The sequence below is a fragment of the Babylonia areolata genome, chromosome 1 (genome assembly GCF_041734735.1).
Source record: "Babylonia areolata isolate BAREFJ2019XMU chromosome 1, ASM4173473v1, whole genome shotgun sequence".
In the NCBI taxonomy this organism is placed as follows: Eukaryota; Metazoa; Mollusca; class Gastropoda; order Neogastropoda; family Buccinidae; genus Babylonia; species Babylonia areolata.
The window spans coordinates 62,460,433-62,521,808 of record NC_134876.1 but is presented as its reverse complement, the minus strand read 5'-3'; the positions used below and the strand labels follow the sequence as shown (position 1 = coordinate 62,521,808).

The 61,376-nt window shown below is 40.8% G+C and overlaps 2 protein-coding genes across 5 annotated transcripts in view; one reads left to right on the top strand and one right to left on the bottom strand.

The window, feature by feature from the left end:
* The first annotated feature begins 10,826 nt into the window (after positions 1-10,826).
* Positions 10,827-44,488, top strand: LOC143285225 (protein bicaudal C homolog 1-like). 4 transcript variants are annotated; one of them, XM_076592477.1, is made up of 22 exons: positions 10,827-11,009; positions 12,670-12,913; positions 14,740-14,783; positions 15,466-15,535; positions 25,723-25,802; positions 28,933-29,094; positions 29,661-29,714; positions 30,785-31,021; positions 31,543-31,755; positions 32,316-32,373; positions 33,084-33,157; positions 33,501-33,678; positions 34,447-34,590; positions 35,427-35,570; positions 36,115-36,207; positions 36,721-36,877; positions 37,648-37,805; positions 38,426-38,601; positions 39,403-39,523; positions 40,245-40,396; positions 40,921-41,020; positions 41,564-44,488. In XM_076592477.1, exons 1-22 carry the CDS (start codon positions 10,842-10,844, stop codon positions 41,677-41,679), a joined length of 2,943 nt encoding a protein of 980 aa, XP_076448592.1. In that variant the 5' UTR covers positions 10,827-10,841; the 3' UTR covers positions 41,680-44,488. The 4 variants fall into 4 exon arrangements, with proteins under 4 accessions (XP_076448592.1, XP_076448608.1, XP_076448600.1 ...); XM_076592493.1 differs by lacking the exons at positions 10,827-11,009; positions 12,670-12,913; positions 14,740-14,783; positions 15,466-15,535 and adding an exon at positions 22,462-22,668; XM_076592485.1 differs by lacking the exons at positions 10,827-11,009; positions 12,670-12,913; positions 14,740-14,783; positions 15,466-15,535 and adding an exon at positions 22,462-22,767.
* A 2,968-nt stretch (positions 44,489-47,456) lies between these two features.
* The window catches only part of LOC143285216 (mitotic checkpoint serine/threonine-protein kinase BUB1-like), a 27,912-nt gene continuing 13,992 nt past the window's right edge, over positions 47,457-61,376 (bottom strand). Inside the window, exons 13-23 of the mRNA XM_076592464.1 lie at positions 56,757-56,874; positions 56,099-56,277; positions 55,651-55,791; positions 54,702-55,075; positions 54,056-54,201; positions 53,381-53,464; positions 51,602-51,691; positions 50,633-50,793; positions 49,925-50,114; positions 49,048-49,154; positions 47,457-48,413 (exon numbers count right to left, since the gene is read on the bottom strand). Coding sequence (XP_076448579.1) covers positions 48,233-48,413; positions 49,048-49,154; positions 49,925-50,114; positions 50,633-50,793; positions 51,602-51,691; positions 53,381-53,464; positions 54,056-54,201; positions 54,702-55,075; positions 55,651-55,791; positions 56,099-56,277; positions 56,757-56,874 — 1,771 coding nt within the window. The 3' untranslated portion in view covers positions 47,457-48,232. The remainder of the gene's footprint in view (positions 48,414-49,047; positions 49,155-49,924; positions 50,115-50,632; positions 50,794-51,601; positions 51,692-53,380; positions 53,465-54,055; positions 54,202-54,701; positions 55,076-55,650; positions 55,792-56,098; positions 56,278-56,756; positions 56,875-61,376) is intronic.

Below are 61,376 nucleotides of genomic sequence, written 5' to 3'. Positions count from 1 at the left end.
CCTCTCTGTCTGTCTGCTGCCTTTCTCTCTATTTCTCCTTGCCCCTTGCTCTCTCTCTCTCTTTGTATGTCTGTCTGACTGCCTCTCTGTGTCTCTGTCTGTCTGTCTGTCTCTCCACAAAATAATCACATCTTCGTTGCAGACACTTCACGGACTCAGCCTGTCCGTTATTACCTTCTCCAGGCGTTAAATGGGATCGCAGTAACGCTTCTCACGCGCTTAATCTAATAACGATGATTGTGCATGGACTGTGGTGTAGATAGATATACCATTTCATAGCGCCCCTTCTCAATGTGAGCTCACGGCGCTTCACACACACACACACACACACACACACACACACACACACACACACACACACACACACACATACACATCCCCAGCTGGAACGTCCTTAGGAAATCATGAAAACAGACAATGGAGGATGGATTATACTACTAAACCACAACAAACGCTTAAAAATTAATGAATAAAATGATAATAATAATAATAATAATAATAATAATAATAATGATAAACCTTCTCAATGTGAGTTCAAGGCGCTTCACACACACACACACACACACACACACACACACACACACACACACACACACACACTATCCCCAGCTGGATTAGCGTCCTTAGGAAATAATGAAAACAGACAATGGAGGATGGATCATACTACTAAACCACAGCTAACGCTTAAAAAATTTAATAATTAAAATGATAATGATAATAAACCTCCTCAATGTGAGCTCCGTCAGGGCGCTTCACGCGCGCGGGCGCTCGCACACACACACACACACACACACACACACACACACACACACACACACACACACACACATCCTCAGCTGGGACGTCCATAGGAAATCATGGAAACAGACAATACTGAGAGGATGGATTATACGAAAAAAGAAAACATAACTAACGCTTAATAAAAACAACAGAAAATAAAATAAGGATAAAAAAAAAAGTATCAAGCACCACCAGACGGGCCCTGACATGGAAACCCTCAAAGGAAGGAAAAGACAAAGCGGACCAAGAAACACGAAAAGACCTGTTCGGGCAGACACCAAGAAGATGGGCCTTGCCTGGAGCCAGATAGACGCAAAGGCACAGGATTGGGAATTTCTCTTGTCGACGGTCTATACCCCATCGGGGAGTGAAAGGCCTTGGTAAATAACTGTGGGAGTCGGAATGTGTGGTCGGGATACTCGCTTGTCTTCGTGGATACAAGCAGATCACCATACAATAAAAACAGGTGTCGTCTAAATAAGCAAGCATAAAAATAAAATAAGCTGTAGTGGGTGAAGAGCAGAGAATGAATGACCTGAGTCAGTGAGAGCATGTAAGTTGATTCTTCGGAAATTCTATCTGTCTGTCTCTTGTAAACCACATGTTAAGTAAAATGATTGATGTTAATCTATTCATTTTGATTTAGACATCAGACTGAAACAACAATTTCATTTTCCTCTCTCTCTCTCTCTATCACTCCTATTGAAAGGGGCTGAGGCCTATTCAATAAACTAGTGTCAGTGTTAATGTCTTTTTCTTTCTATCATAATTATATCTTTCTCTGAACTTACGTCCTCAGAAAAGGCTACAGTTGTGCATATATTTTCTCTGTTTACTTCTAATTGTTGTTGTTGTGTATGTGTGCGCGCGCGTACGAACCGCTTCAAAATGTACGTCATACGTTACAGTCGGCTGGGTAAAATTTTAGATACGTCAGTCATTAAATGCTCATACGGTGGCGTTCTTCACGTCAATATGCAACGTATATACCGCCGCGGCCAACAAAAGCAGACCTTGTGGCGACACCAAACGGCTGAAAATCTATCATAATAACACATCATTGATCACTGATGAAAGCGTTTTATGAGACCCACGTCTGTGAGTCCACACCTGATCTTGGGTGCTGGTAGGAGTCACCGACTTTATTGGCTTTTTGCGTGGCGGTGATTCAATAAGCGGCTGAACCTTTTTTCTTTTTTTTCTTCTTTTTTTTTCAAAGCCAGCCACCGTTTGACGTCATCACTGAAGCGTGGTCTTTTGTTCCCCATGGCAGTGGAAAACCAATGGCCGAGTTTGTCTGGGAATGCAGCATATTCACACCAGCCGTTCCGCCGGTAGATTCAAGACCCGTCACAAAAGAACGACCCGGACCCGCGACCTTGCCGGCTGTCCTCATTTGAATTGACGTCACTGCGCTTCCTGTTGTGTGTTCATTGCGGCGGGGTGAGTAGGCCTACGTGAGTTGCATATAATAGAACTATCGGAAATATTGATGGTCACGGCGGTGTAGTTCCATGGCCGCTGACAAAGGCTACGAATATGCGGGTTTCGTGAGGTGGTGATGGTTGTGGTGGTGGTGGAAAAACTTTCGCGGTGAGGGTAGGTAGACCTTTAGGGTCAACGCCGTGCATGGTGTTGTATGTACTCTGTTTATCTATTCCTCTCGCATGCGCACACAAGTGCAGGTTCTTGTGTGGACTCGGATACCATACTAGACATAGGCGCACTAACCCGGTATATACTCGTGCGCGCATGCCAACATGAAACAATTGGAGATATTGCATGCAAGCCTAAATCGCCCAACTGACAAAAATAAAAGATTCTTTATGATGACAGCAAGCAATATCACTCATCATTCTGTGTGTGTGTGTGTGTGTGCCATGTGTGTGTGCGTGCGTGTGTGCTCTTGCACTTCATAACCTGTGTTGTCAAATAGGTGTAATCATTAAACATATTTGCATTCCACCTCGGCTCCTTTGAAACTCTGAAACTTTGAAATACATGGGTAAGTGTGTGTATGTACGTGCTCTAATCACTCTGCTGAAAGAATCGGACATTAAGCACATATTTTCTTACATTCCATTAAAGATTCCAAGCTATTTCCTGACGTATGTGTATGTGCCTTCAAAGAAAGGGAGTGAAGCGCCGGAAATAATGATTATGGCGGTCAAGAAAAGAGGCCCTATCGTAAGATCTGTGTCTGGCTATTTAATACCAGCCATGCTGTTCAGGCTTCCGAAATGAACAGAAAGAAATGTTTGCACCCATAGACACAGACTGTCTTGAGGGACATTGCTCTCTGTGTCACTCTCTGTCTCTCTGAAAAGTATGTCTGTCTCTCATGTGCGTGTTCAGTTTGCAGAGCACGTGATACTGAACTTGCATATGCGCGTCTGCGTCAGACACACACACATGTAAAAACTCGCACACGTGTAAATATGAAGGGGTTGTTTTTGTTTTAATAATTATATGGTTATATACCTGAATCAGAAACAAAATCAGACTTTTTGTCTTAGAACAAACCATATCCCTGTTATTTCGTCCCTGAGTGTGTGTGTGTGTGTGGGAGGGGCGGGGGAGCGTGGGGGAGGGGGGGCATTACATAGGAAGGACATGGGGGGCGGGGGGGGGGGGGGACTTGTATTCGACAAAGCCACGTTGCCTTTAGGCCTGTTGTTATATTTTGTCATCTAACAGCAGTGTTCCTTTACTGATTCGTTTGAAACTGTGTATGGTCTGGGGGGTGGGGGGAATGCGTGCTCCGGTTGTTTAAAATTTTGTGTGTGTGTGTGTTTATTTGTGCGCGTGCGTGTGTTTGTGTGTGTGTGTGTGTGTGTTTATTTGCGCGCGTGCGTACCTGCGTGTGTGCTAAATAAGTCAGCTGGAAAATTCAGACGTAAAAAAAAACCCATACATTTTCTTATATTTCATTAAAAGTTCAAGGTAATTTCATGGCTGCCGTGTTTTCCTCAGAAGAGTGAAGTGAAGTGCCAGAAATGATTACTGCATTCACAAAAAGAGGCCCCATAAAATCTATGTTAGGCTTTTTCACACCTGAGCTCCTGTTAGCCTGTCGTCATAGATAACAGGAACCGTGTGAACTGGTCCATTACTGAGACAGACGTACTGGTGGAAGGTGTGTGTGGGAGGGTAAGGAGGGTTGCGGGGGGCAGAAGGGAGGGGAAGGTTTGGATGAGAGGGATATTCTGCAGCTGTTTGTTCTTGAAATATTATGTCTGGGTCTAAGTTCTTGAAAATACAGGTTCAGACGGAGGAAGCCCAAGAACTCAACGGTCAACGGATGGGGCCAGTGCCATGAACCCCTATGGTGATGGATTCAAGGATGGGTGAGTCCCATTCCAGCGTCTCCGTTTAACTGTCGTGCACTGCAGGTCTTCTGTGATCCGGAGTCAGGTCTAAGTTCAGACAAAGGGGAACATTTACTTGCATCTTCCATCTCCCTATGCAGAGCATTTTTTTAACTCTCAAACAATGGCCATTTCGTGAAACTGAATTATTGCTTTGGGCCGAGCTGACGCATTTTCGATATTTTCAACAAAACAAACCAAAAAATAAAAAAAAATTAAAAAAATGATAATAACTGAAAAAGACTTTCCGTGGCCTGATTCCACATCAGGCAATCAAACGAGGCTACGCTGTGTGATTGAACAAGCGATTCGATTTGACAGGGTTGATTAATTCGATCATGAATTATTCACCGCCTCCCCGCTCTCACACTGTAAAAAATAATAAGTGATAGTGTTTTAATGGGCATACTACAGTGCGTGTATATGTGTGTGTGTGTGTGTGCGTGCGCGCGGGCGGGCGGGCGGGCGGGCGCGACGCCAGTACGCTGTCACGCGTCACTTTTGTATTTGTGTTGACAAATGGGTGGCAATTGTCGCTTGACAGACAGGAGTAGCTTTCCGTGTAGTGGCGGTTACGTTTCAGTGACGAACCGCTGGAGTTCCACCACGCACCCTTAACATCCATTCATGCGTGAGTACCTTGATGTGTGCTGATACTCTTCTTCTCAACAGACAGCTCCAGTCAGCTTCACACCAACTACAACAGAAAAGCAAACGAGAGAGTGGGTAAGCAAAGAAGAGAGAGAGAAAGAAACACGGAGTGATTAATTTTTAACAGCCCCAGTCACGACAAGCGCAAACAAAGTTCACTTCTGATAAAATCCGACTTCAAAATATAATTAAAATAGATATGGATGGTGGAGACTGGCATCATCTCTACACTCAACTAGTACCCAACCATGTCTCTTCCTCCGAAATTTCCCAATCCTTACCCTCAGCATATAAGCTACATCTTCACATACACAACCCTTTTCACGGCTTACTTACTGTACGCAAATACAGACGTATCGTTCCTGTATGAAGAACATTGAACGCCAAGCACATCAGCAAAGGACATATAACTCAGTAAGATACAATAACTAAATAACTGATGTGTGTTTGAGAGAGAGAGATAGATAGACAGAGACTCCGAGTCTCAGAGAGTGCCGGGGAAATGAATGAGAAATAACTGTTCGCAAACGGAACGACAATGTACAATGTCTACAACGAACGACAAATGTGGGTGCAATACAAATCACACCTTTTACTTTCTCCTTTTCCTTTCTAACCCCCCCACCCCCTTGCCCCCCACCCTCCCCCGCCACAACCCACCCCTTACATGCCGATCCTCCTCTCCGCCCTTCCTCCCCCCCTCGCCCCCCCTCAAACCCCCCACGGCCACAAAGGGATCACTTCGATCCCCGCACGCAGGAACTGCCATGGTGACTCTCCTTTGAAGACGACACCTACGTCAGTAAAGCGCATTCCAAAGGTGATTTGCGCGTGTTGTGGCTGATCGATATATCGATCAACATAGCGGACCACGCAACTGTAGTGAATAGCACGATCGATGTAACATAGAAAGAGGAGTAAACAGACAACGTTCACCTTCGGTTACGCACACGCATAGCAGACACCATGAATAAGCGCGAGGAAGCACGTGCGCGCGCGCGCGCACACACACACACACACACACACACACACACACACACACACACACGTGCACGCTTGCACGCTTTACTAACAACAGATCCAAAGCAAACAAAATAAGTTATCCATCAAAACTTGCAGGCTGGTTCAGCTATCATATATACACACATGTATACAGTTTCACTTTGCTTTTCAAGGAGCGTCATAGCGCTCGGACAAATCCATATGCGCTACAAATCATCTGCTAGGTAAATGCCTGACCAGCAGCATAAGCAAACGCGCTCAGTCAGGCCTTGAGTGCATACACATAATCATATTTGTGTACCTATCAGGTCTGTTTTTTTCTACGTAATTTTGCCAGAGGACGACACTCTCGTTGCCATGGGTTCTTTTTCAGTGCGCCAAGTACGTCCTGCATATAGGACGTCGGTTTATCGTCTCGCCAGAATGACCATACGTTCACTTTGATTTTCCGGTCAAACTTCGCCGGAGAAAGGGCGAGAGCGGGATTCGAACCCACACCCTCACGGACCATGTATTGGCAGATGAGCGTCTTAACGATTCTGCCACCTCCCTCCTATACGTGCATACCATCACACTACCACCACTACTACTACTACTAGTATTAATAATAATGATAATAGCATCAACAACAACAACTCAAAGCATACACTGCCCCACGCAATAAGTGCCCGCTGCACAACGTAAAATTCAACTTGCAAAACATGCATTCAAACACCAAAACGATAGCTACCATATGTACAACCCCGTACAGACATCAAAGCAAACATCGAAAGTAAGCTGTACACGAACACATGTAGAAACATCACACGCAACAAAAACTCTCCAAATGCATGGCAGACGTCACAACGCCCAAATGATGCAATCTCACATCACATCACCCGACACCAACATCACAACACTCAAGACTTGACCAGACCACAACACCTTAAAAAAAAACACATATACATATATATAATATGCATGAATTTTTTTTTTTAAGTCCGAATATCCAAAATCAATTGAGTAGGCTATATTTCAACACCCATACGATGCACAACCCATCTATAACACCAAATCAACCTCACTCTCCCTCCGTCCCCTCCACACAACACCTCATCAACACACACATAAAACAGAAACGGTCACACACACACGCACTGTCGCGGCAAGCATCCGAAGATTAAATCAAGGCAGTTTCAGTTTCAGTAGCTCAAGGAGGCGTCACTGCGTTCGGACAAATCCATATACGCTACACCACATCTGCCAAGCAGATGCCTGACCAGCAGCGTAACCCAACGCGCTTAGTCAGGCCTTGAGAAAAAAAAAATAGAGAGAGATAGATAGATAAGCTTACATGAATAAATAAATAATAATTATGATATAAAAAAGGTAGTAGTAATGAAAATAATAATAAAAATACTACTAATAATAAATAAATAAATAAGACAACAATGATGATGAATAAGCAAATAAATGTAAAACATGAAGACACACATTCACACATACACCCACACATGCATAACAGATATGCACCAAACACGCAGTTTCACAGATATGAAAGCACAGTCAAATACATATAAACGTACATGAGCTCCAACACACACACGCGCGCGCGCACACACACACACACACACACACACACACACATTACCCTGCACCTCCTCTACCCCCCTCCTCCACACACTCATTTCTAGTCTATGTATCGCAGCTTCCACGGCACACGCACACACAAACACGCACACACACACACAGATGAACGCTTACTTGTACAAGTACACACACACACGCCCATATCTCCCACCCCCAACCCCACACACATATGTACAAAGATATATATATAATATATACGTTCCAATATCCTGTTGCTCCCACAGTGTAGGCATGCATACACTCACATACCTCATCCTCTACCCCACCTCCTCCCTGCACCCCTACCTCCCCCTCACACATACACACACACACACACACACACACACACACACATGCACAGAACTCTCCTGACACTTGTGTACACTTACACTCTCACGCATGCACAAACGCACTCAAAAACACAGACCCACACATACACACAAACACACACATACACACACGCACAGAGGCTGCCACTGACTGGCCGCAAGAGGGATGGGAAAAGATCTCTGATGCCAAGAACGTGGCGTCTAGTGTGTTGCTCAGTCTATTGTATTTGGAAAAGCCCACAGAGACTGTTCCGTTTTGAAGAAATTTGCGCAATGTTGGTTTGGAAATGATGCCGATATTTGTTTGATTTGCAAAGCATCGTGCTCTACCTTTCATGTTAGACTTATGGCCGCTCCCTCTCTCTGCTTTTATTTCTTTGAGGCGATCGATGGTGTGATGGCCTTGTACCTGTTCTTTTTGATATTCTTTGACTTTTCTGAGGATTTCCGATTTTCCTAGATGTAGGCCGCTCGTTGGTGTTGCGTTACCAGCAAGTCTGTCACCTCGCTCATTTCCCTTAACTCCTGCATGTCCCGGGCAGTATGACCATGTAAGTTTTTTAATCTGGAAGTTGCGCATTGCCTTATGCCACTCTGGGCTTCCCATTCCGTTTTCAATTTTCTGTATGAGGTTCATTGAGTCGGTTAGAATCATGGCATGTTGGTTTCTGGGTGTATGGATGGACGATAGCCACTGGAGGGCACGTGTCACAGCTTCAACTTCCATAGTTAGGCTGGAGGTTGTGACTTTGTAGGCAGCATTCTCTTCCCTAACTGTTTTTCCATTTTGTTTCGCAGTGAATCCCCAACCGGATTGGTCTTTGGTGACTGAGCCATCTGTGTATATGATGATGTCCTCTTCTTTACTGTTTTCTTCTATGAGTAGTTTCACTTCCGCATCAGTTTTGCCCTCTGGCCATTCCCGACAAAGTATTCCTAGAGTGGGTGAAATGGCTGTGTTGAGTAGATGGTTGAGGTTTTCGGGGTTTTTCTCCCATTCTTTTGTTTCTTTCAGGTCTTGTAGTCGGCATACTAGCTGGATTGTGTCTTCTGCTTGCCCCATCCATGATCTTCCTCGTCCTAGACGGCTGCCTTTTGGTTCTTTGACTGCGTCATGCAGTGGGTTTTGAGGGTTTTCTAATGCTTTGAAGTAGGTCTTGACCTGTTCTAACTTGTTTCTGGCCTGCACTGAAGGAAGGTCAAGCAGGTATCGCATGGTTTCTGTGGGCGTGTCTTTTATTGTTCCAAGGATCAGCCTCATAGTTTCATTTTGAACTCTTTCTAATTTTAAGAGGTTGCTTTGAGACGGTGTTGTTAGCCCAAGTCCGTAGTCGATCACACTGAGGACGAGTGATTGGTATAGCAGGAAGAGGTGGCGTTGTTCAATACCTTTGGTTGCCATTGCCTTTAAGACTGAAAGGCCCTTTTTGCATTTGAGAACAGTATTTTCCGTATGTTTTCTGAAGGTCAGCATCCTGTCGAAGTGTATTCCTAGGTAGCATAGGCATTCAGTTTTCTCGATCTGAATCCCATCGAATGACACAGAAGGTGGTGATTTGCTCGCGGTTCTGTTGTTGAGGGTGCACAGCAACGTTTGGGCTTTCGCTGGATTGATGGAAGATCCTGTGTCTTTGCACCATTGAGCAATATTGTTTAGTTGTTTCTGGACGGCTTTAGTTCTTTCCTGAGCATCTTTCGAAGTTTTGAAGACCAGGCCATCATCCGCAAGAGTAAGCACCCGAGCTATTCCATTGTTGTTTAAGTCTGCAAGGCCCTTCGTGTAGACATTGTAGAGGACAGGAGAGAGCGGAGACCCTTGTGGCAGTCCCATGGATAGTTTAGAAGGTGCAGACATCCAATCTCCAAGGCGTAGGCGACGGTTCTTTCCTGAAGCGCTGCTGCTATCCATCTTGTCAGTGTCAAACTTACTCCATACCTTAGTAGCAGCTCCATGAGGTGTGCAAACTGGACTTTATTGTAGGCATCTTCAAGGTCGATTGCTACTGCTAGTGTTTCTTCTTTCCTTTGAAATCCTTCATACACCTCATATGCAAAAGCAGCTGCATTTTCCCATGTGGACTTGCCTGTTCTGTAACCACCTTGATTTGAAGGGAGAATGTGCCTGTGTTCAAGATCCCTTGCAAGTTTCCTGGCTATCATGTGTTCCATGAGCTTTCCAGCAATGTTTTGCATGGTTAGGATCCGGTAGCCGCTTACCTGATGATGGTCCTTTCCTGGTTTTGGTATGGGTTTTAAGAAGCTGTGTGTCCAGTCCTCCGGCACATGTCCATTGTGAAAACTGTTTTGATATAGATTGAAAAGTTTGCTTCTGTCTTCTTCCGATAGTTCCTTGATGTCCGAGTAGCGAACTTTTTCTGGGCCAGGAGCTGATTCTTTCTTGCATTTAGCTATTGCTTCGTTTAGATCATCTATTGTCAAGTCATCATCGGGTCCAGTCTGCATAAGGGTTTGGTTTAACTCCTCAACATATTTCTTTTTCTCATCTAAGTTTCTTTGATCGCTCTGTTGTATGAAACGTTTGAGCAGGGCGGATCCTTTTTCTTCGTTTGTCTTAAGCTTGGTTCCGTCAGTGTCTACCATGTCTGGGGTTGTTGTTGTGCACGTTTTCCCTTCCATGCGACGATAAAATTGCCAGAACTCTGTCAATGTTGAGTCATAACTGAGTGCCTCGCAAAACTGTTTCCACTTGTCATTTTTGGCCTCTTGAGCAATGGTTTCAAACTGTTTAGTTTTTTCTTTCATTTTTGTTTCAATATCTTTGTCCGGAGATGGTTTTGTTCTTTCTTTTTGCCAAAGTTTGACAGCCGCATGTTTTTCTATCCAGGCTCTCTGTGTGTCGGTATTCCACCATGGGGGCTGAATAGTTTGCATCCTGTTCGGTGCCGTTCTTTTGTTTCTTCTGCGTCTTAATTTTTCGATGACGGTTGTCTCTTTGGTTTCATACTGAAATGGATCACGCGGTTTCATACAGCGTTTATCTGACAGTTTCTGTAGACTGAAAACTACCGGGAGGTGGTCACTGCCTTGGTGTGGAAGCGTCTCTGCATTCATTTCTGCTCTGAATTTTGGAGATGTTAGAGCGATGTCGATCACACTGTCACTGTCCCCTTGTCTTGTTGCAAGGCGAGTTGGGGATGTGGTTGTTAATGGGCAAAGAAGAATTTCCCCTATCATTCCTTCAAGTGCGAGTCCTTGTGGGTTGGTGTTCCGCTGGTCCCATAGCTTCGATCTTGCATTGAGGTCTCCACAGGTAATGACTGAGTCTCCAAGTTCGTTCTCTATTTCCTCTAAAAAGGCCCAATCCTCTTTTCTTGTGCAGGTTCCTGGGTGAACATAGGCATTGATGAGCACGATGCTTTTGTGAATTCCGTCAGGTTTTTCGAGACGCACCCCCACTAGTTTACATGAGTTGCTACACCATTTCTCTAGATTTATGGTGGAAACTTTTTTTAGGTTTTTGTTCAGTATGATTGCTACTCCTCTTCCTTCATTCCTTTGAAAGACTGTGAAATTCTCAAAAAGTATTGGTCTGTCTGCACTTGTCAAGGCAGTTTTAAACAGAAGAGTATTTTGGGTAGTTTTGAAGCTGGTAGTAGACTGTAGTGTCTTAATTCATTTGGCAAGGAGTTCCACTGGACAGGGTCTGTGAATGCGGAGGATCTTTGACCGAAGGGACTTAGGAGAATGCGACTTTTTGGTTATAAACGTAGTTGTCTTACTAGAATGTGATGCACGCACCAGCCGCGCACGCGCGCACGCACGCACACACACACACACACACACACACACACACACACACACACTGACACAGACGCTAACACACACACACACACACACACACACACACACACTGCATTCGTACACGGCACTCACGCCGGCACAACAGGCTACATGGGCAGACAGACTTTGTAATACAATGAGTGAAGACTGATGTGTATCAGTGTGTGTTGGGATATTCATTAAGTTCATCCTGAAAATCAACATTCAGAGTCTGTCACAGTCTGTGTGTGCTGGCAGGCCTACAGATACTCTTAATTGTCAGTCACAACTGAAACAACATTGGTACCGTGACTGACGGCCTGAAACCGCTGACACCCAAAGTTCATTCAAGTTGTGAACCGTGTACCATTGGGGCTCAAGTTCAAAATACAATCTGCTGCTTTCTCTCCATCTCTATGTAAGCCGTGTGTAGACTGGCTAAAGTATTGATCTGCTTGGATATTTTATGCTTGTTTTGCACATTTTCAGTCCGGCTTAACCCCATTGAACTTGAATTGTCTATTGCATGTTGGCTTATTAGTTCTTTTTAATTACTGCCTTAATTGTTTTGTCGGTCTTGGACGAGTACGTGAGGGCAAACCAATGTGCGCGCTTGCTTTCATGTTCACTGAGTTCTCTCTCTCCCTCACACACACACACACACACACACACACACACACACATTCAAGCGTGGTCATCTTCAGATTTTGTCACTCAGGGATAAACAAAATTGGAATCACTTGTTGTCCAGCTGAATTAATGAGTGCACGTACTTGTTCATTGTGCGACAGTTTCAAAAATAAATACAGTTTCATCAGTTCAACTTGGGAGTCGTCGGGGTTGGGTGGGGTCGTGGGGGGCATTGAGGGCTGGAGAGACGGGGGGGGGGGGGCGGGGGGGGGGGGCCGCTCAAAAAATGAAAGGGGAAAAAACACATCAAAGATACAACCACTCCTCCTTCACCCACCCAATCTCCCCTTTTACCACTTTCATCTCTTTTTACCCACCACCTTCCATGTCTTCTCATCTCACACGGTCTGCCTCGCTGTCAGCCTGGCTGCCCTGTGAGTACGGGGTGAAAATCATGTGTTTCTCGCGCAAAAGAAAAAAACCCAGCTTGCGCTCGCTCACGCGGTTGCTCTTTTTGCAAGTGGAAGGCCCACGCAAGGGATTCAGCCTCGTTCTCAGATGACAACAGCCAGTATGCTATGGCGGACAGTGACGACTTGCAGTTAGGAACGATGAAAGAAACAGTGAACCTTGTCTTTGAAAATGGAGTGGATAGCTGTGATTCAGCTTCACAAGGAAGCAAAGAGGACTTTGAATATGATCCGCAGTTCGTGGAAGACAGATTTCGGATAGACAGGAAGAAACTGGAAGAAATGATGCAGAGAGGTGAGCTTTACAGTTTACATGCTCTTTTGTTAACTTTTATATTCCAACTTTGTTTTCATACAGTCCTTAGTACAATGTTCAATGCATTCTCGATTTTGTCTTTTGCACGGTGACCTACGAAGCCGGGTGTGCTGTATTCAGGTTCTGTGTGTCGTGTGAACGGTGAAAGTGAGGTGCGTTGTCTCATGACAATAGTCAGCTTCAGTGGTTGAACATCTGATGCTGAGATAAGATTCGAGTGTGAGCGTACTCACTGAGGAATTGGCTTTCAGCAATATATTTTGATTTTTACCCACTTTTAATCAATACAGCAAAAGCGAGTTTATTGTTTGCCAGAAACTTGTACACATTGCAAAATTAAAAATTAAAAAAAAGTTAAAAAGGTTACTGGCGATGTAGTGTATAATATAGTTGAATAGAAAAGTTGGTGTGTGTGTGTGGGGTGGGGGGGGGGGGTTGTTTTTTTTGGGGTTTTTTTTTTTTACAATATTAGTTTTGTGGGGAGGGGGTGGAACTGACCAGGGACTATTTGCTCTCAAAATGACAGCGGTTTGTCTTGGAAAATAACTTTTTCCTTTGTTTCTTTCTTTCTTTCTTTTTCTTTTTTTTTTTTTTTTAAGATAGGGAGAAATGAAACTTAAAATTTTCAACCAAAATGTTATGAAACAAAGAAGGGACTGTGTTAAAAAGCTTCAAAGCGTACCTTGTCCCTATCCTATTTCTACTACTTCCACTACTGTTTTATCAGAAAATGGAGATAATTGTAACTGAAAGTGTTTATTGTCCACTTGTAGACACAAAAACATTTCTTTCTCTTGTTTGTAAGTTTATGATAAAAGAGAAAAGATGAAAATTTATGCATTTTCTTTTTTCTCTAATAACAGATGGGGATCATTTGCATAAACTGTTCATGTGATTTACCCACTAACCCACAAACATGATAGAGCAAAATGATGCTGTTGCCATCTTGTCCCAGAATTTAAATATAAACTATACAAAATGAAAGTAGTGCAAGTGCCTTTGATACTGTTGATTTGTTACTTTTGATAATTCTATGTGTCTTGAGTATGCCTTGAAAGATAATCTTGCACATTTCAGCATTTTTTTTTCTTGCTAAAATCCAGCACAGCTTAAAGTTTGAAGAGAGCAGCTAGAGAATTACAAGAATTGGGCACAGAGCAACAGTGCTTATAGCCATTGTCACTTTGTCAGTGTAACAATTTTTGTTAACTGCAACAGACTTCATTTCCAGCTAATGATTCATTATCACTAAGTTTGGTTGGCCTGGGCCACAGACAGCAATGTATAAAACAAAGTGAAGGGGAAAAAAACAAAAAAACAACATTGCTGATACAAAACACAAACCAGCCAGTCAGTTTAGTCAATCCTCATTGAACTCATCTTTCCCACCCCAGTGGCTTCTCTTTCTAATAATTTGTGACTCATAAAAACACAGTTGATCTTATAGTGTTTATGTTGAGTGAAGTCAGTAATTGAATGAGTGTCAGTGAAGTTCTGAAATATATGCAGAGGTATTGATTTATTTTAACAGCTGTTACAAACTCAATAGACATATTGGGGCTCTGTGCTTGTGTGTATTGTGCCAAAGTGTATTGAGTCTTGGATGTGACACATGTGAAATCATAACTTGGCATGCACATTCATGCTTGCAGAAGCTATGGTTTTTTTCATGTGTAGAACACATAATGTAATGCTGTTGTTTTTTTGTGTGTGGTTTTTTTTTTTTTTTTTTTTTTGGGGGGGGGGGGGGTGTTTGTTTTTAATACTTGATTTCTTTAAACATCTTCAGTTTTCTTTGTTTTTAGTTCCTGGGGATGATTGTGAAAGTGCAGAGGATTTTTTTCAAAGGGTGAGTCTTGGCTTTTTTTAAGCTTTGTGTGTGTGTAGTAGTAGTCTTCAGTTAACGTCTTCCACTTTAAGTGATATTAGACGGAAAAAAAAAAAGAGGGGGGTGGGTTAATGGGAGGAACAGTATTGGGCAGAAGGTGAAGAATAGTTGTGTGTGTGCGCATGTGTGTGTGTGGTGGGGGAATGATACAGAGCATTGGAAAAAATAAAACATTAAAAGGAAGACATAGGCATATAGAAGGAAACGCTAACATCAAACAACTATAACAACGTATAGTGTGTGTGTGCGTGTGTGTGTGTCTTTTTTGATAAACATTTTGAATATAATTTGACCATGTTGATCAATTTTTTTTTTGCCATCCAGATTTTCAAAAAGAATGTGCCAGTATGTTTGTGGTGTGTTTGTGTGTATAATTTGTAGAACTTGTTGCATGATTATTGATGCTTGATTAGTGAAATAATTATAGTTCATACCTCAATCACCTGTCATTTATGAAAATAAAAAGACGGGGAGGGGGCAATGTGTGCCATGTGCTTGAATTGTATCTTATTCAAAATTTCAAATCTTTTTACAATATAGTGAAGGATATGCATAGATTTACAAATTTATTTTAAGCCAGATTTTAGAAGAAAAAAACTTTGAAATTTTTCTAGTTTGTCATGTTTTTTTTTCACAATTTCAGATTATGGATGAAACAAAGACACAAATAACATGGCCATCCAAGTTAAAGATTGGTGCAAAGTCCAAAAAAGGTAAACATGGTCTCTGTCTCTGCTCCAGTCTATCAAGTTTTGACCCATCACTATCTCTGCCATTGTTAGGGGCACTCTGTCATCTTTCGAGGTCATTATTTTCCCCTCCCACCATTTGTGTGTGTGTGAGAGAGAGGGGTGGGGGGTAATGGTGGGAGGTGTTATCTGGAGCTCTCAAGTCTCATTCCTTCCCCCATGTGCTTCATATTGTCACTCTACTCTGTGTTTGCTTATCCATGTTTACCCAAAAATAACATATCAGTGGATGACTGGTTTAAGCACTTTAAAGCTTTACTAGAGAAAGATTTGACTTCTGATAACGATTATGATTTGCCAGAAATAGAAAATGAAGTTATAAACCGCCCTATTTCTCGAGAAGAAGTTCTGATTGCACTTAGAAAAATAAAGAAACGTAAAGCTGCAGGGCCTGATGGTATTATTGGAGAATTGTTGAAAACAGAGTGTGAACAAATTGTAGATTTTCTGGTAAAATTCTTTAATGTTTTATTTGAAAAGGGTATTTTTCCTGAGAATTGGTGTGAATCAATAACTCTTCCACTATATAAGAAAGGTGATATTAATAATATGAATAATTATAGAGGTATTTCACTATCTAATGTCTGTAGTAAGGTGTTTAGTTCAATAATTAATCGTAGACTTCAAGAATATGTAGAATATAATAATACGACAGGTGAGCACCAAGCGGGGTTTAAAAAGGGGTATTCAACAATCGATCATATGTTTACTCTTTTAGCGCTCGTTCAAAAACAATTTTCTTTTAATCGTAAACTTTATGTAGCATTCATTGATTTTGAGAAGGCATTCGATTCCATCAACAGAAACTTACTATGGCCTATCTTAATTAAAAGTGGGATAAGTGGGAAGCTCTATAAATGTGTGAAGAGCATGTACAATGTAGTTAAAACGAAAATAAGGTGTGGCGATAAACTGATTATATTAACTGTACAAGAGGGGTAAAGCAGGGAGATGTATGTAGCCCTATATTGTTTTCATTATTTATAAACGAATTGGCGTTAGATGTAATTGATAAAGGGAGACATGGTGCTAGATTTACTGTGGATTTTATGGAATTGTTCATTTTGCTGCTGGCTGATGATGTAGTTTTGCTCTCAGAGACAGTTGTAGGTTTGCAAACGCAACTAAATAATTTGAAAAATTCAGCAAATGAATTGCAGTTAAAAATTAACATGGATAAAAGTAGTATAATTGTTTTCAGGAAGGGGGGTTATTTAGCATCGAGGGAAAGATGGGTGTATGATGGTATTGTTATGCCTGTTGCTAATGCTTATAAGTATCTTGGGATTATATTTTCTACTCGTTTGAGTTTTGTAGCTGCCTGCAGAGATTTGTCTAGTAAAGCAAAGTATAAGTTACTAAATATTATGAAAAAACTTTTCATGTTAAATAATAATTCTCTAGAGCTTTTTACTAGAGTGTTCGATGCCCAGATTCAGCCCATGGTACAGTATGGGTCAGAGTTATGGGGTTTGGATAAGAATGCTGTTGTGCATTGTGAATCTTTACATTTATTTGGACTTAAAAGGTTTTTGGGTATTGATATGAAAACACCAAACGATTTAGTATATGGAGAAACAAATAGACATCCAGTTTATATAAACTCTGCAATCAGTTGTATTCGCTATTGGCTAAAGCTACTGAAAATGAGTGCAGATCGACTGCCAAGAAAATCGTACAACATGTTATATGACTTAGACTTAAGAGGCAAAAGAAACTGGGTTTCAAACGTACGAATATGTATTTGTGAACTCGGGTTTGGGTATGCTTGGTATTTCCAAAATGTAGGTTTAGATAATGTATTTTTGCAAACTCTTCGCCAGCATATGATAGATTGTAGATGGCAGAGTTGGGAAAACCATATTCAGTCTAGTGAAAGGTTTGGTATATACAGGGGTTATGTTTCTACTCATTTAGTGAAGAATTATCTCTTGTTTAATATGGATAGACATCTCAGATTCATTTTGGCAAGATTTAGACTTGGTATATCGGAAATAAACACTCACAGGTACCGATATAAAAATGTACACAATTCTGATCTCTTTTGTCCATTGTGTAAAGAGTCGATAGAAGATGAAGTACACTTTGTTTTGAAATGCCCCGTTTTGTGTGTTCTTCGTGAAAAATTTATCCCAAAGAAATATTATATATATCCATGTTCATTTCGATTTAATCTGCTGATGGCATCTACAGATGACGGACTTATACGTAATTTGGCTCTATATTTATATAAAGCTTTTCACTTAAGAGATATAATTATGTCGTGATTAATTGCTATAGTTCTGATGACATACACTAATGTTGTTATCGCCCCTCGTTCATATGGGGCTTTGGCCTTAATGAATAAACCATCTGAATCTGAATCTGAATCTGAATCTTATCCATGTTTACATAACCTGCCGGCTTTTTAATCAAGTCATGCCAAAATATGTTAGTTGTCAGGTCAGGGGCATAGCCCTTGCTACTGGTACCATGTAACCCAGTACTACCTGCCGCATGTGAAGTCTCCCAACGACAGACCAGGCAGAGGAGGAAACCTTTCCCAACGGTTATGAAGGCAGAAGAGGATGACCAAAGGGCAGGGGGAGCTCTTATCCTTGTCTGGAGGAAGTCCTAGGAGACGGAACTCTGAAGAAAAATCCTGCACCTGCCAAGGCCAACCAACATGTGGCAGTATCTGCACCTGTGGGACTGTGAGCATCGGTAGGGGAGAGCGGGGAAGGGACTGCACAACTCCTCTTCACTAAAAAATGTCACCAGTGCTGGTTAGGCAACCAGGCTAATGTCGGAACGACGAGCTAGCCCTTCAATACCCAGCTTTCCCAAGCCCAGCGGCGATAAGTGGTAACAGGGACAGGCAGAGGATGCTGCTGGCAGTTCCTAGTCACAACTCTGCATGCAGGCAGCTGTGGGGTGATGGTCATCGGCCGTAGACTGGGGCAGATGCGGCACCCTTATCCTCCCACAGTGTCAGAGCAGCCCTTTTTAGGGACAGCACTGCTCTCCCCACATGGGGAAGGGGAGATAAAAGGATCCTTAAACAAAGCCTACCTGTTACCTAGTTTGAAACCGCACCTATTTGGACATCCAACACTAGCGGTTGAAAACAACAGAGGAAAAGAACCAGGAGGCATGCCCTGACTCTGGGTGCCTGGAATGTTCGCACCCTTCTAGACAGACAACAGACCAGAAAGGCGCACAGCACTCATTGCTAGAATGCTTGATCACTACCAGGTGGACATAGCAGCCCTGAGCAAAACCAGGTTTTCTGGTGAAACAGAGCTGGAGGAAGTTGGAGGGGGTTACACCTTCTACTGCATTGGGAAGCCAGATGGAACCCCAAGAACCTCGGGCATGGGCTTTGCCATACGAACCAAACATGCATGACAGCTTGACAGCCTTCCACGTGGGATAAATGATAGGCTGATGACCCTGCGTCTGAAGCTGTCCGAGGATCGTTTCTCCACAGTCATCAGCTGCTATGCCCTGATGATGACCAACCCTGATGACATCAAAGAAGCTTTCTACAAGCTCAGCCGCACCATTTCAGTGGTAGACAGAAAGGACATGCTGATCATCCTTGGATTTCGGTGCTCGCGTTAGTGTGGACTTCTCGGGCCAAAAGTCCTAGGATAGCACAGCACTGGCAAGTGCAACTCCAACGGACTGCTTTTGTTCTCGCTCTATGCACAGTATGGACTGACCATCACCAACACCCTCTTCCAACAAGCGGACAAGTACGAGAACACATGAATGCTCCCCTGCTCCAAGCAATGGCACATGCTGGACTGTGTGATTGTCCGGCAGAGGGATAGAGGTGATGTTTCCATTACACCCTGCATGAGAGGAGCAGTCTGTTGGTCAGACCATCGCCTGGTACACGGCAAGATGAACATCAGACTTGCACGCAAGCTCCAGCCAGCCAGGCAGAAACCCCCTAGGAAGCTGAACATCCACCGCCTCCCTATCACCAAGGACATGCTGCAACAGCAAATCGAAGCAGCTCTCCAAGAAATTCCTGCATTGACTGATGGAGAAGAGGTATGGAGCACCTTTAGAGATGCTGTGTACACAGCAACAGCTGACACACTCGGCTTTGTACAGAGGAGCCACAAAGACTAGTTTGACAAGAGCGACTCTGGAATCTCCAAGCTCCTAAACACACTGCATATATGGCATCAGGATCACATTTCTGCTAAAGACTGCCAGAGGAAGAAGAACCAGTTCTTGCAAACCAAGCAACTCATACAGAAGAGGCTGCGTGAGATGAACACCTGGTGGGAGAGAAAGTCTGAAGAGCTTCAGTCTGCTGCTGATGCTCACGTCATGAAGACCTTCCATGATGGTCTCCGAGCTGTGTATGGGCCGAGAGTCACAGGATCAACCCCTGTCTGAGCCTTGGACCAGACCACCCTCCTGTCAAAGACATCCTTGCCTGCTGGGCAGAGCACTTCAACACCCTCCTCAACAGAGACTCGTCTGTATCTGATGAGGTAATTGCAGCCCTCCCACAGCTACCAGTCAGTGACTCGCTAGCTGCCCCTCCCACCAAAGCTGAGACCCGGAAGGCCCTGAAGATGACGTCAGGAAAAGCACCAGGAGCGGATGGAATCCAAGCTGACATCTACAAGTATGGAGGTGAGGTGCTGACAGACAAGCTGACCGTCCTGTTCCAGTCTATCTAGGAAAGAGGGGAGGTCCCCCAGGATTTCAAGGATGCTTCAGTTGTCCACATTTACAAACGGAAGGGAGACAAAACATCCTGCGATAACCACCGGGGAATCTCTCCTCTGCATCGCCGGCAAGATCTTCGCCCGCATCATACTGAACAGACTGGTTGACCATGTCTCCAACACATTCATCCCTGAAGCACAGTGTGGCTTCTGCTCAGGCAGGGGAACATGTGACATGGTGTTTGCCGTACGCCAGATGCAAGAGAAGTGCCGTGAGCAGAAAAAGGAGCTCCACGTGGTCTTTGTAGACCTGACTAAGGCCTTCTACACAGTGAACCACCGTGGTCTGTGGAAGATCTTCCAAAAGTGCGGCTGCCAAGAGAGCTTAATTCAGCTGATTGCGTCATTCCATGATGGCATGCAGGTAAATACTGACGTGTCAGATCCATTCCCTGTGGTAAATGGAGTGAAGCAGGGCTGCGTCCTGGCACCCACACTGTTCTCCATTCTCATCTCTGCCATGCTGATTGACGCCTTCCAAAACTGTGACCGGAGCATCTACATTCAGTTTTGCACAGATGGCAAACTTTTCAACTTGTGGCGACACCACACCAGGTCCAGGGTGTTTGAGACTCTGTTGAGGGAGTCCCTTTTCGCTGATAACTGTGCACTTGCTGCACACACCCATGAGGACATGCAGTTCATTATGGACAGGTTCTCAACCTCCTGCATGCGCTTTGGACTTGCCATCAGCCTCAGCAAGACCAAGTCCATGCACCAACCAGCTAGCTCACAGAACACCAGTGCCCCCCCCCCCCTCCCACCCCCCACCTGCAATCAAGATAGATGACACAGATCAAGTCAATCGGCCTCTCCTCCCATATGAGGACACACACCGACAGATAAGCCTGCCTGCCTACTCATCTGTCGGTCTGATGGAAGACTCCATCCATGCCAAAATCTGTGTAAAGCCTCTTAAAACACAGCCATGGAAACAAATCCACTGCTGTAAATGGACTTAACTTGAAAGAAAATGTGACTGATAAAAATGGTGTCCATATTTGTTCATGGAAATAACCCCTGGCACCAGTGGTATAAGTGGTCATGAAATAAGACTGCACATCCCCACACACATGTGCACATAAAAAATGCATTGATACATATGAATACATGAATACATATGCATGCTTACACACAATACCACTTTCATGAAAAAAGTATTTTGATTTTGTCAGCATTTATGAATAAATAGCAATGCACAAGCTATGACTGAGTGATGCACAGTGTGTGTTCTTACACCCAGAACATAGTGGGTCTGAAACACAAGAGAACTTTCAGCAAATTTAAAATCATTCTACCAGCAATGCAAATATTGCAACACATGCATACTCGCATAACACTGAGGGGTCCCAAAGAAAAATATGAAAGACTTAATAGAATCTGGTTTAAAAAAAATAATTTAAAAAATGGTGCATCAGTCTGTTAAGTTTGATACACAGTTGTCAAAATAAGATTGAACCAAGATCAAGATCAAAAGAAACATTTTCTGTTTTTATTTAAATAAAATATTTATTGGTCCAAGCCACATTCCAGTTTATTTCTCAGAAACTATTGTCCATGGACAGGTGTCTATACACTGGCACAAGCAGGAACACACATGTGCACACATGTCTGCCTTATTGTAAATGTTGACAGTGATTTCAATTGTCAATATATATATATATGATTTAGTCTTGACATATGATGTGGAAGTCACTCGCATGTCGCATACATGCAGATGTGTGGGTGCACATCCATGTGCGCCAAAACGGTGCTGTGTGGGAATATCATAGGTGTTGATGTTGGCGCAGGATTACTTACTGAACGGCATAGGCACTAGCACAACGACAGAGGCGTGAACTGTAAGGGGTTGTCCCACTGTCCCCCCCCCCCCCCCCCCCCACCCCACAGACACACACACACAACCTTTTTTTTCTGTTCTTTTTTTTTTTTTTTTTTTTTTAATGACAAGCGAATGACGCAGTCTGTCGGTTGAAGGGACGTCACATTTTTCATTGCTTCTTTCCATACGTCTTTGACCGTAAATGACAGAAGCATTCAATAGTCTGGCATTGAGCCTTCCACTTGTCGTTTCCTGTCGCATTGAAAGGAGACTAGGTAGAGGGGAGGGGCGGGCAAGGACAGAGGGGGAGACGGCAGTGCCATGAAGGGAATACTTCATGCAACACCCCGTTCGCTATTGTTCGCCTGACCTCGGAGGAAAAAAGTTATTGCACCCTTCTGCAGTTCTGGCACACACCTGGCTACGCCCTGTGACGCAGTAAGAGTGTCACATGTGAGCTTACCGAATTGTAGAACGCGACTCGAGTTACACTGTCGTCTGACGGAACAGGCCACTTCCGTACCGGATTACTGTTCGTACAGGTTGGTTCCGATTGTTATCAATACATTGAAATTATATCCTTCAAAATCAGTGCAAACAGCTACGAAAAAGACCTGACATCTGAACTTTAACAGAAAAAGGTAACGTTTTCATATCTCAACTTACCATTATAGTTGTGTGTGTGTGTGTGTGTTTTGTTTCGTCAGCTGTCAGAAATTGGAACAGCGGTACCGTTTTTTCGGTCAGTGGTGTGTGAATTCACCGTTATCAACACCAATAGTAAATGTTTGGTTTTTGACACATGGAATCACGGAATCACACTTCGGCTTTTGAAAACGAAATAGATAAACTTTGTTGGCTTTGAGGTATCCGTAGACATTGTTTACTTTCAGATTGTGTCAAGATGAAGGCGAGTGCGGCGATTTTTATATCCAATTCATTATATTAATTATTTGGAGGGAAAAAAGTTTTCTCTGAAATAGATTGAAAGGTGTGATGTTCTTCAAGCAGCATCGATGTCTGAAACTGGCCGTTGAACAAGAAGAAAGTTCGTGAAAAGTTCAACAGACAGGGTGGTACAGACATAATACAAACATTGATCAGGATCACAAAACGTTAACTGCAAACGATAATCATATCATTTGTGCCATGGCTTGATAGCTGCAAACGGTAATAAATTACCCCGACTTTATTCGAACAACCTGCTGGACAGAAATCGATAAAGACATCGCTCTTGAGACAATTTATTTCTTCCAAGATAGACTGCCCCACTTGCCCTGGCAAGAAAAAAATAAGTCCTCGGCGAACGCGTGGCGTTGTATGTTTTGGCTCAAGGACTCCGGACAAATTTCGTGCGGGGCTTTGCGTCTGTGATATCCACTTACTTTGTCACCGCCTCGGTCAGCAGTTGACATGCGACGGTTGTTCGAGGAGGATATGTTTTGGTGGTTCGTGTGATTGTGAGCACTTTGTGTTGCGAGCATGGTGTGAATGTCCGGCACTCACCGATCCGAGTAGGTCGGCGTCGACTGCTGAAGGTGAATATACTCGTGTATTTAAAGCGATCGATTTCAAAGAGTTGAGTTCATTTTCGACACAGACGACGTGCAGAAGTGGATACTTGACCTTGCACGTGATAGTTTGCCATTGCTGGATGTTCAGTGATGGGTCTCGGCACTTGTCTGATAAGCCGTTCCTGCACCACCACCACTCCACCCCTCTACCCTCTCCCCGCGCACCGCGGCGAGGATGGTGGCTAGTATTTGCAGATGTGAACTGGATAAGAACCTACCACCTTCTGCAGAGAATACTTGTTAGCAAAATAGAATTCACTATTGGAGATGGTGTCTTGCAACTGTTGTTATTCCTCCAAGAACTCACTCTCTCTGTCTCTCTCTCTGTCTCCCTCTCTGTGTCTCTCTGTCTCGCACCTGTCTCTCTCTCTCTGTCTCCACCCCTCTCATACCTCTCTCTGGCTCCCTATCTCTCTCGCTCGCTCTCTCTTGCTCCCTTCTTTCTCTCTTCTTTCTCTCTTTCTCTCTTCTTTCATGCCACACACACACACACACACACACACACACATGCACAATGCAAATTAAGGTGCTCAGGTCAGAAATTGTAGCCATGGTGCACAAAAACATATGTTCACATGCAAACAAAAAAAATTTTGTTTGCTATTTGTAAAAAAAAATCTTTTATTGCATTTGTTATTTACTTAGTCTGGCACCCATACTTTGCAGTTTTTAGGAAGTGGGAAATAATTTTGATCAGAGGAATATGTCATGTGAATGTGTTGGTTGTGCATGCATATGTAAGTCTTAAGCATCGATTATCTCACAGATCACAGGACTAAATTGGATATAGCAAGGACCAGTTGATATTCATACTTAATACCCATTGGCATCTTAGTTTGACTTGATGTTGATTCAATTACTTATCAAGAAAACAGTTTCTTTTGTTTTTCTAGTTAACTGTTACTATGAAAGTTTGCAAGCAAGTTATGCTCTGTGAAAGAGTTCTAAACAAAGCTATTTTCCTGAGTAACCTAAACATTATCATAGCAGGCACATGTACATTGGGTTTACTTACATAGTAAATTTGAAACTGTGTACATTAATCTTTTTTTAATTTAAAAATTTATTGTGAATTATTTCCTATTTTGACCCAGTTAAAGTAACTGTTTCATGTTTGGGTTTTTTTTTTTTTTTTTTTTTTTTTTTCGTTCTTTTCTTTTTTTTTTTAAGCGTTTTACTAATATTGATTTGTTATTATTGATAGTGTGTTACATACGAGTTGATCAGATCTGAATTTTGTTAGGGGCCTTGGCTACAGGTTATGGTCGGGTTGGGAATAATGGGTGGCTTGCACAAACCATCAGAGCCATGTGGCTCTTTTCACTGTACTAATACCACTCTTTCCATGGACTTGGGAAACCGAAAAAAAGAACAGTTTCAGACCAAGTACAAAAGCAGAATGTTGTATATCACTTGTTCTTGTTGATTGTGATGATTGAATGACCAACATGCAATACAGTTGTTATTTGACATAATTATTGGTAGAGCCAAATTCAGTAATGAGAGGTTTGATTGAAAAGGAAATGTAGCTCAGGCAAGTTTTCATGTGTGGTAAGTGCTTTTGATATGTCAGGCCAGATCCTAAGATTAACAATATTAAGTGTGAATAACTGAAGCTTAATGGTCAAGACAGCATCTTTCACTTTGTAAATTTACTAAATAATGTTGTATGAACGTTAAGAGCACTGGGTATGTCTGCATTTTCTTTTTAACTGAACAAAGAATGGCTCGGTCATTTTAGTGGTATTTTTATTACAGCTTTGTATTAGGGATTACACTAACGCCACAGTTTTGTTTGGTGGTTGTTTTGTTTGTTTTTGTTGTTGTTTTTTGTAGGGGGGTGGGGGTCTGGGGGGGAGCTTGATGGCATACATGTAATATGGTGTGTATAATTTTTTTTTAATCTGAGTGCGTTTGGACAAGACGATGGGGAAAATGAAATAACACAGCTCCAGTTTTCCCACTGCAGTACTAGCCAGTCGAGCATGACTCATTGATGATTCTTGCCTGTGAATGTTTCAGATCCCCATGTGAAGGTGATTGGTTTACCAGATGACGTGAGGGCAGCTACACAAAAAATCATGAGCATTCTAGACACCAAGGTAAATGGTTCTTTACAGTCTGTGGAACAGTTTCCATGTTTCCATCTGAAACAGATAATGTAATGTGTGAATCTGGCATTTCTTCCTCACTGCCACCATGTACCAGCAATTTTGAACCGAAAAGTTAAAATGTGCTTTGTTAAGTGAACAGCTGATGTGTGTGTGTGTGTGTGTGTGTGTGTGTAAGTAACCAGGTTGTTTCCTGGATAATGATTTCTTACTAACCAGAGAACATTGTTCATGAACATTGCACAAATTCTGGAATAGTGAATAAGATTTAAAATTTTAAGTAACACTTTATTAATTCTCTCAACCAGTATGTGTTGTCTCCTGTCTTCACAGTTGTGTTTAGACTTTTCCACAAGTTCACATTTTTTAATGGTTGAACATTCCTAACTTCCTATGTTCTTTGTATTAATGCATTAAGCTGGATGTAGTTCATGTGAAATGGCTCTATTTTTGTCTTGTCTGTTTTACTTAGTTATTTTTAGTTGTTTTCTTGTTTGTCTTAGATGATAGGTTATTTCTGTGGGTTTAGCGGTGGGTTGATTCATTTTTGATAAAAGGCAGTGTGCCATTGGCACAGTATGAGTGCAAGGTGAGCAGTAGACATCTAGTGATTACAGTGGATTAATGTGTAATCCGATATAAGAAATGTCACTGTTATGTTAAGAATTGCTACAAGTGGTTGTACAAGGTGTTCAGGCTTATATGCCCATGGAATTAACTGACCATGATTGCTTTCTGTGTTGCCTCTAATACTTTATCAACACATGGCCTGTAATCCTTTTCCCCTGCTTTTCTGGATAGGGTAAAAATGTAATGTGAGTAGTTTGTTCAGATTTCCTGCATTTGCCTCAGTGGCTGCTCTTTATATCTGAATGGAAAACATATACATTCTTTTTTCCCAAGAAAATTGGAGATGCATACAATATTAAAAGGAGGGGGGTGGAGGGTTTAGGAGACACTGTTACCAAGAGAACTTGTTCTGCCAATTGTTGAATTTGTCATAAACCAAGGATCTGGGTGCAATGTACTGTCATCTGTATTAAAAGAATTTTGTCTGATCTGCTAATTGGATGCCTTCTGTTGATCATGTTTTAGCTGTTAAGGATATGGGAAGGATGACTTGCTTCAAGAGCACACAAAAGATAATTTCATAACAAAATTATTAGTATTACTTGAACATGGTCTTCACACCAGTTGAAAACTACACTTTAATTCTTTACCAGCTATCGAAAAGTATTATTATAAAATTATTATAATATTATAGCATTAGAAAGGTTGGTGGGTCTGAATATGCGTGTGTTTGTGTTGCGCATGTGCACTTGCATGCACATACACCATGTTTTGTATTTGCTTCCACCCAGGATCAACTGATTCCATGTTCTTAACCCTTAAGTGCAAAGTTTGATTTTGAATTAATTTTGTGTAACGGAAGCATAAAACTGCTCACAGCTTGACCCCCTCCAGTAAACAGGGAGCAAGGGGTTCATTCTCTTGGAGAATATGGAGTGAGAAAGCTGATTGACAGGGCCATGCTTCAAGTTTATAGCTCACACCTGTTGAGGGAGCACTTGGAGGGGTCTTACTGATCTTGTCAGGGCCTGCCAGTGTCTGTGGTGGCTTTTTTTCCTAACATTACATTGTGAAGGTGTTGACTTGTTGCCAGACAACGTCTGTGAGTGAAATTGTTCCTCTTTTCATGCTTCAGGTTAAGCGTTGCTGAGAAACCTTTTAAAGGATGTGTTCAGATTCAAACCTCTATTTTTTGTGTTTTTGTGTGACACCCCATGTACAGATGCACCCACATACATGCATGTTCATGCACATGTATACACAGTATTCCTTCTTTCCTCTTTGCCTCGCTGTCACATTCATGCATGCTTGTCTATTTAATGCTAAGCTGTAGTGTTTTTAATCAGGTCTCTGTGCTGAAAAAGTCTGGAAGGCTAGATTGCTTTGGGGAAAAAAACCCAACTAATTCATGCCAGATAGTAATTATCTTTTATTTATCTTTCTGATTATGAATGGTCACCAAGACATGTATCAATCCAGAAATCTGAAGAATTGTAAATTGCCAGTGTCATTGGCTTTTGAAGAATATTAATTCAATAATTGTATTTGGTAAGTAGCAGATCTTGATGCAGTGTCAGAAAATGTGTACATGGAAATCTTTTTTCTGTCTTGTGGAGGTTTATCCGGTGTTCCTGCTCCTCTCCCTTACTTTCATCTTTTGCTTGTCTGGCAGTCATTTCAGATGTTAATCGGACTTTGAGAGCCTGTAAACTAATAGTGTTTCATGGAAGTGAAGAAATTTTGATACAAAGGACTGCTGGCATTTGTATTTGTATTTATTTGTATTTGTTTTTGTTTTTTTATCACAACAGATTTCTCTGTGTGAAATTCAGGCTGCTGTCCCCAGGGAGAGCGTGTCGCCACACTACAGCGCCACCCTTTTTTTTTTTTTTTTTTTTTCCTGCATCCAGTTTTGTTTTTCCTATAGAAGTGGATTTTTCTACAGAATTTTGCCAGGAACAACCCTTTTGTTGCTGTTGGTTCTTTTACGTGCGCTGAGTGCATGCTGCACACGGGGCCTCGGTTTATTGTCTCATCTGAATGACTAGCGTCCAGACCACCACACAAGGTCTAGTGGAGGGGGAGAAAATATCAGCGGCTGAGCAGTGATTCGAACCAGCACGCTCAGATTCCCTCGCTTTCTAGGCGGACACATTACCTCAAGGCCATCACTGTCTGCTCATCTTCTTTCCACCCTTGTTTGTTTCCCTTCCCTTCTTCAGTGTTTTGTTCTGCTTTCTTTTAACGTTTGCTTCAGCTTGTGTACATATATACATACACAAATTCTTATGCAGAAATACCGTTGCCTCAGTTCAATAATATTTAATAAACGGTAACATTTGTACTGCATAGTTCACGCACGCATGTACGCACGCACACCCCTACCTACCTACCTACCCCTTAGTGCTATGACTGTTGAACATATTTGCTGGTGGCATTTTCGAGGGTAGTCTGTTCAGTGTTTAAGAATTTAGACTGAATTGCGCTAAACATGACATGGACATTCTGAATCTGCCAAGGGAAATAATACTTGTGGCCACATTTGTTTCAGAGTAACCGGGTGACGCTGAAGATGGATGTGTCCCACACAGATCACTCCCACGTGATCGGGAAGGGGGGCAACAACATCAAGCGGGTCATGATGGAGACGGCTTGCCACATCCACTTCCCTGACTCCAACAGGGGCAGCAACGTCCAGGAGAAAAGCAATCAGGTCAGTGGTGGGTCATGTCAAGCTCAAGGGGTCAGGCTAACTGAGAAAGTGCCAGCCTGTTTGCCCAAGTTTGGTTGTTCATTGTCATCCAGTTACAAAAAAGAGAGAGAGAGGGAACAGAAAGTGTCCAGGCAGTACTTGGCACTCATAATGTAAAAAAAATAAATAAATAAAATAAAAATGATAATGAGCATTGTATTTTGCAAAAAAAAAACTGAATCACAATGCAGACAGTTCTGGAGTTTTATGCTTGACATGCAGTCAAACCTCTTTCCTCTGAATTGTGATCAGCAATATAACTGCAGAAGTCATTTGTGATCAGGTGCTGAACAGTGTATTAAGCTGATATATTGCTGAGTGTGACCACAGATCATATAATCACATTTTTTTTTAAATGCTGTGCATAATTATGAAATAATTTAACAAGAGAATTGAAACCAAATTTACACATGCAAAAATCCCCACAAAACCCCCAGCTCAGGTCTGATATTTAAGCCCACTGACTAGAATTGTTTTCTATACCCAAGAATTGCTTTTTAGTTTTTACACAATGTTTTGATTAACAGGTGTCAATAGCCGGTCAGCCATCTGGTGTGGAGCATGCCCGAATGCAGATTAGGGTAAGTTGCCCTTGTTTTTTCATAGTGTTTGTTGCAGTACTAAACCATTCAAATGACATTTTGTTTAAGCGTCCACTTTGAAATGAACAAGCAATGAAATTATACTGCTCAGAGAAAAATTGAAACAAGATCAACACAATTTTTTAAAATGTTTTTTAAATAAGATTAAGTTCTTGGTTATGATATATGATAGGAGGAACTGTCATATTTTGGCCAAAGAAGATGCATTAGTTTAAACTTAAGTGAGATTTAGTGTACATAAATTTGTCAGTCACCATTATGTAAACCTACCAGAAGGCTGTGGATGATGTCTGAGATGATGATGGTTGGGGGGATTGGTGGTGCAAATTCATTATTTTGGGGTGTTTGACAGTGGTTTATGTTACAGTTGGCTACCAAGCCCTTTCAAGTCTCTTGTTATGTTAAAAACATATATACACAGGCATCTCGGAAAGAAAAATGTTGGAGGGTTCGAGGAGGGAAGACAGGCATGCTTGAAGGTGTCGGTTTTGGTGGCAACTATTTTTTTTGGGCTCTGGTGCCAACTTATATTTTTTGGGATTGTTAATAGCAGTATATTATTGGCATCTGTCTCCATTTAAAGAGTTACAGGGTCTGTCACTCACTACTCAAGCTTGGCAAGTTACCATCACACTTCAGCTGCTCTGGTTCCACCATACATATTTTCTATTGATCACTTTGCTGTCTCTTTCTGACTTCCCCACATTGGAAGTTGGCAGATGGGGTGTGTCAATCAGAAGTGTATACAGGTGCATACACACACTCACACCTCAACACCCTGCCCCTACCCCCACCCCACCACCACCCCCTCCACACACACACACACACACACACACACACACACACACACCACACTTGCACACATGCACACTTGGACGGTTGTGTACGCCCGCATGGATAATGCAAGTATTCATAATGTGCACTCATACATACATGAACTTGGTGGAATACACACATTGAACTATAAAAAAAAAACCAAAAAAGGGTTTTTGTATGTTCATTCTGTGTGTTCAAGAGTAGTACATGTAAGATCTCCTCTATGACTGCAGGAACTTTTGCCACTGGTTTTCCTGATTGAGCTGCCAACCTCGACAGCATTGATCCAGACATTGCCGGATTCATCATCTCCATTGATCCAGCATCTGCAACAAACCTACAATGTGACCATAACCTTCAGGCAGCGTCCCAGAATGCCTGTGACAACAGCCATTGTTCGTGGCTCCGTCATTAATGCCAAGGCGGTCAAAGAAGCCACGGGCAAACTGGTGGAAGCTTTGACAGGCAATGTAAGTCTGTCATTGTTGTTTGTGACCTCCATCTGTCATATTTTATCATTTTAGTTTGCCAGAGTGTTCTATTGTAACCTTGCTTTGTGATTGTCCTTGATTAGTTAATCATGTGACAGTGGATATGGAGTGTTTACTTGTTGATTTTTTTTTTTTTTTTTTTCCTCAATAAGGTATTTCTAGTCCCAGTATTTTAATAATTGGAGAGGGAGGTTGGGGGATGATTCTGTCTAAAAGAGCACAAAGTGGAGCAGACATCATTTGTAGACAATACAACACTGTACCTTAAAATGAAGGCCTCAAGGCCTGACCAGCACGTTGAGTTCAGTGGACAGGCATGTACCCCACCCCTTTTTTTTATTTTCTTATTTTATTCATTTATTTCATTTTTTAAGTACGGGGTATGGTGTGGTGTATATGGATCAGTCCACAAGCTGGATATGGATGGTGTGTATGGATCAGTCCCCCTTGAAACTGGAACTTCAGTCCAAGGACTGTGGTGACTTGACTGCCATGTGCAGGTGAACTCTGGGGTGAGCATGCACTTGGAGATAGCGCCCCAGCACCATCGCTTCATCATCGGCCAGCAGGGGTTCAACCTGAACCGCATTATGCAGAGCACCAATGCCAGGATCCTCTTTCCTGATCCCGCCAGCTCCAGCCCCCAGCGGAAAGGAACCGTCGTCATCACTGGCAACATCGAGAGTGTCTACTGTGCACGAGAGAATCTCATTGTGAGTTGCTCTATGGTGCTGGTAGTTGGGTTTCGTTAGGGTGTGGAAGATGAGTGGAGCTCATTTGTGTGTGTGTGGAGGGTGGGGGTGTTTTGTAATGGGGAGGAGAAATGGTGGTTTACAGAATATGGAGTACTGTATTCTCTCCAATGAGAGAAATTGATTTCTCAGTGCACAAGAATTCATGGTCATTAAATATGTATCAAAATAAAACAGACATGAAATGCTTAAATGTTCATTTGAATTAAACCATTCACACAAAAGTCATCACATATCTTGATAGCTGAAATGTATTGACACATATGTTTTTAGATATTATGGTGTGAGCAGCAGAAATTAGCTTTTATACTTCATTGCTTAACTATTAATGTCTTTTGTTTGTAAACTGCTCATTTCTAAGATCTGCTTTGTTAGATAGATAAGAAATGCATGAAATGTTGTTACCAGTTCTACATAAACCTGATAGTGGCTATGCTAAAGCGTTTGTTTTCATGAAGGAAAGTTGTATATGTCAAGTAGCTATGTTTACATTTGAACTTATTTGATGCGTTTTTCAACAGGGTTGTTTGCCGCTGGTGCTCATGTTTGATGTGAAAGACGACATTGAACTGGATCAAGGTAAGGGAAGATCAGTCTTCTGGTCTGTTTCTTCATTTCTGATTTTGTTGTTTATTATTAAAGAAATAATCAGTAGTATTTAATGTTAAGCACATTTATGCTTTTTTTTGTTTTGTTTTTTTGTTTTGTTCTTTGTTTTTTTTCGATTAACAAAAATTTGCAAAGATGACATGTACATACAGCAAAGTGATATTTGTAAGCAAACATTGTTTGGTATTCAAAGAATATAAAATATATGCAGCACAGAACAGGAGATTATATAAACAGGACTAAAGAATAAGGTAGTAAAAGTAAGGCATGTGAGTCGTGACTTCTTACACAGTGTGGAATAATGGGTGTGTAATTTGTACAGTATGAGCAAAGAAGAGCTTGCAAATTGAAATATTGACACAAAAGCACTGCAGTGGATGCATTTTATATTCCTCCAAGTCTTGTATTTGACTCCAAGGAAACTAACAAGATTTAGGTAACTGACTGTACTTGGCAAATAGCTGTTCCATAATCTACAAAACTTGGAATGGTTCATCAAAATACATATGTGTTCTTTATTTTTCTACCTGAAAGTGAGGTGTGTTCTTACTGCATTGAACTTTTTTTTGTGCTGTTAATGTTTATTTAAAGTAATTACGTTAGATCCAAAAGAGAATAAATATCAAATCTTATTTTTGCTGTTCAGAAAGTAAGTGAAAATTGACTTGTCTGTGTTGCAGAAAAACTGACCAAACTGACCGATCAGTTGGATGTTTTTATCAGTGTGAAACCCAAACCCAGACAGCCAAGCAAAGTGAGTCATGTTCAAGTGCATGCATGTGTGTGTGCGATCATTAATTTTGTTGGTGTTAGTGTGTGTGTACTTTGTCTTTGACATATTCCATTTGTCTTGCTTTGAAGTGTTGATTATAGTATCCTGTGTTTGTTTGTTTTTTGATAATTTTTGAAACATTTTTTTCCCTTATTGATGTAGGTTGTTAGTGCTCCAGGCCCCTTTGGTAAGGAGGTAGAACACATTTTAAATATCTTATTATTTCTATGCCCCTATATACGATTCAAACCTCGATTATATATGGAAAATCATTTATCCAGATTCCATGGACAATACAAATGGTGTGCGTTCTTCGCTTGTGCAGTCTGTGATTGTGAAGAGCGTAGAGAGGAACTCCCAGAACATGTACCTGGCACGCCGCCTGTTGCTGGGTCTGCATCCTGAAGGTCACTCTGAGTCCTTGTTGAAAACGGCCAACACCACTGCCACAACAACTGCCACCAACCCCCACAGCTCAGCTGGTCTGGGCCTCACCTCTTTAGGTAACATGCGTTTGGCTGCTGGACATTCAGTCACTTAATTGTTGACAATCTTAGTCTTTTCAGTTGTGCAGAAAGGCATTCATTCTAAAGTTCCTTTTTTATTTTCTTGGTATTTCACGGTTGTGATGATAGTTCATATTTTATAAGTACCAGTTCCTTTTTTATTTTCTTGGTATTTCACAGGTGTGATGATTGTTAATATTTTATAAGTACCCAGGTAATTAAGTTATCACTGACATGTTACTTACAGTGTTAGCAACGAGTGTTCTGAAATACAGGATCTAAATCAATGTGGAAAGTATGGAATAGTTTTATCATACTTGAATTGTAGAGCATCATATTTTTGCCTTGATTTAAAAAAAAAAATCAAAAAAAAATCTAAAGAATAAAAAAAACTTAATTTGCATGGAGTTGATATGGTCAAAATCTTGCAGTATTTGCAAATTGATTGTGGGAATTGTAGGACGTTGCTCCCAGCAAACTTCATAAAACTTATTTTTCATGTCAGAAATTTTGAAGAAGAAAAAAATGGGTTGGGATGGATTGTGGGAGAGGGCGAATTGAAACACGGCATATGTTATTTCCATGGATAGGAGTACTTTTGTGTTTAACGGAGCGATTTTTATTGTCATATAATTTACTTTGTTCTGGTATTAAGGCATGCACTTAGGTTTGATGGCCCCTGAACCCTGGCTGCAAACTTTGCAATATTGCAAAAACAAGTCACTCCCACCCATGTATGGCAGAATGGTTTGGTTGTATGTACAGGGTTGTACAACACTCAGGCCCTGTTGAACGCCAACCAGTCTGGGTCAGTGTTGATGATGAATGGTCGCCACCCTGCCTGCCTTGGCAGTCCTCTGCCTGCACACAGCCCCAATGTGGCACAGTGGCTTCAGGGAGCTCCGGCAGGTCAGTCCCTCACAGCTTGAGGATCGGCACAGTGTTTGTTTGCAGATGTGTTTTTGTTGTTGTTGGGTTTTTTGTGCGTATGTTGGAGGGGGGTGTCGGGGGTGGGTGGGGGGGGTATATGTTTTTGTGCTGAATTAACTATTAATTTTTGTCAGTCCCACGGTTTGGGGGTATCTCCATGAGTGTATTTGTGTTGCAAATGCAAATGTGTGTGGTTTTGTTTGTTGTTGTTGTTTAGTTAGTTTTTGTGTGTGCATGTGTGCTGGATAAACCATTTACTGTGCTTTGTAAGTTCACATGATTTTGGAAGAAACTCGAGCCTGCTGTTGTGTCTGTATGAATGTGTGTGCGATAATCAAGGTTAAAAAGAGAAAAGTTATAAAGTTGTACTGGGTATACATCTTCATACTGTCACATGCACCTGGATATTAAAGCTTTTTGTCATGGAAAAAAACTGACATTTTGTGTCTGTCAGCATCAGTTATTTGGTCTTTGAGGGAATGGATATTTAACCAGCACATGCTCTGTTCCTGTGCTCATGAATTTTGTAAATATGACATGTTTACAAAAAGAAAAAATGCAGATACATTGGTACCAACATTTCAGTACTAGGTACATAGATAAGTTAGTATCAAGATTTAATTAGTAAGTACAGTCTTGGATAAGTAAGTGTCAAGATTTCAGTAAAACAGTATGCCTAAGTTAATGTCAAGAGTACATTTAAGATACAGAGTCATTCAGCTTTAGTTCACTTTGTTTCATACTGATATCATACTGATATCAGTGAGGATATTATAATTAGAAAATAAAACCTACATTTTGTCTTGTGCTAACAGCAGGTGTATACGGTCCCCTGATGGTGGTAACTCCTGCCCATTCCCATTCCGTCCAAGCATCTTACGACATTGTATCCCATCGCACCGGTTTTCAGAGTATTGACACCAGTGCTTTCATCAGGGTCCCAACACCACAGAACCAAGGTAAGCCAGTCCAGACAGAAGTGAATTATTTGTGTAGAGTTTAGCTGTTCATGATATTTTAATAAATCATATTGAAATGTGCTTACAATATTATTTGCTTGATATTTAAAAGAAAGTATGCCGTTGATTATTGTAGTCAGGAGGAATATGTTTGTACAAAATACTTATATTTGCATTCAGAATTCTGCTAAGGTGGTTGGAACAAAACGTCCATCTTTGTACTGAATAGTGAATTGTTTATAGTTGAATTCACGGATATTATGGTTAACAACACAATAACATAAACGTTTTTGTTTTCCAGATGCATTTTCCCACTAGACACCCCTCCTCTTGGTTAAAAAAAAAAAAAAAAAAAAAAACAAGTACCAAAATCCCCACCTCAGGCATGAGCTCTGTATGTAAATCTCACATATGTAAAGTGGATGTTAATGGTATGTTTAATTACTCATACTTGGGGCATACACTCAGTCTGAACAAAGTATTCCCTTAAGCTAAATTCCTAAGTGGTTGTATTGAAGCATGGTGCATTGTTTTGTGTGTGAAGGTTCCAGTGGAAACAGCAGTGGATGTGCCAGCCCAGCCACAGAAAGCAGCAGCGGCAGTCCTCAGTCTCTGGTCGGCTTCAGGCACAGATCTGGTCTGTACTCTTAACTGGTTTTTTTTCCATACATTTTCCTCTGTTTTTGCTGTTTGTGAAAATCTTGACAAAATGGACATTCCTTTGTTGCTGTCTCTGACTTCCTCTTTCTTTCCATATTTGGTTGAAAATAGCTACCTTGATAATTATAACAGTCTTTGTATTATGTATGTATGTATGTAGATCTTCTGTGAAGAGTAGGGAGTGTAAAATGATTGTGAGTTTCTCCTTTCTGTCAACGTCTATTTGAAATTCAGTAACCATGATTAGTGCCATCTTTGTATTATGTGTGTTTTCTGTAAAGAGTAAAGAATGGTAGTTGAATGTTGTGTTTTTGTGTGTGTGTCTTTTTGGATTGGTGTTAGTTCAAGAAAAGTTGACAGGAATGTGGTGTCGTGGTGTGCTTTCTGGTTCTTGGGGATCACTGTTTATTTGTTTCCAGCCCTGATGTGACCCTGTGTGGTCAGCTGGACTGTAAGCAACAATGATTAATGAATACCTTTCTGTGTGCAGTGCTGCAGTCTGAAGATTCCCTGGAGAACCTGATCACCAGAGACCCTTCCACCCTGAGCAGCAGCGGCCACACCCTGGACCTTCTGGGTCTGAGCAAAACCACCCCGGTCTCCCAGACCCTGCCCGTCACTGCCACCCTCTTCAACACCAGGATGGAGTAAGTGTCTCTGCCTCTGTCTGCAGCACACTTCTTTGTCCGCAAACACATTTGTTTGTCTGCAACACACTTGTCAGTGGATAGGTAGGAGTATTTCTGGCTGTACGGATTAACATATTGGCATTTTGGTTGTTGTTAACAGTAATATTTTTTATTTTACTTTCTTCTGAACCCAAGCTGTGCTGAATAATGATATCTCTGTTGACCATTAGATCTGTTTGAATGGGGGGAAAATATTGTGAAGGGTGTAAAGGCATGTTAACATAAGGGATGCACTTGGTCAGAGGATATGGGTGATATGTCCCTTTAAACTTTTTTTTGTTCACAGCTTATAATGCTTAAAACTGACATTGATGGCATGTTTTTTTTTGACGACAGTAAAACCCATCAAGACTTGAAGGAATGAAATTATAATTTACTTACAATGCATAATGCATAACCTGATGGTCAAATGTTTGCTTTGATGTTTACAGAAACCTGATGGGTTAAGTGTAGACTTTTATGATTATAGGCTTGAGCTGTAAACCATTGTCTGCTGACAGAATTTAAATGGATTTTATGGATTTACTATTGATGGCTCATAGAAATGATAGTACAGCTGTTCACTGAATTTGCATTATCTGTATGATTGCTTAGCCTAATTCATATTTTGAGTATTCAGTCACTACTATTGTGAAAAGCATAAATACTTATCTGCTGAAAAACTTGAACTCATGTATTGCTTGCTTGAAACCTGTTCATGTCGTGTAATTATTTGTTGGGGTAAGCAGGAATGGAGAGAGGTCTCCCGATTCCTCTGGGACAGAGTCTGATGGTTCAGAGAAGCTGGGGGTAGGCACAGGACACAACAGCACCTCCTCCTCCCTCTTCCCATCACCCCTGCCTTACCCTTTTGACTATGAACAAAAGAAACTGCTGGCTTTAAAAGGTAACTCACTGTTTTACTCTGCCCTTTTGTATTCTTTGTTAATAACACCAGTGAAATTTCTTCTCCATTCTCTGTTCCAAAAATCCTCTGGAAGATTTTGAACTTTTTTTTTTAAGGATTTTTTTGTCATTTTACAGTAGAGGTTAATGGATGTAAAGTAACAAAACAACAATAGAATAAATGTAAGAAACAGACACACATGGGAAATAAAGTTGGGCGACGCAAACTGGATGAAAGTATTGTCATGTATTTCAGATTTTACTTACAAAAAAAGACTGGTTTGTCAAAATAATTGTGGAAATGGAAGTGTCCTACACCGGATCTTTACTGTTGGTTCAGGAAATTGGTAATTAGCAAATTTTCATTTAGAAAATTAAATAAACAGCAACAAAAAACATTTAAACAATGAAATTTACATGTAACGAAAACAGTTGCTCATAGAATGTTGTTTTTTGGGGGGGAGGGGCAGGGGGTTCTAAACTAGTTTTATATCTCCTTTGGGGACCTGGTGTGCTCGACTCTGAGTTGATCAGAGGTTTCGTGTTTGGGGTGTTATTTTGCCATCATGTGATGGACACCAGGGCCAACATATAGACATAGATCGTGTGTTGTGTCCCCAGCCATGCAGAAAAACCCCAACGGGGAGTCCAGGATTCCCACAGACAGGTGGTCAGGTTTTGGCTTCTCCAAGTCCATGCCAGAGTCGGCCATCCGGGACCGGCTGGGTCAGCTGGGCATCTCTCAGTCACGCATGGATGACCAGGGCACTGTGCCATCCCCATCAGAGCTGGCTGATGTAGGTAGACTTACTTCTCCTTCTACTACTTTTTGTTGTTGGTGGTGGTGGTGGTGGTGTCATTGGGATCACAGAAACGGTAATACCCCTGATAATGGAGTATGGCTTCCTAGACAGCAGGGAAAAATTGTCATACTCTCAAAAACCTTTTCTCAGGTATGACTGAACCTGGGAGTTGCATCCCACATATGTGGAAAAAAGGTAGTAACAAAACAGTACTTAAATATCTTTTGTGCAGCAAAACCACAGCAGTACTAAATACAAATATCTGTAAATTACTGCTGTACTTAACACAACTTTCTTTTAGATAACAGTTTCATTCATGTGTAAGTAAGCTGTATGAACCTGCATTGACATTAACATTGGTAGTTGATCCATCTTCATGGACAATGAGTAGAATAGGATTTTTGCTACAGCATCTGTCCTGGAGGAAACTACAATGTGCTGTTTCTGAAAGTGGATAATTTGGAGAAGGGGCGGAAAAGTTCTTAGGTTTTATGGTCGTGCAGTGTGTGTAGGCATATAGGTAACATAGCTGCCTTTATATTTGCTTGCTTCAAAAAAAAAAATGTTGCTGTTATAAAGGAAAAAGGATGTGGATGAAATTTCAGGGGTTCCAAGTGCAAAACAGTCAACAAAGAAAGACATTTGTCTATGCATGCTCACAAACACATTTACATCCAGCTATGCATATACATGTACCTGCACATCAGTATTCCATCTTGGCTTAAGTGTATTGAAAAAATCTATAAATTTTGATGTGACCACCATATAGAACATGCATTGTGTGTGCGTGTACAGGATTGTACCCAAGATGTTGAGCTGGAAGACATTGACAGAGATCCATGGAAAGATTCCAAGACTAGGACCTCTCCGTATCTCAACAGAGCTCCAGGGGAATACCCTTGTCTGAGGAGAAAATGTAAGACATCTTAAATGGGTTGTTATGCTTTGTGTGTGTTGTTTGTTGGTTGGTTTTGTTTGTTTGTTTTTTGTTTTGTTGTGTTTTTTTAGGGGGTGGGGGGGGTTGTGTTTTCAAACAAAAATATTTTTTAAACAACACAGACTGATTTACAGGAAACGCACATGATATATGAGTACTCATGATTGTATCAGTATGTCAAGGGATAGATGGAAACAATGCATAAATCCATTGCAGTGATTCATAATCAGGCGAGATCTGTAGACATAGCATATGACAGAATATGCAGAAACAAATGCAGCAGCAACATGATGCCCTTGTAGACATTGGGATTGATTGACAATGCCAATGATCTTTACAAAATTTAATTCTACTTTCTACGTGATAGATAATAGATTATTATTTGTTCTCATTTCAGTCATTTGCCTTCTATGTACCTTTCATTATATATATATATATATATATATATATATATCTAAAGATTTTTTATTTATTTTCTTCCATATTAGTTGTATACATACCTACCTATGATAAGCATCCAAGGCGCATTGGGTCTGTGCTTAGGTCAGGCACCAGCTTCCTTTTTTTATCTAATTAAAAAAGAATTTGATATACTTTAGTAAAACAGACGTGATGTAGCTTATGGATCATACCACATGCTTTTTCGCCTCTTTGAAACTGAAACAGAATTTATAGGACAGTGTTGTGTTGACTGTTACAGATGACTATGGAAGCACTCAGCATCGGCAAGAAGCACAGCACCCACCATCCTCACAGTCATCCAGGCCAGATGGGGGCCAGAAGGTTGACTTGGCTGAGCTGTTCAGCAAAATGGGGCTTGGCAAATACACTGATGTCTTCCAACAACAGGAGGTGGGTAGCTTTGTGTGCCGCTGGCTGCAGCATGTGGCATGTGTGTGTGTGTGTTCCTTGCTGTGTTATTGAAAAAGCAACTGAACCAGAACAATGTATAATTACTCTCTCAGGTCTTTGTCCATTCATATATGATTTCTAGGACAGTTACAAGACTGTGAAATAAAATGTATCCATATGAAATGTTTCGTTTATATATGAGTTGGTGTTTTAACATTTATCAACAGAAACAGGTGAGATTCATGTGGTGTTGTTTTTTCATAGTAATTACAGGGTTGTTCTTTGTTTTGCTAGTTTATCAAACTGGTTGATTATTGTAGACATTAAAAATGCAAGGGCATGGCTTAAGTTGTAATAAAGAAGAATTAATGTGTACGGTTGTATTGCCAGTGGTCTGTATTGAATATGGTGATGATTATCTGTTGATTTCAGGTGTGTTTTTTTCTACAGATGATTATCTCTTGATTTCAGATTGTTTTCTCCACATTCCTGTAAGGATTATGATGATTATCTCTTGATTTCAGATTGATTTCTCCACGTTCCTGACATTGAACGAGGAGGACCTGAAGGAGCTGGGTATTGGCACCTTCGGTGCTCGGCGCAAAATGATGCTGGTCATCGCAGGTCAGATGTCTTGTCATTCTGCTGTTTGTATCTGGCCCATCCCTTGTCCCTCAGTCTGTCTGTTCTGAATCCTGTTTTTAAGAACGAACCAGGAACTCTAGAGAACTGCACCCCATGCTTCCTACTATTTTTGAACAGTACTCATCACATACGTTTGTGATAACTAGATCAGTGTTTATTTATATAGAAGGGTATGATGTCAATGGGTGTTTACAAATATTTTACTCAACCTTATGAGATGTATGTAAATTTTGTTTCTTATTTTGTCCTTTTTTGTGTTCTGCCTAAAAGCTTCAATTTTTGTTTGCTCATAACTGTGTGAAATTGCTCATGTCAATCCCATTTGTTAAATATCTGAATATGCAAAAAATCGAAATGCGTTACATGTGACACAGATATACAAAACAACAAAATTGTAAATGTTTTACAGTCATAAGAATTCTGCTCAGGACTTAATGCCTATCAGCTCTGTGTGAACTGTTTGTATTTTTTTCAGTGCAGTTCCAGCAGTTTTTAGTTAATCGTGTCCCTGTCTGTGTGCAGACTTGAACAAGAGTCAGCTGCAGTCAGCCCAGTCCCACAACAACCCGTTTCACATGAACGGTGCTGTGTCCAGTTCCCGTTGTCCAGACATTGCCAGTATAAGTGGTCGCTGGTGAAACTGCCCACACGACCTGTGACGAATTTGCTTTGAAGGATATTGTCCGTTTTCGACAGCAGTCTTGGAACTACTTTTTTCCTTATGGACCCTTGGTGAAACTCTAGTCGGAGCATCTGTGAACAAAGCTTTGTGTGTACATCTTCTGTCTGTCCGTCCAGCCAATTGTGCAAGGTGGCTGTGGGCAGGTAAGGCTGTGCTACAGGTGGCATGCTACTCAAGTGAATGTGAAGTGCACTGTCTTTCAGAGTATTGTTTGTTCCTGATCAAAGTGGTAGGTATGTGAACTTGAGGTCCACTGGACTTCATGCAGTCAAGTCTTGCATCCTTAGGAGGATGCAACAAGTATGTTACTTTAAGCCTGTTCATTTTAACACAAACTTTAAACTAAGCTGGACCGTAACTTTTTAAAAGTTTTTTTTTTAACAGGTGGGTGATCAAGAGAACTGTTGATTTTGAGTCTGTCCAAAATAAAGGAGGGTTTTTATTGCACAGTTGACCTTCCCTCATATCTGTCCCAGTGGTTCTCAGTTTGAAATCCATGTCAAAATGTTCAGTGCTACACAACAGCCCAACTCATGGACTTGCTGCTGAAGCTCAAACCTCTTGTCGTTGCTTTGTCTTCATCTTGTTTTGCACTTGTACACTCCTTTTTTGTAATTAAATCTAAGTTATTACTTTCTTTGCTACTACATTTTTAGTTTTGAAATTGTAACTAGATTCTCTGATTGGCTTATTTAGTTTTGATCAGTGCTGTTTAAAAAAAACCATACATTTGTAATGATGATATTTCTGAGTCCGTCCAAAGTCACAAAAGATATATGCAAGAAATATTTGGTATCATAATTCTAGATGACTGTACCTGTTTCCTGCCTTTATCATGCTGCCAGTATTATTTGAGAAAAGCTCATGTTCTTCAACAGAGTGGTTTGTGTAGTTGATTGACAGCTTTTTAGCCAGTCTGTTGAAAGGAATGAGTTTCACAAAGAGTTTTGGTATTATTACTTAAAGCATCAGCTTAAACTTGACTGTGATGTTTCATTTTGTTAACATGCATAGAGTTGTGGCTTTGTTTTGTTACCAAAGGTTTACTTTGATAACACTTGACTGTTTCATGCAAACAAATGTTTACAAAAATGCTGATTGACTGTTGTTAGCCATTGAAACAGTTGCTGTGTTGGCTGTGCAACTTAAGAGGCCTGTGTATGGATAGACTTTGGAGGACGGGGATGATTGAGTCACTGTTGATTTTTGGAAGTCTTGTGTATCTGCAAATGTCAGGATCATTTCAGTACACCAGTCCTTCGAATCAGATGTAATACATAATCTATTCCAAAAAGATTGTCAGTGTTCTTGTTTGTTTTTTCAGATGAATTGTACATATGATATGAAAAAAGATTTACATAAAATGTTTTAACAAAATGTTGTGAGGAATGCTATACTGCCTTTTATACAAAATGATATAAGATCCACATGTCTTGGAGCCTGCAGACTCTAGCACTGTATTTGTTTCACAGTCATTTTTAATAATGTTCATTTGGTTGTCATTTGTCTTTTTCTCTCATGTATGGGGGAACATTTGACAAGCATCTGCAGAACATTATAATTTTCGAGTGCTAGGGGAGGTGGGTCTGAGTAATTTTTTTTTTTATTGTCAAACTAAATCATCAGTGTGGAAATTTATATTGTTTGATATTACACACATACATTTCCACACAGATGGCTGATTTTCCTGGATTGTATAGTTTTCATGACATGTTAGTGCTCTGTTCGGATAGTTTGAATTTGATCAGGCAATGGTTTATCTTGAAAATTTCAGGTGATCAGAAAATCAAATTATAGTACGTGGGTGGTGGAAACAAGTCCATGGTGGCGCTGCATAGGTCTGCAAAGCTTGGCTGTGCAGGTTTCCTCCCCTTACCACCCCTTCCCACACAGTCACTCAAGCTGAATATAGAAGCTGACTGCTCATGATCCTCCATCAGCCACAATGATCTGGCTTTGAGAGTGAAAGCTGAAGGGTCATTTATTTCCTTCATGAATCCAGTTAGTTCAGAAAGAGTATTATCTTTTAAAGTCGATAGTTGGCTAAGTTGGGTCAGCTGTTTGATTCCATACCTTCATCAACCATATGGTATCTTTGAATCAAACTATATAAGCTAGATTATCTCTTGCCCTGTGGTCAGCTTGTCTTCAGGTATTCAGTTTTCAGTCAGTTCTGATGGAAAATATAATTCTCAAGATGCTCTGGAGGCAATTTTTTTTTTAATCCCAGTCTGAGAATGTGATGAGCAGTCAGCCTGGATCAGCCAGTGACATTGTGTGCTGAATGTTTGGAATTGTATGCAGTTCAGTCTGTAATTGTGAGGTCTGATTTTTTTTTTGGATTTTTTTTAATCTTTTACTGTGCTGTTCTTTAATGATTCTTTGTGATCTTACTTTAGATATTTTATAGGATTTTGTCAAAATTTTGCAAATGAGGCACAAACACCTATAAAAATTCTTTTTATAGTGTTTTTTTTAAATTTTTTATTTTGATAACAATCAATTTTTTGTGCTTCTTTGTGCATCTTACACAAAGAAGCATGAGCTTCATGATCTGTATGTTGGAAAGTTGACAGATATAATGAAAAATTAGAGAACAGATATGGTACAGAAAGTAGTGAGAGGTAAAGTGTGTGGTGATGGAAGCTAGAGGTGGTTTGAAAGGATTTCCTTGGGCATGACCCTGGAGTTCTTTTGTGCTGGACTCTTGTTTCATTCAGATGTCTTTTGTTGTCTTTATTTAAAACATGCATGATCACAAATAAGAGTTCTTGTTTTGGTGTGTGGATGTAGTGGTGTGACAGCGTCAAAAGGATGCAGGAGGCGAGAGAGAACCCGTGACTGGTTTGAAATTGAGTGTGCCTTAAATCAAACTGTTGTGAAATTCAGCAACAAAATAACTTTCTGTAGTACTTGAGCTGTAACATATTCACACACAAGACAAGTGGGGAAATTGCAGCATCTGAAGTGGATAATAGCACAAAAAATCTTACACACACACACAAATATAATCAACACCCATAACTCATGTAAATAAATGTCTTATTTAATGTACCAAATAATTTCATAAGAAATTAAATGTCCAAAAAGTCCTTTTCTGTGAACCTCGTATCCAAATATACATACTGCCTGTGAACAAAGAATTGAAAGAGAAAATGTCTCCTAGGAACAGCTAGTGAGAAACGCTGCAAGATAAGTTTTTCTAAAGTAGTTTAATTACACATACTTAACCGTGACCAACTAGTGCAGACTCCGGCAGGGGTCTGACATTCCTGTCCTGTGCAAACTACTATCCGCCTATGCAGGAAAAACGAAAGTTCAAGCAGTCCTGTCCTTTAAATATGTATTGCAACAGTAAAACACCACATTCCTACAATGTATATTTTACATCGACATAATTCTTAATGTAACAGGAGACAGTGTCTGAGCTGCCATTCCTGAAACCACATTCATGATGGAACTCAAACACAAGAACACGAAATGTGGAGCTGTTGATAAAATGCTGTTTCAGAGAAAAGAGAAAAAAATCTTAAATGCAGTTCTACATAATGTTGAGAGCAAGCAACCAGGGGAGAACATAAACTTGTCGTAGATGTTAAACATCCACTTGATTACTGAAAGGTGTGGAAGAAAAATTGTTCATCCTGCTGAGTAAAGCATCAGTCAAGAAATTGATCCATACTTCTTTCACATTCCCTACCATTCTAACCAAACAGCCCTCAAACTTCAAATGCCAGCAGACTGACTGCACAATATCATGGCAGTGGCCTGGATGAAAAATGAGTGGCTGTTAAACACATTGAAACATGTTAATGTTCACCACAAATGTAAAATCCACTGTATCAAAGAGACATATAACATGGTTTATTTTGTTAGCAACAAACAAACAGATCACATTCACTGAAATTCTGTAATAACTCAATATTGGAAGGTCTAATGATGCACCCATCAGTTTGTAAGACTCGTAACCACTAGATTTGTATGACATCAAGTAACCTTCTGCTTATATGAAATGCAACTTGTTCCTTGTGTGAAAACCGATTGATGGTCTTTTAGTGTAGTTTCACAAAAAAATTATTCTCTTAATTGCTGCATTCACAGTTCATGCCAAAACAGTGTTAAATATCCAACACACACAACGCAGGATTAGTTCAGATTCACTCCATGCACAAGCCTAAAATGAATTTGACATTATTCTTATCATCCATATCAGAACCCCCACCCGCAAGTTACAACATATATCTGATCTACATTAAGATGACCAACTTGAATATTGAGAGAATTATTTGTAAAGCACTCTGTCAACTGCCTGCGCAAATTTTTGCCAAACTGTGTGACTCAGAATGGAATGCCCACTGAGGAATATTCAAATTGATCGTACATTTTGCATGACTCTGATTATGAGAAATATATCCTGTGAGAAATAAAACATAAGGGAAATGAACCCAAAGTCCAGAATGGGACAGTTAACAGGTGGTATTACGCCCAGTCACCAACCCAAAGCCTGCTTCAGTAGCATTGAAAGCTGCTGAAAAACTGTTCACTGATGTTAACAATTGGGAGGTATCTGATTAAATCCCTCAATGAAACATGTCTTTCATATTATAGCACATGATCAGGAGATGTTAAAGTATTGCATAGGAACTAATGGCAAAGGAACTCAGAAAAAGTGCACCATGCATGTACAATCATGGATATGGAAATACAAACCCTTTCACTGGTAACATTTTACAATATTCTTTTCAATCCTTTCTCATACACCTAAAAAATTAAGAAAGAATGACACAGCAGTTTATTTACAGTCCAAGATCTGCAGGTGTGTGTTGTTTTTTGGTGGTTTTTTTACATGTACTGCACACTTTTAACATTTTTTCAAGGGTACGTTTATTATTATTATAAGCATACATTCATTATCTGACATCTTTACACACTGGTTGCTGCTATGACTAGTCATGCCCCAATTACACATAGCTTCTACTGAAAAAAGTCATGAGCATGTATCTGTTTACAGCAAACTATTATATGGACTCACTTAGTGCCAGAGAGAGCAAGTGGGCGCATCTGTGTAAATAAAAATGTTTCTCCACTGTCACAAATTAGTGCTGGGAGTATGTGCCTTGCATCCTAGTGATTGTACACATGTGTAATCAAATGGTGGGTTGTGTGCATGTATGGAGTAATAGCCCAGTGGTTCCGTTCACCAAGGAAGCAAGTGACTCTAACCGCACAGGATTGAATGCCACACTCACCAGTATTTTCTGTCCATCTAGACACTGGGTGGCAGACTGGACACCAGTCATTCAGATGAGAGGATAAACTGATGTCCTGTGTGCAGCATGCACTTAGTGCATGTTAAAGAACCCATGGCAACTTAGGGTTGTACCTGGCAAAATTCTACAGAAAAAGTCACTCCAGTATACATGTGTAAGACAATCTGTAAGCGTGATAGAAACCAGACTGAATGACACATGAACAAATGAGTACCTAAACTGCTAAAGACAGCTGTCAGTCAGTTCTACCGAGGTAGGCAGCCTGTTGTGCAAATGACTCCATGTTTGGTCTCTGCCCGAAAATATGCGCTACAAATATCAGTAATAATAATGTCATGTGAGCATATAATGTGTGAATGGTTAAAAAAAGTTTCAAAAATTAATCAATTCCCAACGATTTCTTTCCTTTGCTCTGTGCCCCCCCCCTCAACCCCCCCACCACCCCCTTTTCCACCCACTTTTCTCAAGTCATCATTGCGAGACTGAGACTTGAGAGATGAAATTGAATAGGATCAGTTCTGACAGTGACGTGACGTTAGCACTAAGCAGTGACTTCATTACCCTTTCTACCTCCAGATTTCATTCCTCTCCTCATAACATTCATCCGTTTCAATTATTTTCTCAACAAAAAAAAAAAATATATATATATATGCTAAATATTTTTAATGCAAGCATGCTTGCTTGTGTTTGACAAAAAACGACAGGCAAGAAATCACAAATGTTTTATTGTATCCATTACTTTAAGTTCTATTCAAGTGTGTTAGTTAATGGTAAGTAAACAAGCCATATGTATGTGTCTACATATTTATGAAAACCTAATTTTCATGCAGAATGTCTGAAAAATGATCCCATGAACATCTGATGCAGGACATTTTAAAACAGAAACTTCCATTTACAGTGTGAAGCAGCAGTCTCATTCTCACATCAGACCTAAGGATGAATGATGATAAACACCAGAAAAAGCAGATGTGACCACTGTGTACAGATGTCATGTGCAGAACCACACTGTATGATCACACACCCACAGAACTGAACAGCTCCAGTGACTGTAATGGAGGCCAAGACACTGCGAAGGGGAAAGAAAAAAGCAACACAAAACATTTTGTCAACTGAATTTAGTACCTTCTTTTCTCTCTACCACCAACAACAAAAGCAAAACTATACTGTTCACTGTCTGCAGCACCAGCAAGTACAGAAGACGAACCATTCAGTCTGAGTGTCTCTGTCTTTGTGAGAAAGCTAGTGTGTGGTAGTGACTCCCTGCACTTTGGTGAGGATGCTGTTGAAGTGCGGCGCCAGGTTGGTCATGAAGTGGTCCTCAAACTCTCGCCGAAGACTGGCCAGATCTGGCTGCTCACTGCAGTCCGCAATGTTCAGCAGCTGGTGAAACAGCTTCTTCCACAGATCTACTTTCCATTTCCTGCACACCACAAACCAATCATAGGCAGGCAAATCTTCAAGTCATTCTTCACATCAAAATTCCAGTACATATATTATACCCAAGTGCCAAACTAATGATCACCCACAAGTAATAGAGAATAAACTAACAGACTGAAAATATCTTTAAAATAATTTTTTTAAAGGCCACCTGCTTTAACACAGGCCCTGACAGTTATAGCCATTTCCCTTTTCAGTCTCATCAGTTGCCATGGTGTCTTAATTCAATACTTGGCAAATATTCCTGTTCTTTTGGTAGTAACTGTACTTATCTAATATACTGTTTTCTGCAACCAACAGTAAGCAGATTATCTGTTTTATTAAAGATACAATTAATCAGAATATAAAACAATCATTACAACCAAACGCACTTTACTATAAGAACACTAAAGTTATAGCAGAAATTATTCATCAAGGATCTCCGGTATAGCTTTCCTTCTTGTATATTTGGTTGGTAATATTTCACCCTATTATTATGCCATGACTGCAGTTGCCAAGAACTGTCCAAGTAATGTTTATCATTTATGAATATTCACACACCCATACACAAACATCTGACACGGGATGACATTTCCACATGTTTGTTTACACGAATGAGTGACCAAGACTGTTCCCACCTTTGGAAACTGGAGGTCATGTGCCACTGGTCCTGAGAGTTGTACACTTTCATGTACTGACCAAACACCAGCACATGCACTGAGCCTGCCAGGCCAAACATGTCCGTCTGAAATGCAGAACGAATACCCCACGTTATAGCCATCATTCTTTCTCTACAACCAACTTCAAAACAGACATGATTATGCACAGTGATACACTCAGACTTGCAAACAATCATCATCATCATAATAATAATAATGATAGCATTTATATGGCGCTGAACCTTGTGCAGAGACAAATCTAAGCACTTTCACACCAGTCATTCGCACGTATGCATGACTCTAAAACTGAGGACAAGGAAGACAAGGAAGAGGTAGGGGAGGGAGGCAGTCTTGTGAAGAGGTGGTTTTTAAGGCCACACTTCAAAGAGTTGAGTGCAGAGACCTGACGAAGCGAAAGAGGAAGTTCATTCCAAGTGCAAGGTCCAGAGACAGAGAAAGCACAGCATCCAACAGTGGAATGTTTGAATCTGGGTATGCGTAAACATAATGGATCTGAAGCCGATCGCAGAGAGCGAGATGGAGTGTAGAGGTGAAGGCAGCCACAAAGATAGGAAGGGGCAGAAGACAGATCGAAATCATATTTACAGATTCATTTTCTTTACACATTTGTCTTTCTTGTAGGCACATCAGTATTTTAATGATAATACACACAATGCATTTTCCTAGATACATGCACATAACATGTTCTCCACATACATCACTTTCCCTTGACAAAAGAACACCAGTGAATCAAAATAAACTGTTTTAATACACTGGAGTCTGGCCGCCAGAAACAAACATGAGGATTTGTAATGAAAGCATGAAGAGGGACACTAATCTGATATGAAAATCTCACTTGATAGGTCCAGGGCTGGTCTGTCATCATCTCAATGCACTGAAAACCAGAGGTGCCCACTTTGGCCAAAAACGTGGTGCTAGGAGGATATAGGGACATGTCGATGGCTTGTCCAAAGTCCACCAGTCGCAGACACTGATTGCTAGTGCCAAAGTAGTCCTCTTTGCTGCTGCCAGGGGGCAACATTGAGCTGTCAATTAAAAACAAATTAATCAAAATTTCATATTAAGCTAAACCACAATGTAATCTGAGAGATCCATGTTGATAACATGACTAAGCAACAAGTCTGGAGGAGTCAAGCTGTAAAGATGACCAACATTAATACTTAAAATAAGAAAAAATACAGTAAAATCTTATTTAACTATCTTTATGATAAACTGAAGTTTATGGTAATGAAATGTCAACTCAAAGACATACTGGACATTCTACCAATAAGCAGTCAATTTCAACATATTAGCAAGCTATGTAAGCAAAACATTTTCCCCTCATCTGCAAAAGAGATGATTCTTTTCTCCATCATACTGCAATTTGAAGTACCAATAAGTAAACAACAAAACAAAAAAACTATGCAATTAATGCTCCTTTTAACTACTACAGCCAGTGGAAATTCATTTTTCACTCTGTAAATGATGTGTGATTGTCTGAATTGTTATGAACACCCCCCGCACACACACATACACACCCACATCATCTGTGACAAGTCCTTACAAGCCAGTCAGCAGAATGTTATCAGGTTTGATGTCCCCATGGATAATGTGGCAGCGGTGGAGAGCCTCCACCATACGCAGGAGATGAATGGTCAGAAAAGCAGCCAGGGGCTCCAGGCTGCCCATCAGTTCACGCTGCTTCTTCAGCTGGTTTACTTGGCCCTGTTGTATGCACAAACACAAAACCAACTGCAGAAAACACATGCGCTGAGCTACACACAAAACACAAAACCAACTGCAAAAATACATGTGCTGAGCATCACAGTGTGTATGTATGACAGTCGTGTCAGACTATGACCATCACAACAGCAGAGGAGGCAACACAGCAGACAGGAATACAATAGTATACTGTTATTTCTGATTCCAAAATTCAAATTTTATTTCTTATTCTGTAATTCACAAGCACTGTGTATCTTTAAGGTGGTCCACATCATCCGAAGCTTAACAGCTATCTAAATGTTCCCTGGTTACCAGTCTCAATGTAGCCATAATCCCATTTAATTTCACTATGCCTTCTTCATAACATTTCTTGGGCAATACCAATCCTTACTCATTCTCATGAGCAGAAATTCATGTTAATGTTTTGTCCACATCCTTTATGCAAACAAACTCCATTTTTGGATACAGCCCATTTCTCATCAAATGCTAAATATGCTACATACAGATACTGAACCACACAAATGGTGAGCTGAATGATTAGGAAAAAAACATATCTCCACTCTTTGTTGTCAAGGTCTATGGACCTCAGGAAGTCTAAAGACCATTCAGCTGTTGTGCCCAACCCATTTCTTTAGAAAAATCTTTGCAATGCACATAATCATATAAATTGGTTTATATTGTACAGCCCTCAATTTCCCAACGGACATAATATTACCCCCAATGTTTGCTTGGCTCTTGCACACAAACTGATATCTACACTGACATACTGCACCAGGTTCACCAGTTTCACAAAGTCAAGAACTGAACTTACCAGCAATGAGCCAAGGGGACAGAAGTCGCTGACCAGACAGCTTCCATCTTGGTAGAAGTAGGCTTGTGTTATCTCCATCATACAAGGGCGCTAGGAACACACACTCACAGGGCTTAATCTGAGGATCTGATTAATGCATGGCTAACATAACAGAAAAAATAATAAATGTAATCTATTTTACACAACCAACACCAAGTTGCAGATGACATTGCCTTCATTCATGCATGCTGGGTATTTTCATGTGTTTATAACCCATCAAATGTTGACAAGGGATCTTTAGCACCACATGTACTTGATCTTCTGCATGTATATATGCAGGAAGGAAGCTGAGACACTTTATGGCTGATGGCATCTGTAGAACTGTTCAGGTTCTGACTTTCATAGGTGTCTGATGGTTGCAAATAAATAATAAATACATATTATCATCATGAGCATTTATGCCTAATCTTGAAAATAAGCCCAAGGCATTTACAATATAACACACACACATATCAAAAAGCAAAAATAGAACACAAAATACCAAACATCAAAAAATTATTCATCCCCCACACAAACACACCCACAAATCACACAAGTCATAGCACACAATCATAAATTGTACACAACCACAAATACAACCAACAAATTCTGAAACTCTCAAACTCACTCACTCACTAATAGTCATTTTAGTTCATACTGGAATGGGATAAGCTGTTGAAAATTATTCAGGAGGGGAAAAGGTGGGTCTTCAGACTGGATATGAAAGATTGCAGGGAAGATGAGTGATGGAGAGGCTGAGAAAGTTGATTCCAAAGAATGGGGGCTTGGTATGAAAAACTGCCTTGACCATACATTTTGGTTCAAACACAGGGGATCCTAAGCAGGCGGTTGTCAGAAGAAGAGGGGAGTTGGTATGAGGGTATGTAAGGATGAATGAGATCAGAAAGATACTGTGGACCAGTAGCCTCAATGGACTTGAAACAAAGAGAGACAACTTTGTAAATGATTCTTTCTTGTATTGGGAGCCAGTGTAAAGTATGAAGGAGAGGAGAGACGCGATCAAATTTAGAGGAATAAAAGAAAAGATGAGCAGCATGGTTCTGGACTTTCTGAAGCCTAGCAATGAGGTAGCTGGCTGAACCAACAAGCAGGGAATTACAATAATCCAGGCGGGACAGCACACAGACACAGAGGAGAGTTTTGGTTGCATCTCTAGTCAGATGACGAATAGATACAAATCTGTGAATTTCAAAGTAACACAATTTGCATTCATTTGCAACATGCTGCTGATAGGAAAGAGACTGGTCGAGTATGACACCAAGATTACAGATGGAAGAGGAAAGGGGAATGTTGGTGCCAATGAGGGAGACTGATAAAGGAAGAGAGACTGTGTGGCAAAGTCTTTGTGGGGTGATAATCATGATTTCCGTTTTATCCTCATTTAATTTTAGCTTGTTTTCAGTCATCTGTGTCTTCAGATCAGATATGCAGGCCTGAGTGGAGTCAGTGACAGAGGGAAGGAGAGATGGAGGTCCTGACAGATACAGCTGGCTGTCATCGGAAAAGCTATGGTGGGACGTTTGATGACTGACAATAGTGGAAATCAGTTGTGTAAAGAGAACCAACAGAATGGGCCCAAGCACAGAGCCTTGTGACACACCAAATTGTATGTTGGACAGGGAGGTTGAAAGACCGCAAACAGAAACAACACTGGACCGTCCAGACATGAATTCAAAATATGATAACACATTACAAGGGACTACAATAAACTGACTAAAACAAAACAAAATTATTTCTCACCATGTAGGCAAGGCCACATTTCTGTAACCTCTGATGGATCTCTGAACAGATATAATATTCCCAAGGAGCAGAAGGCTTTTGCACCTGCAAAAAAGGGGTAAAAAAAAGATCTTTTGGTCTGTCAAAATATTTTCAACTAAAGTGCAACTGTCATCATAAACACAATAGTACACACTTTTTCACCAAACACTGTATCTACATTCTTTCAAAAGCATACTACATTCTTTCAAAAGCATATGAGACAGATATCTTTAAATTCAGTGGTGTTAGTATATCAACATCTATCAACTCCAACACAAGCACTTCATTATAAACATCCAAACATTACTGTGCTATAATCAGTTTTCAGAGCAGAAATGTTCATTAGTGTTTAAATTATGTAAGTTATGCACAGGGAAGGTAACTACTTCCAGGAAGTTATCGGCCATAGCTATTTTCATAGCTACATAGGCAGGTAGCAGTTTGCACAGGACAGGAATCAGACCCCTGCCAGAGTCTGCACTAGTGGGTCACAGTAAAGTAAGCTTAGTTAGCACATGCTTATGTAGCACATATCCGGTAATGCTAATTTCACATTCAGTACTTCAAAACAACAGCAAAACCAGGAAAAGTGTCAAAAGTAAAGCAAACAAGCTGTGCCGAACTGGCCGACTGTATGAGAACTGTACTTGTTACCTTGATAACACAAGAATTGAGATTTGAGGGCTCAATGTCCATGGTATCCATGCTGTCATCCAGACTGGTGGTGAAGCACTCAGCATGATACACCTTGGCGTAGCCCCCCTCCCCAATCAGACCTTGAAGCTGGTATGTTTCCATTCCTTTGTCAAGGCAAAACAAGACACAAACTTTTACCTTAGGTTGCAATGTCATTTTACAGGAAAACAGCCTTACTCATCTCTAAGTACACTAGAGCCAAAAGCATTCTCTTTTTTTCTGATAATCATTAAAAAGTTACACTCCATTTCTTTTACAGCTGCTTTCAGTTCCAAGACATGTATGCCTGTTTCATGAACTGACTGGTATTTTTACGATGGTCTTCACTGTTTCCTAATATTTCTTGTGTCCACATTTTCATTAGAACACCCCAACCTGTCCCTTTGAACATATTTTTCTGCTTAAAATTTATCATGAGCTTTAGTACCTTTTCTCATGCGAATAAAAAAGAAATGTTTACTTGAATAAACATCTATGTAAATATCTAAAAGAGCTCTTATGTGGCTAGACAAACAAAAAACTATGGCAGAGGATAGAACTATTGAGCACAGCAATAGTTGACAAACAGTGAACAAAAACCCAGATTGTTCAATGCCATGCCTACCCAGGTTGATGAACTGACAGCCAGTGAAGTTGGGCACTCGCTGGTTGCACTCCACGTAGCCTTCCCGTTGGTCCAGAGGGGGACTGATGCGCTTGAGGAAATTCTTGATGGTGGCCTCATCAAACGGGTTGTGTGGGTCGATGCATACTGACATGGACAGCAAAGCCTCTGTCTTCTCATCCACTTCAGCAGGGACATAGTGAGAGGTGTCAATGACATGCTTGTCTGAGGAAGAATCCATAGGGGCCGGGTCAACATCACACGTGGAGGTCACACCCGACGGGTGTCTCAGGCGGCTGGATGCACCCAGAGTGCTGGCTGCATGGGACCTGGACTCCTGACTGCTGCCTTCTGAACTTCCCTCAATGATGGGGCTGAAAACAGGCAGCTTCCCTCATAATGCAACCAGAACAAAAAGTGTTGTTTTCTTTCTAAAATGTTCACTCTGTTTAAAATATCTTCAGCAGTTAATGGTTAAACCACAACAGGTACTTTCATACAGCTCTAATCAGGGTGGGGAGCAGGGAAGATACAGCTGAATAAATATTCTTCCATTTATTACTGTAAATATATATGCACTTTTTCACCCACATTCATCTTCCAGCACACAAAAATGATGGGGACCCTTTCATAGTGGCCACTCAACTTTCTTTTTTTTTCTTTTTTTTAAAATCATACTCAGTACATATCACCTACTGATGACAATCACCTAGTCTCTGCAACATCCAATGCAACATTCTTGAGAAATGAGTAGAACAGGGGGATAATCAGATATTGGAGATTATACCTCATGTCATGAACACATGGAAAACTGTGACCTGTGTAAGAACTTCCCTTACAATTACATGCCAAGTATCATCAAAGTTAGTAAAATCATGTCTCACACCCCTCACCCCCACCCCCCAAAAAGTTAAATATTCTTGACACCTGTTGTCAAATGCTTTACTACCTGAGGTCATTTTTGACTGGGGTGAGCCGCGTCTGGTTAAAGGTATGGAATTGTGCATTTTGAGAATGCTGGGCCTCAGAGTCATTCGTCTGTACAGCGGCTGAATCAACCATCTCCTCGTCAGAATTTTCCCGAGCAATCCTAAGAGCACACACACATTTCAAACCAGTTTGACATTAAATTTCATGCAATGGTAAACATCAATTTTATTTTGTGCTCATTATATCACTGGAGAGATATCCAAAGCCATAAAAAAACTGTTCAAGAAGATTCTCAAAAAAGACAAAATATTTCTATTTGGCGCATTCTGACATCTACAAAATTTATTCCAATAAACTAAACTATCTCACTTTGAAAAAGAGACAAGAATGAAACAAATGACTGCCAAAGCAACAGAAGACATCAATCGCAATAAAAGAAAAGCCAGCCACCAGCTCAATGTGCTCACTTGTGAGGTTTGATGGAGCTGAGAGATATGGAAGGCAAGCGACCATCATCATGTCTGCCAAACCCAAAGGGGGTGGAGGCTGCTCTGGCTGCTGCAGCAAAACTGTCCTGTGAGCCCACAGCTGCCAGTGTCACGTCATATTGGGGGTAGAACTCTGTCCCTTCACCCATTCCATCATCCTGGAAACAAACACTGCAGTTCCAGCATCTTTGTCGCAACACACTGATTTTTAAAAGGGCAGAACAATCATCCAAACACTAAGCATGAAATGTCATCAAATGTGACCACTGTCCACTGTCAGTCCAATCATCTCTTTGTCATTTTCAATTTTTAATATTTCCCTAAAGTGCTTCCAGTGCTCTTTCCATCAATGAAAACCACTTTCAGATCAGATAAAAACTGTATGGGTTACACAACCTAACTGTAACCTTCCAGACCGTTTTGAGAAAATTTGCTTCACAGATTTCAATTGTCCCCTGCAGATACTTTAAACTGGAATACCCAACAAATAACTTAAAATGGACATGTTTCAACAGTATAAAGGTATTTGTAAACCAGTGTCTACAGAATGTGTGCCACCACCACACTGATATCATATAAAATAAATGCTAATGCAATCACTGACCAACAACAGTCAGTTAGATTTAGGCTCTCTTACCTCCGCCATGAATTCCTGGACAGGAGCTGGGGCTGACAACCCAGGTCTTTCCTGCAGTGCCCGTCTGCCTTCACAAAGTACACGGCCTCGACCCTTCTGGCTGTTACCTCTTGGTGGTCTGATACATAAGTTCATAACGTCTCACAAAAGTAGTCCCTTTTAATATGGTTTGCAGTTGTAGTTCATGAAACAAGACAAGAGTCTTACTGTAGAAACTGCAATTGTGACTTGTGCTTTCTGATAAAGTGACATTTAGTGCCACCTCTTGTCAGTTCACTTAAGAGAATACAGACATACTGAGATTCACCCACCCTGAAAGACAGTATGACTTCCAAATAATGACCATTCCTTTTACGGCCCAGTTGGAGAAACAAGTGAACATTATTATAAGTTGTTGGCAAATGTAATCAAATGTTGGCAAATGTAATCAAAACTTCAAAAGATGCTCAAGAAAGAACTAAAGCCGTCCAGAAAAAACTGAACAATATCGCTCAATGGTGCAAGGACACAGGATCTTCCATCAATCCAACGAAAGCCCAAACGTTGCTGTGCACCTTCAACAACAAAACCGCAAGCAAATCACCCCCACCTGTGTCATTCGACGGAATTCAAATCGAGAAAACTGAATGCCTACGCTACCTTGGAATACAGTTTGACCTTTAGAAAGCATACAGAAAATACTGTTCTCAAATGCAAAAAGGGTCTTTCAGTCCTAAAGGCAATGGCAACCAAAGGTATCGAACAAAGCCACCTCTTCCTGCTATATCAATCACTCGTTCTCAGTGTGATCAACTATGGACTTGGGCAAACAACACCGTCTCAAAACAGCCTCCTAAAATTAGAAAGAGTTCAAAATGAAGCTATGAGGCTGATCCTTGTAACAACAAAAGCAACGCATATGGAAACTATGCGATACCTGCTTGACTTTCCTTCAGTGCAGGCCAGAAACAAGTTAGGACAGGTTAAGACCTACTTCAGAGCATCAGAAAACCCTCAAAACCCACTGCATGATGCAGTCAAGGAACCAAAAGGCTGCCGTCTATGATGATGAAGATCATGGATGGGGCAAGCAGAAGATACAATCCAACTAGTATGCCGACTACAAGACCTGAAAGAAACAAAAGAATGGGAGGAAAACCCCAAAAACCTCAATCATCTATTCAACACAGCCATTTCACCCACTCTAGGAAGACACTGTCGGGAATGGCCAGAGGGCAAAACTGATGCAGAAGTGAAGCTACTCACAGAAGAAAACAGTAAAGAATAGGACATCATCATATACACTGATGGCTCAGTCACCAAAGACCAATTTGGTTGGGGATTCACTGCGAAACAAAATGGAAAAACAATTAGGGAAGAGAATGCTGCTTAGAAAGTCACAACAGCCTAACGATGGAAGTTGAAGTTGAAGTGACACATGCTCTCCAGTGGCTATCATCTATCCATATGCCTGGAAACCAACATGCCATGATTCAAACGGACTCAATGAACCTCATACAGAAAATTGAAAGTGGAATCAGAAGCCCAGAGTGGCATGAGGCAATGCACGACTTTCAGATTAAAAAACTTACATGGTCATACTGCCCGGGACATGCAGGTGTTAAGGGAAATGAGCAAGCTGACAGACTTGCTGGTAACGCAACAACGAGTGGCCTACATCTATGAAAATCGGAAATCCTCAGAAAAGTCAAAGAATACCAAAAAGAACAGGTACAAGGCCATCACACCATCGATCGCCTCAAAGAAATAAAGGAAGAGAGAGGGAGCGGATGTAAGTCTAGCATGAAAGGTAGAGAACTATGCTTTGCAAATCAAATGAATATTGGCATCATTTCCAAACCAACATTGCGCAAATTCCTTCAAAATGGAACAGAGTCTCTTTGGGCTTTTCCAAATCCAACAACGTGAGCAACACGCATCAGAGATCTTTTCCCACCCCTCTTGCGGCCAACCAGTGGCAGCCTCTGTGTGTGTGTGTGTGTTCAATTTCATTTAATTTCTATCCACATTAACCAGTTCAGTGCCAGAGAATTTTGTAAAAAAAAAAAGTGCTCTCCCCTTTCAAGGGAATTTTGAAGATTCAGGGGTAATAAATCACAAAAAAGGGTGATACAGAAAGCAAACATTTTTGTGAAGGAAAATGAGGGTAGATTCTGCTTCTGGGCTATTTTCCCAATTAGGTTCATTGTAGATAATTGTTCACACATGTAAAGTCAAGATAATAATTTTTATGCAACAAGAAAGTCTACTTCCACCTCTACATAATGACATGCATAAAGAAAAGAAACAAAATACAGCTAGAAATAGCATGCCTATTGTCATATAATACCTGTAGAAGAAATCAAAACAGGCTGTAAGTTAACCCTTTCGCTGCCAGGAAAATAAAATTTAATTGAAATCTATTTGCCAGGGTTTTTTCACAAAAAACGGGTATAAATTTTCAAAAAATTCTGTGCTCTTTGTTATTGGAGAAAGACCCATAAAAGTATATATTTTCTGAAAGGTAAATGAATAAAGAATACAAAACACATGCTGTTTTCCCATTTTATATATTTTTAGTGACATGCTATTGTTTTGAAATCAGTGTTTTGTTTTTTGTCACATTTTCAACTTGTTCATTACAAACGTTAGTCAGGTAATTTGCACAAAAACATCATATTTTCTGGACAAATGGATATCTGCAAACACAAAATCATACTAGAACAACCACAATATATATATATATATATTTTTTTTTTTAAGAGATAGATACACAATACATTGTGACTTCTCCAAGTGATAAGATGGATGTGAGGCCACGCCCCCTCAGTCTCCACCCCCCTCCTCCTCACCCCTCTCACACGGTCACTTGATTCAGTTCTCATCAGACCGCATTGGCTGCGTGCCAAGAATATCGCTCTGCTGCTAATTCGGTCATGTTCTGTCGACTGCTAACATCTGTACAGCTGGCATCACTCACTGACAGTTGCATCTTGGCCACTCTCTTGATTGCTCCCTTTATTTTCTATCAGATCGTCCTATAAATGTTCATCACTATCTTCTCCTTTGAATTTACGCTTCAATTCTTTCTGAGCATCAGCTAAAGAAAGAAATCTTGGTTGATTTAGTTCGTCATGATCGCATGTCTTGAGCACAGCGTCAGTCCGACATTTTGTTGAGCGAGCGAGGAGAGAAGTCAGGCAAACACTTGGACAGTGACCCAACCAAAACGTTCAAATAAAGGACTGCTTCATGACGTAGATGGGGTTTCTAGCTATGAATAGAATCTAGAGAGATTCCCCAGGCTAAAGTTACCACTATTTTTGTCAACGAAGTGAATGCAAACCAGGGAAAAGTCAGAATATTTCGATGACGAGTTATCTCGTCATTGTGGCAGCGAAGCATACATGCTTGCCATGACGAGTTATCTCGTCATGCAGGCAGCCTAGGGGTTAATAAAAACAAATCACAGCTCATGCAGACATGTAAGTAAATCATTGTCCCAACAATGACAAAGGTGGAGAAAGTCAACGCAAAAGGTCAATCACAGTCTCAGAAACTGAGCTGGCAAACTTTTTGACAGCAAAGAGCGTTTGCAAGTGAGAGGGTGAAGTTCGTTGATGACATTCACTGCTTTCAAGTTGCACATGGGCCAGTTAAAGTGTCTATTATGCATCCGGCTTGCCACCTCTTCAAACAAGTCATACAGCTGATTCAGCTTTAAAAAAAAAGTATTAAAAACAAAAAGTATCTGTTTCATGTCCAATATGGGTTCAACCCTGAATTTCGTGAAAACCGTTGTGCCTTTGGTAGGCATTCGACCTATCATCTTACATAACTCCTCTCCCTCTCCTCCCCCTCTTCCAATGCTTGCTGTATATATTGTCAGTCAAAGCCACTGGTTCAAAAACGCTATCTGACTGGATGGATGGACTGAATTACCATCAAATAGGCTGGCAGTTTCATTGGCTGTCGTTGTCAATCACCTTCGTTTTCAAACCACTCATCAGACAAGAGAGATCCTTCTCCATTGCGAAAGCTGTGCATAATCACAAGCAGAGCTTTCAGAATTGTGTAAATTTGATGACTGTGACCATTTGCTTTACTGGACAGTTTTCAATGTCTTTTTTTGCACATGTTGCGACCCCCTTTTCCACGCACATCACGTGGTCAGTTAGCAAATTATTAGCGAGTAGAAAGGGGTCTTCTACCTGATGTATGTTCATTTAAATACTATTTTTATAATCCAGACACATCAAACTAACTGTTCAGAGTCTGTTTATGTGAACTGAACCACACTCGAACGCAGGAAAAATCGGAACATATGCAGGATGTCAGTGGGCGACGTATAGGCACTATGCCAATACTTTTTGTAGGACATCAGTTGGCATCTTACAGTCACTCTACTGGTTAAGTGTGTGCGTGCATGTGTGCGTGTGTGCGTGGGTGTGTGTGTTCGCAGGGGTGTGTGTGTGGGGGGGGGGGAGGGCTTGTGGGAGCAACGGAATACTGGAGCATGCGGGTGTGCATATATATATTTGTATTACTATATGTGTGTGTGTATGTGTGTGTTGGGGGTGTGGAGGGTGGGTATGGGCGTATGTGTGTGTGTGCTTGTATAAGTGCGTGCGTGCGTGTGCG

Excerpts from the sequence above, each read along its gene's own strand:
- LOC143285225 (XM_076592477.1), top strand. The coding sequence starts at position 10,842 with ATGTCGATCACACTGTCACTGTCCCCTTGTCTTGTTGCAAGGCGAGTT. Across the intron at positions 25,803-28,932 it reads TGAGCATTCTAGACACCAAG|AGTAACCGGGTGACGCTGAA; the intron begins GTAAATGGTTCT and ends CATTTGTTTCAG. Across the intron at positions 29,095-29,660 it reads TCCAGGAGAAAAGCAATCAG|GTGTCAATAGCCGGTCAGCC; the intron begins GTCAGTGGTGGG and ends TTTGATTAACAG.